At 42.8% G+C, this 72,089-nt stretch overlaps 1 long non-coding RNA gene across 1 annotated transcript; it reads right to left on the bottom strand.

Annotated features, from left to right (window-relative positions):
- Positions 1-16,579: 16,579 nt before the first annotated feature.
- Positions 16,580-47,992, bottom strand: LOC147574734 (uncharacterized). Its single transcript, XR_015243279.1, has 3 exons — positions 47,787-47,992; positions 47,313-47,428; positions 16,580-16,662 (listed from the first exon to the last, which is right to left on the bottom strand). It is a non-coding gene; the product is annotated as an uncharacterized LOC147574734 (long non-coding RNA).
- Positions 47,993-72,089: the final 24,097 nt, after the last annotated feature.

Raw genomic sequence — 72,089 nt, 5'->3', positions numbered from 1 at the left:
TCTGCATTCAATCTGCTGGAGATACGTTGTTTTAGTTGAAGTATATGAAGAAAATCTGGCCTCATACAGATATGTAGCTGGAAGAGGGGGGGGTATTTTAATACCTTTTTCAGATAATTGTGGGTATTCCATATCAAAACTTGCCAAGTTGCAGGGTTTTTTTAGTTGTAATGTGGAATCTAAAACCATTTCAATGAACTTTTCTACTCTGTGAAATTAAAAATTTACTGGTCTATCTTTCACTTTGAAAGGATCTCTGACCCATGAATGATTTTCTAACATCGCACATTGATCATGGGGAAAACACTGGTTTGCTGAGTTATTTGGATCTTCCAAATGTTGACACATCTCGTGTAATATTTTTTTTAAACATCACATTGTTAACATCACCACCAATCTAAAATAATCCTTAAATATTAGGGATCTGTCAAACTTAAAGGTGAATATGTTTTCCAAAATTCTAATTTTCACTTGCAAGCTTGAATTTTACCATTAGAGAGAAATACAGTCAGTTGTTTCGCATAAGAGACAGGCTCACTCACTCACTTTTAAGAAATATTTGCCAAATACCTAAGTAAGTTTGAATAACCACAGTTTTCTCATCAGGCATTCTTTCATTAAAAGATGCCATTTCACAGAAATACTCCAGCTTACAACTCGAACACCTATCCAAGTGCTTTCTCTCAATATAATCATCGTACTTCAGAATGCAGCAGAAGTACCTTAGGGGTATTTCTCATTTTGTCACACAGACTACTAAAAAAACAAACAAACAAACAAAAAAACAAAAACAAGAAACAAACTTATACCCACGGGCTGAGATTTAAAATTAATTATTTTTACTGATTCAAAAAGGACCTTCTCAAATGAAATTGGCCTTTTCTTTTATTTTTTTTTTATTTTTTTTTTTTAATTTTTTTTTTCAACGTTGATTTATTTTTGGGACAGAGAGAGACAGAGCATGAACGGGGGAGGGGCAGAGAGAGAGGGAGACAAAGAATCGGAAACAGGCTCCAGGCTCCGAGCCATCAGCCCAGAGCCGGACGCGGGGCTCGAACTCACGGACCGCGAGATCGTGACCTGGCTGAAGTCGGACGCTTAACCGACTGCGCCACCCAGGCGCCCCGGCCTTTTCTTTTATAGTAAGTGGGTGAAGGGAAGAATCCAACAACTAGCAGTTTAGTGCTGCTCTCTTGGTTCATTGTAAGGCACCATGAAATGTATCCACTCTTGCTTCATCAGTGCAAATATCAAAGTATATAAGCAAAGACTGTCTTAACATTATTATGGAAGTAGTTTTTCTCCTGTGGACCCCCTGAGAGAGTCTCGGGGAACCCCCAGGGGTCCACAAATCACACTTTGAAAACCATAGCCTTATCAGATTCTCTTGTGTGTGTCCTTTACTAGAGGAACTTGTACCTCTGCAGTGACTGCTTTGCTGGTGTGTGAGCTGCTTTCATTTCTCTTTCTCTGGGGCTTGACATAGAGTCAATTATCAAGAAGTGTTTGTTGGAAGAAATTCACCAGAGTGGAGCCAAAAGACAGAGTGATGAAATCTACCTGAAGGAATTAGGCAAGTTTCGAAGAAGATGATATTAAAGTAGGTTTTGAAGGGTAAGAGGGATTTTGATATATGGATCTGGCAGAGAACAGCACTGTGGGTAGAAGGAATACAATACATACATGAAAACTTTGCCATGTTGAGCTGGTCTGACAGATGAAGACATCCATCACGCTTTTGGAAGTGCGGTCCTGGTACTTGACACACACATTTGGATTAGGAAAAGAATTGAGAAGCATCAAAATATGGATATTAGTTAGAATCATGGCAGTGCATGTGATTCCAGAGGAAACGTCTGTAAAGTGAATGACGATGAGGGATGGGGGAGGAAAGGATGATGAAATCGTTCACATATCTGCTTTCAAGGTAGTCAGAGGAGAAGATGCCAGAAAAGGTATCTGACAATGAACAACCAGATGTCAGGTTTGGGATTTAGGAGAGTAGCATTCTGGAAAGAGTTTAAGGAATAAAAGAGTGTCTCAAAGTATTAAGAATCTGAGGGTGTAGCAACTTTTTTCTAGATAGATCCCCTGAAGCCAGGGAAACAAAAGCAAAAATAAACTATTGGGACAACATCAAAACGAAAAGCTTCTGCACAGCCAAGGAAACAATCAACAGAGCTAAAAGGCAACCTACAGAATGGGAGAAGATATTTGCAAATGACATTTCCAATAAAGGTTTAGTGTCCAAAATATATAAAACACTTATTAAACTTAACACCCCCAAAACAAATACTCCAACTTAAAAATGGGCAGAAGACATGAACAGACATTTCTCCAAAGAAGACACCCAGATGGCGAACAGACACAGAAAAAGATGCTCAACATCACTCATCATCAGGGAAATGCAAATCAAGACTACAATGCAATATCACCTCACTATTGTAGGAATGGCTAAAATCAACAACATAAGAAACGACATATGTTGGTGAGGATGTGGAGGAAAAGGAACACGCATGCACTATTAGTGGGAATGCAACCTGGTGCAGCCACTGTGGTAAACGGTGTAGAGTTTCCTCAAAAAGTTAAAAATAGAACTGCCCTACGATCAAGCAATCACACTACTAGGTATTTACCCAAATAGGTAAATACACATAAGATACATGTACCCTATGTTTATAGCAGCATTATTTAGAATAGCCAAGATATGGAAGCAGCCCAAGTGTCCACTGACTGATGAAGAAGATGTGAGATTATATATACACATATATATGAATGAATATATATACATGAATGAATATAAAATGGAATATTGCTCAGCCACAAAGAGAATAAAATCTTGCCATTTGCAATGACATAGGTGGAACTAGAGAGTATCATGCTAAGCAAAATAAGTCAATCAGAGAAAGACAAACACCATATGATTTCACTCATATGTGGAATTTAAGAAACAAAACACATGAACAAAGGGAAAACAAGAGACAGAGACAAACCAAAAAACAGACTGTAAACTATAGAAAACAAACTGATAGTCACCAGAAGGGAGGTGGGTAGGGGATGGGGGAAATACGTGATGGGGATTAAGGAGGACACTTGTGATGGGCGCCAGGTTATATATGGAAATGTTGAATCACTATATTATACACCTGAAACTAATATTATACTATATTTTAACTAACTTGAAATAAAATAAAAGACTTAAAAATAAAATAATTAAAACAAATTAAATTAGAAAAAAAGAATCTGAGGAAAATCAATATTGAAAGCTGTCCATTTGAATTGATAATGATGAAGTGTTTGGAGCCCTTTGCTTGAATGTTTCCATGTAAGTGATAGGGAGAGAACATATAGAGAAGGATCTCTAGAAAAGGAGCCTGTGAAATGAAAGAAAAGAGGAAATTCTAACCAAAGGGTGACATCTCAATCTTGGAGGAAGAGAGAGGATAGGGTCTAAAGCACAGAGAAAGAAATTGGAGTTCTATTAGAGAAATGGTACCTTTTCTCTGAGGCTGGAGACAAATATGGGAATAGATAATTAAGTTTATATGTATAAAAAAAGATGAAAAATTTCACACCTAGTATCCTCTACTCTATGACAAAAAAAGCAAGTTTTCTTTTGAGAGTGAAAGTAATTAGGCATAGAAAGCATTCTTGCCAGATTAGCCAGCCAACAGAGCCTAGGGCAAAAGCTTCTTTTCTAACACTTTGCTGGGGGTGGGGGTGGGGGGATGGTGGTGGCACAGTTAGCTCCAAGGATGTGGGAGGGAGGGAAAAGGGAGGAGAGACAGAGATGGGGTAAGAGCAAGTATGAGAAGGCACATTACTGAGATGGCTACTGCTTGTTATCAAGTGCAACTGATTATGGGACACCAAAGGTCCATCTGCAGAAGGTCGTGCTAAACATTGCAGGACAGCCCAGGGAAGCAACGAGAATGAAGAGATACGAGTTTTTCCAGTAGCCCCTATCTCCATTGGTCAGTTTTGCCCCAGAGTGTGTGAACTCCCCTGCACTACTGGTTTGTGAATATCTGGATGCCTAGCAGTTCTCCAAAGAGGCCCCAGGGTGGGGTGTGGGTTACTCTGCCCACGTGAAGATGGCAGATGAAGGATTACTTGGAAAGAGTCCATACAAAGCAGGTCTTTGCAGTGCCATCCAGGGCAAAACTCATGGCTGAGGGCCCACGAGAAAGGTAAGGCCAAGAAGTTCTGGGATTAAATGTAATATATAATATGTCTGAAATAGGAAGTTAACATAATGGTAAGTCTTTAAAAGTCAATAGCTCCTGGGACCGCTGGGTAGCTCAGTCAGTTAAGTGTCCGACTTCTGCTCAAGTCATGATCTCATGGTTCGTGAGTTCGAGCCCCACTTTGGGCTCTGTGTTGACACCTCAGAGACTGGAGCCTGCTTCAGATTCTGTGTCTCCCTTTCTCTCTGCCCCTCCCCTGCTTACACTCTGTCTCTCTCTCTCTCTCTTAAAAATAAACATTAATTTTTTTTTTTTAAAGTCAAGAGCTCCTTAAGAGCAAGAATTTTTGAGTAGCATTGAAGGCACATTGGATACCAAACACTTCTACTGGCAATAATTTTTGCAAGGCTATGTTATTTTCTTGAACAACATTCAATGGCCCCAATAGGAGAGAAATACAGTTACATTATAAAGTTTAGACTGAAGATTTCTGGGATAGGATTAGAAGGTAAAAAGAGGTAAGGATGTAGGTAGGTAATGAAGTGACCAATAATAGTTTTGGACATGGTGAAGAAGGAATCATATTTAAGGACAGGCAAAAAAGATTGAGAGAGAGAGAGACAGAGAGAGAGAGAGAGAAAGGGACTGGAGTTCCTAACATAACTGAAATCTGGTTTAGTGGGAATGAAAGAATAAATGTGGAAGGATATGAAACTGAGATCATAGAATAGCATATTGGAATTTGCTGTTTTGGAAGGGAGACATTTTGGCAAAATGAACAACCATTCTTGAGTCACGGGAATGAATTCATCAGGCAGAATTAGAATGAGAACTCCATTGGACTTCATGTCAAGGAGGGTGGATGGATCAGCTCTAGGAAGTATCTCAGGATGTAAAGTGAAGAAAAGATACGAGATGCCAAAATCAGTGAATGTAGAAAAGTGAACTAGAGGTTGGTAAAACCAGTGACAAGAAAGAATGGGAGGGAGAATTCATTCATTCCATGGTCTGGGGTAGTGAGTATCAATAGCTTGCTGGGCACTTCCGTAGGTTCTGGGAACACAAAGATGAACAAGATAGTCCCACAGTCTAATAAGGAGACATACAGGAAAACCAATATGATAACACAATAAGGTGTGTGTTTTTGTTGTTGTCATTTACTATTTTTTTTTTAATTTAAATTCAAGTTAGTTTACATACATTGTAGTCTTGGCTCCAGGAGTAGAACCCAATGATTCATCTCTTACATACGACATCCAGTGTTCATCCCAAAAAGTACCCTCCTTAAACTCCATCACCCATTGAACCCATCCCCCCACCCATCACCCCTCCAGCAACCCTCAGTTTGTTTTCTGTATTTTAGAGTCTCTTATGGTTTGCCTCCCACTCTGTTTTTTTTTTTTTTTTTACTTTTCCTTCCTTTGCCCTATGTTCATCTGTTGAGTTTCTCAAATTCCACAAATATATAGCCAACTAATCTTTGACAAAGCAGGAAATAGTATCCCGCGAAAAAAAGGCTCTTCAGCAAATGGTGCTGGGAGACTTGGACAGCAACACGCAAAGGAATGAAACTAGACCACCTTCTTACACCATACCAAAAACAAACTCGAAATGGACGAAAGACCTAAATGTGAGACAGGAAGCCATCAAAATCCTACAGGAGAAAACAGGCAGCAACCTCTTTGACCTTGGCCACAGCAGCTTCTTACTCGAGATGTCTCCAGAGGCAAGGGAAATAAAAGCAAAAACGAATGACTGGGACCTCATCAAGATGAAAAGTTTCTGCACGGCAAAGCAAACAAGCAACAAACTAAAGGGCAGCTGACAGAATGGGAAGATATTTGCAAAGGACATATCAAATAAGGTATGTGTTTTAATGAAGCTATATACACCGTGCTTAGGCAGTCATGGGAGCTGATGCCGGAGTTAAATTTTGAAAACTGATTTAGAGCTTTGTAAGTGAAAAGAGAAGGAAAGGAACTCAAAGTAGAGGAAAGAATGTAGTCTTTCTACAAGCCATTACAAGATCATCCATCTTGCCTCCAACCCAGGGGGTGTGACAGGAGATCACAGGTCTCGTCAAGACAAAGACTGAGCACTCTGGTCCGGGATCAATAAATTATAAATGCCCACTCTAGAGGACTGAAGACGAGCAAAATAAAGTCGTAAATGAAAATCAGGAGTATTATCTTTAGAATTGTCTGCTTACTTATAAGGATATATTCCGGTTGTTTCCCCTTTCTTTTACTACTTTTGAAGGAAGATTAACTCATTTTATTTTTATGGCACTGGTTGCACTTCCAATTTTTAGAAAAGCAACACAAAAGGGAAATAGCCTCGTAAACTATCATTGGCCCTTTAAACTGGTCCTGTGGATAAATGATCAGAGGATAAGGGCTTCGAAGACTTTTCTCCTGCATTCAAACGATCACTAGCTGCTGTGCTACCCAACATCGCTCTCCCACATTCAGTTCTAGAGAAACAGTGGAGGCAGCATAGGACGGGTGACAGAGTACAGGTGGGACAAAGTCCTGAGCTCGGTACCGGCCGCACTGCTAAACTAGGTACTGGCTATTGGCAAATTTTTGTCTTCCCAGAAATTTGGTTTCCTCTGGTATGAAATTAGGCCAGAGCATAGTTCTGATGAGGTAGAATCTAGAATCCCCAAGATCAAAGGACTCAGTCAACAAAGACACCCTTACAGAGCTTTGACACTCTCAGAACATCCCCCTGGAGCTGTCCCTCGTCCTGCAAGCACCTTCCCAGTCTGCTCTCTGGCTACGGTTTGCCCGATCCTGGATCCTCTGCTTAGCTGCCACATCACTTGTCGGCATGTCCTTCGATCTCCTTCCCCCTGGAGGCTCGATAGCTTTTATCATATCCTCAAAGGGGCCTGGGAGCCAGAAAACTAGCCTTCCGCATCAACACAACAGGTTTCCAACCTGGAGGCACGAGAGTGGGCGGATGAGAAAGAAGTCTATTTCTATGCACCAAAGCAAATATGCTATTCTCAAGAATGTTGAAGAGTTATTTTGTTGCTGAATCATACTCTGTCTCTCAGTAAATATTTCTTAATTCAAGGAAAGACCTGGAAATAATTTCCTGTATTCCAGAAGAAAATGGAAAGGAAATTCATGCTTTGGATCTCAGGGAAGTCCTGGCAATAATTCTTGTAACCCAGAAGAAAATCGAAAGGGTATTCATGCATTGGACCTCCTATCACTGGTCAAATGAATCCAAACTAAGGTGACTATTTTAGGATGTGATTATTCCTGTGCTTTCTCAGGGATGCAATCTCTCCTCCTAGGAAGGCAGAGGAAAACTAAATGATCCAAGGAAGCCTCTCCAAGGCCATAACGTCTAACGATTTCTCAGGAATATCTCACTTCAGGCAAGCCATGGACATTTGCACCTCTGTTTCCTCATCTATGAAGCAAGAAGTGTGGACCAGATTAGTGCTTCTCAAACTGTGGCCATGAACTCCCTGCACAGAATTACCCAGAATTTCTATTTAAATTGCGATCGCAAAAACATCGTACTAAAGGAGGACAGTTAAACACAAAAGGCTACAGGCTGCGTGACTACATTTATAGGGGATCCCGCAGGAGGCAGAATTACAGGAAAGAAAACAGACTGCTAGTCGAGCGGGGGCTATAGGTAAGGGAGGGAGAAGGAGACAGATTGCAAAGGGGCGCGGAGAAACGTTGTGGGGTAACGCAACGGTTGTACATTGTGATTGCAGTAGAGGTTACGCGCTGGTAAATGATCACTGAAATTCATCACACGGTACGCCTCAGAGGACTGAATGTTACCAAACGGGAGTTATAACTCATCCCCGAAATTTCAAATTCCTGGGCCTCATCGGAATCTGAATTTTTAACAAGCTCCCTCAGTGGATGTTTTATTCACCAAAATTCGGGAGCTACTGAACTTAATAATTTATTTGGCCCTTACGAATTTAGGATTCCATAAAATTCCAATCTGGGTGACAGTGACAAAACGTTCCCTCGTGTCAAAGAGGTATGGCACAGGATAATTTTAGCTGTTAATGTGGACTATGAATAATCTGAAAGACGAAGAACTCTGGAAGTTAAAAAAAAAAAGTGTTTTAAGCTCGGCAAACCTCTATCTGGGGATCAGATTTAGAAGCAGATTTAGAGGAAGGATTTCACGTGGGGGTTAAGTGACCCAGGCCTGGGCAGAGAGTCCCTTTGCCTCTGGCTACGTCTGCTCCCTTTTGCAATTCACAAGAATGCAGGCTGTGGGAGCGAGAGGAGCCAAAACAGGCACTGGTGTAATTTTGCTATGCTTACCAGCATCGTTCTCATTCCTGGGAGTCTGAGTTTTAAATAATTGTAATAAGCAAATGCATCCCTTTCCAAATCTCCGAGGCCTATTTTATTGTTCGAGAAATATAACACAAGGGCCTGCTGACGTCCTTGGAACGCCGCTCCTCTCCCTCGGAAGAACAGAGCAAGGGAAAGCCTGGCATTCTAGCTCTTTGGCCACTCATGTGGACTATGCTGTCATCCATGTCCATGGACTGCGTTGCTATCTTATCTACCTTTCCATTTGGGGATCAAGTGTTATTCATAATATATATATATATTTTTTTTTTTCCGTTACTCCAAAACGAGAAGTGCTCACCCTCTGGTGCAGTGCCCTGGTGTGTGAGATCACATTATTGATGGCTAACTCTTGTCAACTCCTGGGGACGGACCACAAGCTGCCAGCAGCTGCATGCAAACGGCCTCCACGTGGGCAGAGGAGGCCATGAGGGGATCCAAAAACCGAAGAGGATTTCGACACTCGGACTGTAATAAGTGAATGGTTTCTCAACAAACAAATAATATAGAAAGAAAGAATGCAGGAGAGCTGAGGTGGGGAGCGACGAACTCAGCACGACCAGGCTCAAAGGTACAAGCCTATTGCAAGCCTCTCTGGTCAGCAGAGGGAAAATGGAGCCCAGAGTCACTCTCTCCCGCTTGTCTGTGTCCTCCCTCCCTCTCCAACCCTCTCTCCTCGCCTCTCTCCCTCTCTTCCCTGAGTCAACACTTACATGAGCACCTTTTACCCAGATCCAAAAGGGGGGTGGCGAAGTAGAGTCAATATGAAAACCATAGTTCCTTTGGAGGACCTTGCAAAGAGTGGGAGCCTGATAGCTGAACGATGACAATCAGGGAGCCTGGTAGCTGAACGATGACAAATGGCATAAAAGTGCTTTAATGAAACTAAGTGCCACAGGAGCCCAGAGGAGCAAGTACCTTGCTCACCACAGGGAGGCTTTCTCACCTTCTCCCAGGAGTCCTCATCTGGGGGAGATCTGGCCTCTCAATAGGCATTTGGCCATGTCTGAAGACATGGATGGTAAAGGACAAGACAGCAGGAGGAGAAAGAGAGACTTCAGGTGGTGTTATAGGTCTGTCAACCACGAAGGGAGAGAGGGAAGGAAGGGGGATTGATCAGGATGAGCCACGGACCACAGTGTGGCCCTGTAAAGGTCATGGTCAGGCTGAGGAGTCCACGAGCACCTGCTGCCCTTCAGAGCAGTCCTAGAATCAGGCCCTTCTCTAGTTGTGCCTACCACGCTCGCTGGCTGAGAGCGTCTGGGAAGACCATGGCCTTGGCGCGAAGGCCACGATGGATCCAGAAGTCTGGCCGCAGAAGCTGTCAGCTCACAATGCTCCTCCCAGGAGGTGCTCCCCAGGAGGGACTGAGTGTGCACCTCCACGGCCAGCCCACATAGACAGTGACGCTGTTTCGGTTGCTAAGCCAGATTCATTATAGGTCTCCATCTTCCTTCCAGAAAGCTAGGCCGCTCACCCGCCCTGAATGAGGAGAGTGCACGACGACTCTAAATTTTCTTCCTAAAGCCTTTTTGTTCTTAAAGCTGCCGGCCTGATCTTTCGTTATGTGTACCTGTACAATACTAGCAAGAGACTTGTCCTTCTGTGTCACAAATTAAATGAAGCAAGGTCAGCACACACACACACACACACACACACACACATTTTTTATAATATCTATTATCTCCACAGTGCATTGCCTATTGGTTTCAGAAACCACCTTTCTGGGGCACCTGGGGGGCTCAGTCAGTTAAGCGTCCAACTTCGGCTCAGGTCATGATCTCGCGGTTCATGAGTTCGAGCCCCATGTCAGGCTCTGTGCTGATAGCTCAGAGCCTAGAGCCTGCTTCAGATTCTGAGTCTCCCTCTCTTTCTGCCCCTCCCCCACTCATGCTCGCTCTCTCTCTCTCTCTCTCTCTCTCTCTTTCAGAATGAATAAAAATTTTTAAAAAATTAAAAATATATATATATATACACACCACCTTTCTGCCAGGATTCAGTATCTTTCAGATGTTTGAAGAATCCTCTCTCGGCAAATAATGGAAAGCAGTACAGGAAATATCTGATATTTGATGTCATTTTATTTGGAAGGATACAATGAGGCAGTAAAACTCCTCGACTAGTTTTGGCACCCCGACTCCTCTCTTGGCACCTTGATTTTGGCAGGCCGAAAACACCATCACGTGGGGAGCCATCTGCCTTCGGTGCTCGCCCCTCGAGAAGAAAACATCGTTCTCCTATCATGCTGTTGACTGCACTGGAGCCTCGTGGGTCCCTTAGGAAAGGATGCCCACGTACCCAAAACCGAAATCTGTGCTCACTGCGACCAGTCAGAGAGCATGCTGTCCCTGGGGTTAACGCAGGCCGCGCTCAGGCACAAAAAGACCCTACCCGTCACTAGCCAGTGTTTGGGCGCATTCACTGCTGGACCGCAAGGAGCCGCTCCGGTGTTGTGGGTTTAAGAATCGGGTGTGGAATATGAGGTGGCCCGGGGTGGAATTTCTTAAGATCCAACCGCCGGGAATAATTCTTCCGAACCAGAAGGGAGAAGGTAACAGGAGGAAGGAGACACAGTGTTTATACGAGCTGTGATGTTCAGGTTTCATCTTTTTTTTTGTGACATTTGGAGGAAAGTAATCCTAGCATTAAACCTCGCAGTGAGAACGCTCCAGTTCGCACCCAGCTTCAGGAAATGCGAAGAGAACGGCGCGCAGTTTGGTCGGCATGCTCGTGGCATTTAGAAAACCCCATCCCGTTAACTGGTGAAATTCGCAAAGGGAAACGACCCCACGTCAGGTGCGTTCCTTTGGGGAACACCACACGCGCACGTGGGCGAGTTTGCAGGCAAAGTCCCAAGTTTCCCGCTCTCGTGTCCCAGAAACAGCCAGGGAGCTGAGGAAGGGGGACCCTCCCAGACTACTATTTTTCCAGAGGATTCAGCGTCTTGATTTTGTCTGGAAATGATTTCGAGGAGAAGACGAGTTACCGCACCACGCCTCATCAATGTCAGAAGGCTTATCATACACAAACGGTCAATAATGACTTTAAAAAGCGATTAGGAACCAGTTCCTTTCTCGATGCAGCACACACTATAGTAATAATCCAAATTGCCTGTGACTTCTGGGTATATTTGGCAACAACCATAGTTCCCACTGTAGTGTGAAATTAACACCACAGACTGGAGCTGTGGCATTTATTGAGCACGAGGGAGCCGATTATAGCCTCATAAATTCAAAGGCAACCTCTGCTATTACTTAATTAGAATCAGTATCTATGCATAAATTACAGCAGCAATAACTAGTACTGTTAAAGATTTGTCAGCTTCCTTATTATCCAACAACCCCTTATTTATCGGCATAAACCTATAATTTAGGGAGGTTGTAAGTTGTCTGTAAAAATGGTTCAGAGGGGAAAATTGACACATGGTATCCTGGAGGCCACTGGTGTTTTGCTTCTAAGCAAATATTTAAAATATTAATCTTATGCTGTTGCTTTAAATAATAAAGAATAAAACCACGAGATCCCGAATACGTCCCTAATAATAAATTTTTCTGGCTACATATGCATGTTTTTTATAGTACAGAACTTCATTTTAAAATAAGTGTTGTCTTGGTTCTTTTCCTCCTAGAATTGTTTTCTTTTTAAAATTATTGTAGGGGCGCCCGGGTGGCGCAGTCGGTTAAGCGTCCGACTTCAGCCAGGTCACGATCTCACGGTCCGGGAGTTCGAGCCCCGCGTCGGGCTCTGGGCTGATGGCTCGGAGCCTGGAGCCTGTTTCCGATTCTGTGTCTCCCTCTCTCTCTGCCACTCCCCCGTTCATGCTCTGTCTCTGTCTCAAAATAAATAAACGTTAAAAAAAATTTAAAAAAAAAATAAAAAAAAAATAAATAAAATTATTGTAAACCAAACTTGATACACATACACACGCTCCTAACGAACATTAGATTATTACCCTCCAGATCCATTTGTATTCTTTGTTCCTGTGTCTATTACTTTTATGTAGTTGTAATCGATGTGCACATTTGATTTTGGGTCTGGCTTTTTAAATTTTGGGCTTAACATTCTTTTCAAATGGGCGTGAGCCTCATCAATATAGTCCATATATAGCTCAGTCTTCTATCATGTTAATCTTCTAGAATACTTCAGAAAGATGAAATAATCATAGTCAAATATCTTTGAATCAGGCAAATATATATTCCAGCCTACGAGGTCATTTTTCGCCATAGGAAGAGCCAATTATGATAAATCTATTAAACTACGAAACTATTTCAGGGAAACAGTTGATTGAGAATGTGGAAGAGGCTCATGAAATAAAATGAATTCATTTTTTGATGCTATCCTGTTTTTCATTTTTATTTTTTTTTTAACATTTATTTTTGAGAGACAGAGTGAGACAGAGCACGAGTGGGAGAGGAGCAGAGAGAGAGAGAGACCCAGAATCCGAAGCAGGCTCCAGGTTCCGAGCTGTCACCACAGAGCCTGATGTGGGGCTCAAACTCACCGACTGCAAGATCATGACCTGAGCCGAAGCTGGCTGCCCAACGAACTGAGACATCCAGGTGCCCCGGTGCTATCCTGTGGTTTTAAATATCATTTGGCTAAATTAACAATTTTTCAACTGTATGCTTTTCTACTCTGTAGATGCTACGTATTTCATTTACAGAGTTAGAGCCACATAATTCACAAAATGAGAAATTGCATAGAAAGGAGCAGGTAACTCTCTACTTTCAATTACAGTCAATATATATTTTTTTTTTATTCTTCAAGTGGATATAGTCTAGCCGTTAGAAGTTCAATATTTTTAAAAATCATATTTAAAATTTTTCCTCTGTACAATTGTTTTTGGTTTTCTTTTAAAGATTTTGTCTGAATGGTGCGCCTGGGTGGCTCAGTTGGTTAAGTGCCTGACTCCTGATTCCAGCTCAGGTCATGATCTCACAGTTCATGAGTTTGAGCCCCACATCAGTCTCTCCCTCTCACTTTGTCCCTCCCCTGCCCTGCTCATGCTCTCTCTCTCTCTCTCTCTCAAAATAAATAAATGAACATTTAAAAAAAAGGATTTTATTTGAAGTAATCTCTACCCCCAATGTGGGACTTGAACTTACGACCCCAAGATCGAGAGTCACACGCTCTCCTGACTGAGCTCTTCAGGAGCCCCTGTACAATTTTTTTAAAATTACATTAGGGTAATCATTTAAAATATGGGATATACTACTGCTAATAGTAAATTATTATCATTATTGCTGTTATCACCCATCCCAACAAATGTTTCCAGCCTCCCTTTCCTTGTTGTGGTGTGGGTACAGTGTGGGCATTTTAATGTTAGGAACATTAAGTAAACAAACGTTTATTCGGGGCAAATGAAAAGGTAAACAGCCAATTTCAAGCCTGTACCTGACTGTACAAAATTGAAAAAAAAAAAAATGTCAGGGGCAGGTTTGAGCAAAGGAATTCAACTACTAATATCATAGTTCATCTGCTTTGCTATATAGGGTGTCTATCTGCCTCCAAAACTTAAAACTTAAAACTAAAAACTAGGCTGACCCACCCACACAATGTACAGATGAAAGCCAGCCAGAGTGGGCTTCTGGATATTGTATCACTATATACTGATGCCTGGACTCATGAATTTGGCTGCCGGAATGACAGAATTGGGTTGGCTCTGTTTAATCCCATCAAATACTTATAAGCTGTTATGATGATGAGTGGGGGAAAATATTGCTGGACTATGGCAGCTATAATAAGTGCGTGGGTACAGAAACGCAGAGAAATTACTGTAGACAGGCTCAATTTATCCAGAGGGAGGGCAGAATGTGGAATTCTGCCTGCGTGGAATAATTTCTGGGTTTCTGGTATGACCTTGCTAGTGAAAAAGAAGCAGGAGAGCTTTCTGCTTTCATATTTTAAGCGAGAAGTCATCACCTAAGACATTGAAGGACAACATAATTGCAAACGATGTCGAGGGGGGTATATTTGAAGAAAGTCAGACCATCTTAGTGTTGGAAGGAGAGTTGAAAAAAAGAGTTTAAATTTCATCCTACTTCCTAGTCAATAGAATCATTACACGTATTTCATTCGTAGTAGCGTTTGATGTGTGTATAAAGGGTGAGGGTGTGTTAATTTAAACCTGTACCCACAGAATTTCCTCCTCTTACTTCTTCCTCCAGAGCTTCTGGGATGTGTGTGAGGATGGAAATGGCAGACGCCTGGAACAGATGAGATAACTGAACATAACTGGGGCAGGTGGAGGGGTTGGGAGGAGCTGGGAGAAGGAAAGCAAGTTTGGGCAGAAATTCTGCAGAGTACGACTTTGGAGAGATACAGGAGAAGGTTAACTGTGTGATGTGGTATGTAAACTCAAGGGACTGCTGGGAAGGATTTTCCTCCCTTAAAGGCTGGGTCTGAGTCAAGTAAGCATATAAGATGTCCAGTTAAATTTGAATTCCAGATAACAATGAATAGTTTTCTGCAAAGGTCTGACCCAATTACTGCGTGGGACGTACTTAGACTAAAAAAAATTTTGTGGGGCACCTGGGTGGCTCAGCACTTAGGCGTGTGACTCTTGGTTTGGGCTCCGGTCATGATCTCATGGTTTGTGAGACAGAGCCCTGTGTCAGGCTCTGTCCTGACAGCATGGAACCTGCTTGAGATTGTCTCTCTCCCTCTCTCTCTACCCCTCTCCCTCGCTCTCTCTCTTTCTCTCAAAAATAAATAATTTTATTTATTTATTTTTTTTTAATTTTTTTTTCAACGTTTATTTATTTTTGGGACAGAGAGAGACAGAGCATGAACGGGGGAGGGGCAGAGAGAGAGGGAGACACAGAATCGGAAACAGGCTCCAGGCTCTGAGCCATCAGCCCAGAGCCTGACGTGGGGCTCGAACTCCCGGACCGCGAGATCGTGACCTGGCTGAAGTCGGACGCTTAACCGACTGCACCACCCAGGCGCCCCAAAAATAAATAATTTTAAAACATTGTGTTGTTTATCTGAAATTCAAATTTAACTGAACATTGTATATTTTTCTTTGCTAAATCTAGTCCTCCTACCACGAGGTAGAATCAAAGATAGACCTGTCAAAGGCAGACAGGAAGGATGCCCAATGGGCATTATCTGTCTTCTCTGTTTATAAAATTCAGAACGTAATTCTGGCAGTGTTACCAGTTCTTTCTCTGGTTTGAAAAAATTAGATCTTTAAAGTAGGGACGATGAATGTTACTAAGTACTAGGCGTCTGGTAAGAAGGATAACATGTTAATATGAAATGATGAAGGCCCGAATGCATACAATTTAGAAGAACAAAAATCTAGTTTTTCAAAAGCTGATTTAATACAGTTTATCACCAAGAGCCATAAAAGCTCCAAATCATTTTCTAATTTATATAAAGTAGAAATTCTATGATGTGTCTTTGTGAATTTGCCTAAGTATACATCTGCATTTATTGAATTTCCAAATCCACAATATACTAGGAGAATTGGTTGTCATGTCAACGTTGATGTATTTTACCGAGTGACTATTTTATTTTTTATTTTTAAGAAAGCCAATTACGCAATAAAGTCAAAGAAACATTGCTGCAGAAAATGGACAAATAGGGATATTTTGTATGTCTTCTAATGTACATGGATTAATACTAACCAACCACAGCCAGAAATATCCCTTCTGGCGTCTTATTACCGAAGATATGACATATAGAATATGAGCTATTAAAAGATATTGCCTTTGCTCCCCTGGTTCAAGAATTATATTGAATTCATGTTCATTAAATAGCCACAAAGTGCACCAGGCTGTGTCATATGGGACGTGAGTGTCTTTCAGGTGAGGACACTGTTTCCAGGAGCCCTTGGCCCGTGATATTTCTGCGTATCTAAAACATTTTTTTGTGAAGCTTCAACCCCAACTCACCCTACTATTTTTAGATGGATCATAATGCGTGCCATCGCTTAGCAATGATGGTTTTTTCCTCTTAATAAGGAGATACCAGTTGTATATGCTGTTGCCAGAGAAGGTAGTTCAATTTTTACTGTCAAAGGGGCCAAACGCCTACCTTTTATGAAGCCCATTTCCCTTTGCTTTTGAATGTCCCCATGCCCTGAAAGTCGGTGTGACAGCCAATCACAGTAAGGTATATTCTTCCTGCAAGGGTAATGAGAGTTACACTTGTGATGGCAAATAATAATAATAAAAATAATATAAGAACGAAGGGGATGATGATGATGATCATATCAATAGCATCTATTGGTCTACTCAATTTTGGTCTACTCAAGCCTCCCTTCCCACCATTCTTTAGGTAATTGCACCTTCTATCCTTTGGGAATGGCTGCCTCTCTCCTCATACAGATTTAGTGCATGTGCCAATTACGCCGTGCAAGAAATTCACGCGCATGCATGTATTCATATACCTCAGAGACTGGCCCGGCCATGATCAAATGACTCAAATCAGAACAACCTGAGTTTTAGGAACTTACGGTTTGGCCTTCAAGGACACTGGAAGACACTTCACAGACACTGAGAGGAAAATATGTTCTCTCTTTCTCCTGGGGTTGCTAAACTGAGATTATGAAGACTTACAGTTATCTCTGGTCATGTCCGTCCCCATCTAGTCACTCATTTGTAGTGGGGATCGATCATAAAGCAAATGGACATTCAGAGAGCAGGGGTGACACTCTCGGACTTCCTGGCATCTCTAAGGCCAGTCCTTTGCCTCGACACACCATCCTAGTTCCACGACACACGAACCGGTATGTTCGACTTTTTCTTAAGCTAACTTATGGATGACTTGACATGGCTGCCATTGTTATCAAAATCTAATTTAGTGCCCTGTATTAGAGACTGCAAACTTGCAGCTTCGTAGGCATGTCCAAATTCCACGTTATGAGTGCCAGGACACCATTATAACCGTTATTCCCAAAGTATGCAACACATTGGATAAGAATCATAAAAAGATCATTCTTTTTGTCCATGGGCCTATTCCAAATGCACTAATGAAAAGAAAATACATTTTGGGGGATTGTTTCATCAGATTCTCCAGGAAGATTTTAATGGGCTAGCCATACACAGAACTCTGGCCCCCTAGGTAATGAGGCCATTCCTATTGTCAAGTCACGTAGAATAAGAATAGGGAGGGTGATTCCCTAAAGAGATGCTGGGTAGACCAAGGAAACAAATGGATCACTACAACAGTATCATTTCACTTATTATTATTCTCGTCCCTATAAAGTAAGATCTACTTTTGTTTTTGCAGATAAAACAAAAACCGAAACAGCCTCACAAAAGTTCAGTCATTTGCTCTAGCAACCCAAGTAGTCAAGAAAAGTTGGATTTCAAACTCAGGACCATCTGGTTCCCAAACTCCCTCTCTCTTTCACCATGATGCTGTCCAGGAGGACGATGGCAAGAGGTGCTAAACTTCACTAGTAGCTGATTGTCCCTGGTGGAGGAAGCAGAGAAATTGTCATGTGGCGGCATGGTGGTATAAAGTCAACCCTGGGGAAGAATCTGCTTATCAGATTTAGAACCAATCATCCCCTGTCCAGAAAAGTGACTGAGGTCACTACATGAAAGAAGGACTTTAAACTGGTGCCTATGAAGACAGACATGGAGAACAGAGGAGCAGTGAGAGAGACTAGGTCATCAGATAGATGGTTTCGTACCGAATTAGTGAGGAGAATGGGTAAAGAAAAAGAAGTAGGATGACTCTGGGCAGCCCCTAAGGAATTTAACTCAGGAGGCAAGTTATAAGCACTTCTCTTCCTAAGATAATCCTAAAAGGTTATTCCCTTTCCTAGTAGTTCCTAAAGACGCTCTAAGCATTCATTTCCTACCAGAGTCAAGAGTGATCATCCAAAAATGGTTTTTACCATATTTAACCAGGGATTGAGCCCAAGACCCACAAATCAAAATGTTAGACTTCTAGTTGCTGGAGGCACAAGAGTAACCTGTGAAGGCAGTCAAGCCACCAGGGCAACAAGAAGTGGGTGGAAGAGGTGGGGCAATGGTTGTTTGCCAATTGGTAGGGCAGTGGTCCTATATTTTAAGGCACCGTAAGACCATTCTGGGTGTTTTCCTGCTGATTGGAGGCTTTTGGCTCTACCCTTTTCCTCATGAGAGCCAGGAACCAGCAGCTACTTTTCATTGCAATACCCTACTTCCTGCTGCCAGGCCTCTTGGGAGTCTGGTCTACCCCAGGTTAGACTAGATAGAAAGAGGTTAGAATCAAAACACACAAATGTTCAAATGTGTCCAAAGCAGGTTCTTAATGTTTTCTAGACATGAAGGCATTTCTCTGATGTTTGTTCTCATTAATCTTGCCTTTTTCTCTTTTGCTCAGAAGACCTGTCTTCATATTCACTAGGGGCTGAAGTTGAACAAAAGGCTTACCCCAGATGTTCGTGCATATCTCTGCTTGTGTACTTGAAAGGAAAACCTTCTAAAGGAAGCATTCTCTACCAGGTCAAGCCATGGGAGGAGAAAATAAAGTCCGAAAGGTTGAAATGAAAGACAGAGGTATGGGCAGATGCCCAAGGGAAGAGTTAGGATAAGAGATAGAAAACGACTATGTTGGTTACAGTTAGAGAGTTGGGACAGGCAACAGGTCATGCCTGAGTGGATTAGAAAAAATCAATAATGTATACAATCTGGTAATTATAAAGCAGAATCCGGGATGCAGGAAAGTATCTAGAAACCACGTTTCTAGGTGTTAAGTGGGAGCGAAGAGGTACAGGTATTACACCAGAGCCGTGATATTTTATGAGCTGAGCTGTGGACAACCTGGTGTATGAGCCCCCAGTGCACTTAACTTCTTGATGTTCCTATAGGTCTCGCCCCCCCCCCCCAAAAAAGGTGGATGAGGCCAAATTGGATTAGATTAGAGTGGATTGGACTAGACTGGATTGAATTGAATTGAGTTGACCTCCAGTGGCTGAAGAGACAGGCAGTTCCCAATAACCAAAACCAGAGAGTCAGAGAAGAAAAATCATATAACTTTCCACACTCTGAGAACAGGTTGGAAGGGGAAAAAGAAAACATTTGATTTCTTAATCACAAGATTTGGCCCCAAGTGTCTTGTGTTTAATGTCTGAAAAGACTATCTGGTTTGCCAACTTTCTGTTTTGCACGACTGCCCAAATGGGTTACAGCTGTTCAGTTTAAAAGCTCCTGACTCTAAACCAACTACATATCTTATTCTTATGATTTGAATGCCACATGAATCTTTATGTACTTTTGGGGGGGAATTTCATATCTTCCCTTTCAGAAGGGACTGAAACTCTTCTTCAATGAGTTGACTCTACCTCAATGAGCCAGAGTTGTGCATGTCCCCAAATGCACTCTATGACTACAGGAGCAAGTCATGGTATGACCCTTTAAGGCTTCCACTTCTAGTGCCTTCTAGTTTTCCCCAGGATCTCAGAATATGTCTGCACAAGGACAATCCAACAATATGTCCAGGAATAAGCTGAGGTTCACCAAAAATAGAATGGAAGAGATTTTTCTGGTTTAGTAAAGGTTATTTTTGCATTTCTTCTTTCACTTTCTGCTTCTTTGTCCCTATATACAGAAGTCATCTGAGGTTTCCTTACAAGTCTTATGAACTTGAGATGTCTCTACATGGACCATCTACAATATGAGTAATGTTAGAGCTCACTTGGGCAGGAGACGTGAAGTTTTATGGATCACATACAATCGAATACACCCAGAAAGAAAGGAAGACTAGAGCAGGGAATTTGTAAAGTCCTGTTCCAGGGCCAGGAACTGAAGAGATGCTGCTGGAGAGGTCATCTGCAGTAGAATGTAGGATGAATTCTACCCTAAAAGTTATTTTAATGGCTATCAGTTCATTCCAGTAGCTTGGTAGACAAATGAGGTAAAAAAAAGCATAGGAAACTTGGATGTGTGGGAGAGCTAATATCAACAGAACCAACTGGGTGGCATCATCATCTAGGTCTGTGTATGGATTCAGGACTCTTGCCAACTTTTTGAAGGATAAATGCCAGAAGCAAGGAAGGCCGACTGCCCCCACAATCACTTTTTTGGATTCAGAATAGGGTTCTAACTAGAACTAGCAATAGAAACCCAAAGAGAAAACCACAAGAGGCAGAGGGCAGAAGCAAGGTCTTAGTGTTCATACTGATGCTGCTTAATCTAAAGCATAAATAAACAGGATTAACATACCAAAATTTGTCCCAGGATATGGATGTCAGCAAATGACACTGGATTCTATGTAGCATCCTTGGAACATTCAAATCCCGCTTGAGGAGGGCCAAGGATATTCATAATTATTACCAAGACAGGAATTGGCATTATAGGTCATGGGCATTACGGCACCAACTCTGAGAGCAGTTAGAGAAGTCAGGGACAGCAAAACAAAGCAGGTGCTGCTACTTAGCTCGTTCCAAGTGCTGTGATGTAGATCAGCATCGAGGAAGAAACAGTTAAATATTAAGGAAGCAGCAGACATCCGAATTTAATACTGTGTATCTTTTAAATCAGTGATTTTCAAAATGTAACTTGCATAAGAATCATCTGAGGACCTTGTCAAACGTCAGATTCTGATTCCGTACGCCTAGGGGAGGGCTTGAAGTTCTGTGTGTTTGAGAAGTTTCCAGGGGCTACTACTGCTGCTGATCCACAGGCCACACTGAGAGTAGGAAGGGTCTAGAACAACTCTGGCTGCTCGTTAGCTTTAAACAATGCTGACGCCTGGATCCCATTCCCAGAAACTCGGACTCCATTGGTTTGGACTGGGCTTTGTGTTTGGGTGGTCTAAGAGCTCCCCTGGGAAATTCCTTTTAGGAATCCATTTAGAGCCACTTCAGTTCTCCCATGGATAGTAGCACAATGCTCTTCTTTATCTCTTTTAGTTTTTAATCCTCCCAATAAGTTTTCTATTCATAGTCCCAGGGGTTGTTAAGTATTCAAAGAGCTAGGCACTCTGGGTGTTTTTTCAATCACGAAACATCTCAGGGTAATACATCTTGTTTAATTCTTTGTTCAGCAGTGATAACATTGTGTAACTCAGAGATTTTTTGTTTGTTTGTTTACCTTTTTTTTTTTTTGACCTCACTGTAAAAAGAACCTTTCAAAGTATTTTCTCAGAGTAATAGGTAGATGGAAAATTTACATGTTCGCATTCTCTTACAAGCCATTTCTTGCCTTCAGCAGTCTTCCTACAGCCCTCTTCTGTTGTGTTCATTTACTCGGGCTGCTTGGATTGTGTCCTAATGATGTGTTTGTTCTCTCATTACCCTCATAGGCTCCAGCCAACTCCACGAGCACATTCTTAGGAAGTTGATGTCTTTGTTTAATTCCGCATACTTCTCCTCTTAGAGCAAGAGGGCAGATGAGGACAGCTATCAGTTACGAGATGTGTGGAACACATAGATAATCTAGCTCTCTATTGAGAAAATCATCTGTGTGAAGAAGATCCAGTAACTTTCCACTTCCATCATCCATTCTCTTAAATCTTGCTCCTTCCCAACCCCCCTCCCCCGCCTCCTCCAACCCCATTCCACCCCTACTTTCTATCATCCCAGAACAGAACGTTTACATCATTTGAAAGGTCGGCTTCTGAGGACTTTGATTCTCTATTAGGCTGATTTTTTTTCTTATTTGCTGTTGTGCTGTAGCATTCCAGAAGCAAATTTATCCTAGACACTATGCCTACCTACATCTGGGGTGGACTGCCACCAAAAGGATTTTGGTTTTGGCCTTGGAGTGTGAACAGCTTGGTTTCCCCTAAGCAGAGATGAGGGAAAGATAAGCGTGGTTTTCTTTACAAGGTTGTTTTAAAATATTTAATACAAAGATCTAAGGTTTTTTCTCAGAGGACCTTTCAGCAATGTTTTCCAGACTACACATATTCCTCATTAGTGGGTTGTGAAATAAATTTGGTAATTCTTGACCAGCACTGTTTTTAAGAGATGGGAAGAATGAAGAAGAGAAGGCAAAATATCAGAGAATATCTCACATTCTAAGTGTAAGGGTAATCTTTTTCTTTCTTTTTTTTTTTTTTTTGACAGAATTCCCATTTCAATTATATAACTACAAATTGTATTACTGTGAGCTGTGTTTAAAAAGATTGAAAGCCACTGTCCCAAAGCGATCATCTGTCAGCCCACCTTTATTCACAATCTTCCCCAAACTATTATAACCTAATGATAATTTATTATGATTTTAAGATCTTCGGATAAGACATCAGTCTGCTGTTTTGGCACAAAAAGACAGTCTGCACAAAAAGAGCCCTCTCAAGATGAAAACCTCTAATTTCCATTTTTAATCATATTGGAACATTGGATTTTATTTGGTTCACTTTCGTGCAGTCTCCTCCTGGTCTATCAGGCTTCCTAAGCAAAGACCTTTTTCTTTTCTTCAGTTTACATTTATTTTTCCCCAAACACTTCAAGACCCTCTTTAAAGTTTTTTATTTTTATTTTTATTTATTTTTTATTTTTTTGAAGCTGCTGTGTCCTTTTTAGGAGAAAGGAAAGATCAATGGCTCTTAAAATCAAAGGCTCAAAAGGAACTGAATTCCCATAGTTCAATAGTGTTCTGGACTGCCACTATCCCTGGGAGTTCACAAAGCCTTCCCAGTGGATAGAATAGTTTGAAGGGAATCAGATTGGATCTTCACCCTTCACATATTTTCCTTCCTAAAACTGAATAGACTGGGAATATATTACAGTCAAGCCATCCCATTTACAAATGCCCTCTTCCACTTTACAAAAGAGGCATACAGTCTACTGCATCTTAATATGGTGCACTGCTCCAGGGTGTTAAAAACCCATCAGACACCAAATGAATTCAAAACACTGGTCTAGGTCTGGGAAAGTGAATGACCCTAATGACTGAGTAACAAATGTACGTGCCTACCAGGTAGTTTCCAAGTCATGCTTTTGAAAAATTGAAAAGGCAAAACTCTGTTGTTGGATTGTAGATCATTAACAATAATTTTTCAAAATATATCATGGAACTTTTGACAAATAGCTCAAAAGGAGCTCCAAAAAATTAGAAGAAGCTCTGAGTATGTGAATGGGGCTTGCCAGTTAGAAGGTTTTGCTTTAGGCTCAACAGATAAGGAACCAGCTATTACATTTGGACAGCCCCAAGTTTCAGATAAGAAGGACTTTGCTCTAGGGTCTTAAAACTCATGTGTAGAAGGTAAATAGAGAAAATTTCTAAGAATATAGAACAAAGAAAAATATGAGAGTAAAGAAAAATGACAATAAGGATTTATCTAGGAGGCCCAATGTCTATCTGATATAAGTTCTAGAAAGACTGAATAGAGAAAACAGAAGGGAAAATTTCAAAGAAACAGAAGCAATTTTCTACAGCTAAAGAAGAACATGGATGTCCACACCGAATGGGCCTCTTGGGTGCCCAGCTGAATGAATGGGAACAGCCCCCCAGATGCACCATCATGATATTTCAAAGGATCAAAAATAAACAAAAGATCCTAGAAGCTTCCAGCTCAAACCCAGGCCCCCACAACCAAAAAACAATGTGTCCCATCAACGACTAAATGCTAGAAAACTAAACAGGCTGTTGTCAATGTTCTGAGAGGACTATATTCAGCCAAACTATCAATCCTGTGCAAAGGCAGAATAAACATATTTTGAAAAATAGAAGATTCAGAAATCTTTCCTCCTAGTATGCTTCCTAGAAAGTAATTTGAAGACATGTTGTGACATTGTAATTTATAATCAGAAATATATATATGGTCTTTGTCCTTGTTTCTGGCACAGATTTCTAAAACCCCTGACATTTCCTAAATGAGGAGAGGATAAAGGTATCTCCTTATGTAAATGAGGTGACTTCTGGAAAGCACTTAAGGAAGGGGAATGGTTGGCAGGAGAACCAACCATGTGGTTAGAGGGTTATAACTTTCAGTTTCGCCCCCCTGACTTTCCAGGGAATGAAGAGGGGCTGGAGGTCAAATCACTTGCCAATGGCCAATGATTTAATCAATCAAGATTGTGTAATGAAGTGTCCCATAGAAAGCAAAAGAAAAAAAAAGACGTTTGGACAACTCCTGGGTTGATGAGCATGTGGAGATTTGAGGAAGTTGGCATACCTGGAGAGGCCACAGAGGCTCCACACCTTTCTCCCACACCTTTCTCTGTGCAACTCTTTTATCCAGTTATTCCCGAGTTGTATCCTTTTATAATTATCTGGGAATCTAGTAAGAGAAATGATTCTCTGCATTCTTGGAGCTGTTCTAGCAAATTAATCCAATCCCAGGAGGAGGTTGTTGGAAACTCTGATCTATGGCCACTTGGTCAGAAGCACAGGTGACAACCTGAACTTGCAATTGAGTTCTGAAGTTGGCAGTGGGGGTTGGTGGGGAGGCCTGTGGGCCTGAGCCCTTAACCTGTGGGATCTGATGCTCTCTCTTGATAAACAGTATCAGAACTGAGTCCAATAGTAGGATACCCAGCATGTATCAGAGAATTGTTTGTTGGTGATGTGTGAGAAGCTATCCCCCCCTTTCTCCACCACACACACACACACACACACACACACACACACACACACACATTGGAAATTGTCTCAGAATGTCTTTTACACTCTGGGTAACTGAGAGAGTAAACCCAGAAAGAAGAAAACATGACATCCAAGAACATGACAAATCGAATCCAGGAGAGCAGAGAAAAGAAGAAAGTCCTGACATGGTAACTTTGAACAGAAATAGAGTAAACCTCAGATTCTAGGAGATCTCTTTGGGGGTGGGACGGGTAAAATGTTGAAAGGTTTCCAGTACCTCTCGACCTTTCTCATATCATGGCACACACACAAAAATGATACTATATAATATATATCTAGTACACTGAAGTAAACGAAGAGGGTGTATGCCCCTGAAGGCCAACCGATCTGTGTGCCTTGAGCCTTGGGCCTGCCTGGCTGACCTGAGGGCTAAGGGATCAAGAACCTGGCTGACCTGGAATCCATTCTTGCAATCGGTTGCTGGGAAGCTATAAATTACACAACGTGATTAAAATCTTGGTATGACTTGGTAATAAAATAAGATAATGGGTGGCTTATTTTTCAGAGAGAGAGAGACAGAGAGAGAGAGAGAGAGAGAATCCAGTCAAATTTTGGGCTGGAATAATTATTTTGTAGTGACATTGACCCATGAAGGAAAAACATGTAATCTGAGCACACTCTTCGAGTCTTCAGCAAAAAATATTTACAGAGTCATAATATGGTACTTGCTGATTTTCACCTTTTTGGAATCAAAAACATTACCATTGTCAAGGAAAGGGTGTAAAATGTAAATATTCTTAATATTGACTGTATTTTTAAGAAAAGCCAGCTAATGGAGGTTGAGGGATGAAAGAGGCTGAGGATCATGGAAAGAGGACTAACGACTTTGTTTTATGAATTTGGAAGCTAAGATGTATTGTCCATTAAAGGGCGAGCCTTCCCTCAGATGTCTGTCATCTACTTCAGCTGCTGGGTTCTCAAGGAAATGAAATATCAGTCTTTCACCCTTGGGATGTCCTTGATTGAGAGAGAAGGAATGTGAAAATAAGTGCTACGTCCAAGGCACCAAAGGGTGAAAATTAAAAGCAACTAAAAATGGCATTGGAAAGCTCCCAAGAAATGAAGACATGAGCAAGATTTCATATTTCTGTTGCCAAATTGCTATTAGGAATTCAATAAATGCTAAATGCTGAGAGAGAGGTTGAGAGTGAGAGAGAGAGAGAGAGAGTCTGTGGTCTATTAAATAAGAACCAAAAAAAATAGGTTTAAAAATCCCCTTTGAAAATTCATGGAGGGACTATATAATATGGAGAGAGGTAGGAGAGACGATAAAATAATTAAATCCTCATGATTCACGGCAGGAAGTCAATAGGCAATGCCTAAATTTGATACATCAAGGAACTGTATCATAAGCATATAATTTAGCATATGGAGTAACCACTAGAAGAAGTAAAAACTGAAGAACTTTTCCATCGTGTCCCCAGGACCTAGAACAGTGACTGGTTTACTGTATATACTCAATAAACATCTGCTGAACAAATGAATTGGCTGAATAATGGGCAATAATGAGGAAGGGAAGAGGGAATTTGATACTGATGCTTACGTGCTTTATAAGCCTGAGGGGTTTCATTTAGGTGCCTCTTTCCTTGCAAACAGAACTCCTATTTCTACTCCTCAGGGAATGTGATCCCATCTCTAACTAAGGGGTAAGTCCTGATTAGTCCAATGAAGGATAGGTATTATCTCTGCTTGAAATGTCTGGTAGAATTCTCCAGGGAAGCCATCTGGTCCTGGACTCTTATTCGTTGGGAGATTTTTGAAAACTGATTCAATTTCTTCACTGGTTATGGGTCTGTTCAAGTTTTCTATTTCTTCCTGTTTGAGTTTTGGAAGTGTGTGGGTGCTTAGGAATTTGTCCATTTCTTCCAGGTTGTCCAGTTTTTTGGCATATAATTTTTCATAGTGTTCCCTGATAATTGCTTGTATTTCTGAGGGATTGGTTGTAATACTTCCATTTTCATTCATGACTTTATCTATTTGGGTCCTCTCGCTTTTCTTTTTGAGAAGCCTGGCTAGAGGTTTGTCAATTTTGTTTATTTTTTCAAGAAACTAACTCTTGGTTTCATTGATCTGTTCATTACCCATGGTAATTCTATGCCACCAGCCAGTGATTGAATTAGAGGATGTCACGTGGCTCAGTTTTGTCCAATGAGATATTAAGGGAGGATTCTTGGGAGACTACTTGCCTCTTCTTTCTCTCAAAGTTATCCTGAATTTGATGCCTGGCCTGACAAAACTATCTCAACACCAAGAGGGAGCTAGTCTGAGGGAAAAAAAAACCAACGTCCACACAATGGCAGGCCATGGAAAGAACCTGAGTCCTTAAGGAATGTCAGCGAGCTCACAGTTCAACCATCTCTCAACATGATTTATATGCAAGATAATAAAATTTCCTTTTTGTTCCAACTAGTTGAGTTGGGAGCTACTGTCATTTGTTTTCAAGGCATAACAACAGATAAAAGTCTCTCAGCATTTTTTGGTAACAGTAAACATATGCCCGTGTTAATGTTTATGAAAATAAAAGATAAAATGAAACTGCATAATTTCATCCTATTACAATAGAAGAGTATTTTTAAAGATCTGTGTTTAAATTGTCATGTCCTCCCAACTTTGGTGGCCAGGTTTCCAGCCCCGGTCGTCCTCTCCTCTATTTTCACTCTGATTCTTGTTTTCCAAGACAAATTTTACAAAAGCTCTTCTCCTCCAGTCTGATAACCTCAGAAATTTCACAATAAACTCTAGTTGAAAGGGGAGACCTCTTCCTGGAAGCAAAAAGGAAAGCAGAGAACATGGCTACCTTTGCCTATTTAGTTTTCTTATCATGGTATTTGTTCTTTCAACAAAGTGTGAGACAAAGTCAACAGCTGAGAGGGAATGGAACATAATGAGCGCAAGATACGAAGCAAAAGGAAAAGACGTAAATGAGTCATCTCGAGGACGAAAGGAAATAAATTACAGATGTGGAAGGAGTTTGAATGGGATATTTCCTATTATTTCAGAACTTCACTTAGAGCCCCAAAGCTGAGAGAAATGGAAGGGTCTGCTGGATACTTGTATGAAGAGTCTGCAAAAAGGTAGCAAAATGGCCTAGTAATCACGATGTCGTACAGCCTATATAACCATGGTCTGAGAATTCACAGAGGAGGGTTGTTTGGAAAGGAATCTAGAGAAAAGGGGTTTAGAATGAATCAATTTAGGTTAACTGTACTGCCTTCTCTATAGACAGTAGAAGGTTTGGAGGGCCCCAAGGGAGCGATCAGAGGGCATCTTCAGTAAATAAAATGTAGAGCTACGGTTGCTTGCTTCTTGCTTTCACCTGTTCATGATGAGAGCACAAGAAAAGGGCTCAGTTAGTGGAATCATCCTGAAATGGGCTGATCCAACAGACCAAGCATTGTGCTGTTTGCTGCAGGGTGAGTGGTCATCAAAGCGGGGAGTCAGATATGAAGATTCTTACAGCATTTTTGCTGAAAAGAGTTCTCTCCCTTTTTTTTTTTAACATTTATTTATTTTTGAGACAGAGAGAGACAGAGCATGAACGGGGAAGGGCAGAGAGAGAGGGAGACACAGAATCGGAAGCAGCCTCCAGGCTCTGAGCCATGGAGGGCCCAACGCGGGGCTCGAACTCACGGACCGCGAGATGGTGACCTGAGCTGAAGTCGGACACTCAACCGACTGAGCCACCCAGGCGCCCCAAGAGTTCTCTCCCTTTAAGGCACAATGAACCCAAGGTTTAAAAGGCTGTTTACTTATCTCTTGGGAAGGTGGTGGAGAAGGTGGTGGGGTACGGAACCTGAGGTGGTAGGTTTCTCTCCACTGGGGGAGGGGGTCACTACAGACAACAGAAAAGCCAGCAATTTGAATATCTGACCTGACAGAGGTCAACTGACAGACAAGTGACAACTTCCGTCAGCATTAGCTGAGTGAAAAGTTCTTTCCTGATCTCCAATTCATTCATCCTCTCTTGATCTTGAGGCTTCCAGGAGCCCAAAGACACCTAACAAGGGTTTGGGTTGAGGTGGGGGTAGAGAGGAGAGAAATGAACAAGCAAAGTGAAGAAACATTGAAAATGTGCACTCTGCTCCTCTTAAGCCACTGAACATCCTCCTACTATGGGTTAGTCCTGAGTTGGGGAATAGGAGAAACTTTGAACTGGGTGATAAGCTTGAGTTGTAATTTAGACTGGACTACACTTTTTTCTTTGACATCAGAATGTGTCTGTTTATGGCTGAAAGTGGTCAGGCAGCATAGAATATGCCTAAGATGCCATCAGTGGGCAAGGAAGAGAAATCCTTGTCACTGAGCTGGAAAGCAGTGGCTAGAGAAAAGTAAGGAACTTCCTGCTTTGTCCCTGGAAGTAAAAGCCTGTTCATTAAACCTGTCATACTCAGTGAAGGTATTGTGACAGACCTTCCAGACAGCACCCATTTTGGGCTTCTAGTCATGGCTTTCAAGTGATGCCAGTCGGCCATATTGTGATTTCCACTGCTCTCCCCACCCCCACAAAAGATTCTGCTCCTCCAGTATAGACACAGAAATGAAAAGAAGCACGTTGGGTTTGACCAATGTTCAGATTTTGCTATATGAATACATAAGAAGGGAGTGAGGACAAGTGAGCTGAAGATGTTTTCAAGAAAGTAACTACAGTGAGTGATTAGGAATGGAATCCAAGTGCTGTGAAGGGGAAAATAGAGACAGCAGGAGGAATAGAGAAAAGGAGGCAGAGTTATGGGGCAAAGGCATGGACAAGAACTGTTAACAGTTTAGGAAACTACTAGAAATAACTGTTAGAATAAGTTATAGTCTCCAAGAATGATTTGTTTGACATGGAAACTTCAGAGGCTATGCAGCTTCCGATGGTGGCAAGATTTAGGATGAGCTCGTTGGATGACAAGCCATGGGAGATGAGGCAGTTAAGTAACTAAGTGGTTAAAAGGGTAATTTTGTGGACTGGTTAGAACTGGTTTCAGTGAGTATTAACTTTAAAAGAGTCGGACCAGGTTTTCAGTTTAACCCGGTTTGATCCATGCTGAACCAATAGATGTAACCCTTTGTAATTGTATACCTCATTGGTTTTATCCACCATGAACTAAATCTGCACCTGTTTTACCTAATTTAAAAATAAGTATGTTAAATTATGCAGTATATTAGTATGAAGCATTGGGTTTTTTTTACTTTTATTAGTAAGTTGGAAGATTAGATTACATGTATAGTGACTTTGACTTTATTTAGAAAATCCATGCTAAAGTAAGGAATACTCCCACCAAGTTGGAGAATACTTTTTTCTAAATTTTTAAAAACTGTTTATTTATTCACTTTTGAGAGAGAGAGAGAGAGAGAGAGAGAGAGAGAGTGCACGCAAAAGCAGGGGAGGGACAGAGAGAGAGAGAGGGAGACACAGAATCCAAAGCAGGCTCCAGGCTCTAAGCTGTGAGCACAGAGCCCCATGTGGGGCTTGAACCCACAAACCATGGGATTGTGACCTGAGCCAAAGTTGGATGTTTACCTGACTGAATCACCCATGCACCCCAAGAATCCTTTTGAAGAAAACACAAAATGGTTTCACCAAGTGGGTCGATCCATTATCAAGATAATAAAAATCGTAAGAATCCATAATGCTTTCTTCTTTTACAAAACATGAAAGTTTTCCTGTGGTTTGAATTTATCTCTACAAGGCTTGACCATTTTTCTTAGTAAGAGAGACCCTCTACTCAGACTGTGTATCATAAACCTTATATATCATTTCTGAATACTCAATTTGTCCATTTGATGATATTCTCAGCTATAAGCCTATATATTTGTGATTACCTTTACGCAGGCATAAAATACCTTCCTTACAACTAAATAAACTTGTTTGTGTGGGGCACCTGTATGGCTCAGTCAGCTAAGCAGCAGACTCTTGATTCTGGCTCAGATTGTGATCTCACAGTTGGTGAGATCAAGCCCTGAGCAGAACCTCCTTAGGATTGTCTCTCTCTGACTCTGTCTGCCCCTCCTCCACTCATATTCTCTCTCTCACTCTCTTTCAATAAATAAAGATTTTAAAAAATAACTAAGTGAACTTATTTGTAAATAGATTGAAGCATTGTCTACCAGTGAAAATATATTTCCATCAACACTCTGAGAATCATTTAACCACGTCATCATTAAGTAAAAATGCGGAAGAGATTGAAAGAGATATAATTAGATCTTCCTTTCCTCTTGTTCAAGTGAGGTAGGCCACATCTCTCTGACCTTCCCAACTCTGGGAAGCCATTCAAGCCATGAACACTATGTTTTAAGATCCAGATGCCTCTCCCTGATAGTTATAACCATACGGTACTAGAACATCCTCCGCTCTGTTATACCATATCCATGGATATAGCCCATTTAACAATCATAAAGTATAGAGACTAAAAATGAATTTGAAAACATATCAATTTATTATAAAGATACTTAACATCTGGATGTTTTGCTAATCATATTATTGGTGCTTTTACATAAATGAATATTTTTTAAAGTATAGTTTTAGAGTCCTACATCTGAAGCACAAGAGATTATTTTCAAAGTACAGAGTCCAGGATCAAACCACAACCCAAATGATTTACACTCTCTGAGGGGGAGAGAAGGCCTGAGAATCTGTAATTTAAAAAAACTCCCCCAGCTAGTTTTTACACATGAGACAGTTTGGGGGCTGTCTTTAAAAATCAAGGTAAAGTATCCTCAGCCTAATAAATAAAGAATACTGGGGATTTAAGTTGAAGATTTTAAAAAGGGCATATATTGAAGTGTGTGTGTGAACTCAAAATTAGATAAATAAAGGCCGTTCAACAATTGTCCTTTGAAGTACTGAAATGGGCTTGTTTCTAGAGGATTTATCGATGACCTACCTTTACTGACAAATTCAAATGGAGAGTGGAGAAAAGTTGGATAATTCCATCTCCCTCTCTCTCTTTCTCTGTCCCAAATTCAAATGCCACTATTCCATCAGAAAGCTTGGGTCTGAGTCATCTAAAAAAAAAAAAATTCCCTTAATTCTGACTTTCCATTTCTTTATGTACACTTTGGATCAAAAAAGAAAAAAAAAAAACAAACAGGGGGTACCTGGGTGGCTCAGTCGGTTCAGCATCCAACTTCAGCTCAGGTTCATGACATCACTTTCAGCTGTCAAGGCAAGGCCTGCTTTGGATCCTCTGTCTCCCTCGCTCCCTGCCCCTCCCCACTCACTGTCTGTCTATCTGTCTCTCTCTCAAAACTAAATAAACGTAAAAAAAAAAAAAAAGAAAAAAAAAGAAAATTATTTCAGACTCCTTCTTGGTGAGAAGTGAAAGGTTTTGCATTGCAAATCAGGGTTCAAGTACATTTAAGGGCATTTTGTTTCCCTCTGAATACTTCTGTTCAAATGATCCTATCCTCTTTGTCTCCCGTCTCCTCAGCCTTTCTTGGCTCTTCTCGACCTCTGTACCTCTGTACCCGACCGAGTGAAATCATGAGCGTTTCAGCTCTTTCTCAATTTTTGGCTTTTCCCAGCACTTATCTTCCTGCCCAAGGTCACTCACCTCATTTTTAATTTGCACAAACCTGTTCTATTTACAGAGATTAGAATTTTTTGCAGGCTCCTTGAAACCCGTTGTCTGTACTCCTAAGTGTTTGTCCTTTCAAGACTTCATAGCTTCATTGGTTCCCCCTCTGAACCTGAGCAAAGTAGATCAACTATGGAGGGAGCATTTGCGGAGATGTAGAGATTTTTAAGTCTGGTTCCCTGCGCTTTTTAGAGAGAAGCCATTCAGTTTTTCAATCCTTTCATTTAGATAGTTGCTCTAGGAAGAGATGGCAGAATAATCCATTTTTAAATTGGCTCATCAGAAAATGGAAAGACTCAGTGGCCATTCATCTCATCTAAAACAACTCACTCCTCCCCAACAATCTGTGTGTGTGTGTGTGTGTGTGTGCACGCATGCACCTGTACACGTGTTTATAAAACAGAGAGGAGAGAGAGAAAGAACATCTACCTCTGGTAAAGCACCATGATGACTGCCCTGGGATACACAATGATAATTACAACTCACTCTGTACTTTCAGAGGTGTTTTCCATATAAATTTGGAGGCAGATATGTCCACAGACACTAAGAGGAAGCTGGCAAAAGGGGCTGGACTGGAACAGCTGAGTCTAGGCTTCCTACGCACGCCAGCATGGAAAGAGCCAAGGCTTTAGGGGCAAATGCACCTGATTTCACATCCCAGCTCAGCTTTTCTGTGACCTTGAGGAAGTGGTTAACATTTGCTGAGCCTCAGTTTCTAGGTCTCTAAAGGACAGCAGCACCTAGTTCCTGGGGTGGCTACAAAAAAATAGAGATCAAGTAGGTAATGTGCCTAGCTCGTGGTAGGGGCTTAATAAATAGGAGTTATTATGGAAATAGCCAGCAGGTGGAAGTTTGCAAATTGAGCTCACTGCAACTGTACCTGGAATGCAAAATCAACAGGCCTGGACCCAAATGCAAATCTCCTTTTATTTCAAGAGGTTGGCTCCAAATTAGAACGTAGTTTTTAGGGCAGGGGTCTACTTTCAATGCTGTGTAAGCAGTATAGGCCATGGTAGAGACTTGGAGGTTAGCAAAGCATGTGAAAACAAAGAGCCAACTAAAAACCCCATAGTTTTCATTTTTTTTTAATGTTTATTTTTGAGAGAGAGACAGACAGAGTGCAACCACAGGAGGGGCAGAGAGAGAGGGAGACACAGAATCGGAAGTAGGCTCCAGGCTCTGAGCTGTCCGCACAGAGCCTGATGTGGGGCCCGAATCCACAAACCATGAGATTGTGACCTGAGCCAAAGCTGGATGTTTAATTGACTTGAGCCACCCGGGCGCCCACATTGCACCTTATTTAAAGGATAGATGTGTATGTGCTGCCGTAAGTAAATGTCCGTGACATACCCATGTGTGAAGAATTTGCTTTTGTTTTACAAATCCATTCCCTCAGCTTCTGGCGATGGAAATATATGTTGTGTGGAGACCATCATTCCCCTGTTTCAGTCAAGATGCTTTGGCCAAGAGGCAGGTTCAAGACTCAAGCTAAACCATCGGACACTTTCCTGGGAGTTTGAATCTCAAATGATATTTACACAAGCATGAAAAGGGACAGAGCTGATACGTGCCAATGACAGAGCCCTGAAGAGACTCCGTGGGCTCCTGCTACCACAATGCCCTGAACTGCTGGTTCCTGTCCTTTGCAAAGATCTTTACCTAACTCTTCAACCTGTGTTTCACTTCTTCCTTAAGGAAGAAATATGATGGGTCGCCTGGATATCTCAGTCGGTGAAGCATCGACTCTTGATTTCGGCTCAGGTCATGATCCTACAGTCCTGAGATTGAGCCCCACGTTGGGCTCAGCACTGGGCATGAGCCTGCTGAAGATTTATTCTCTCTCCTCTGCCCCCTCCTCCGCTCGCATGTGTGTGCATGCGCACACACAACACTCTTTCTCTCTCTCTCAAAAAAAGGAAGAAATATGCTTTAGTACATGAATGAGCTTTCTTTTATGTCCCCTACATATGGATCTGATCTCTTAAAATTGTTTCCAATAAACTACTTTTCCTTTTAAGGTAGCCAGAGTAGACTTCTATGGCTTTCAAGAGATCCTAAAATATAGTGACAAAGTAATAAACATTTATATATTATAAATGTATATATATATATATACACATATGTATATGTGTATATATATATATACAATATAATAAAAATAAATATAAAAACATTGCTGGTAGACATTAAACCCTGAAATAAATGGAAAGATATGCCAGGTTCCTGGAATAAAAGACTCAATATTTGGGGTGTCTGGTTGGCTCAGCTGGGAGAGCATACAACTCTTGATCTTGGGGCCGTGAGTTTGAGCCCCACATTGGGTGTAGCGATTACCTAAATAAATAGAAAAAAACTTTTTTTTTTTTTTTAATTTTTTTTCCAACGTTTTTATTTATTTTGGGGACAGAGAGAGACAGAGCATGAACGGGGGAGGTGCAGAGAGAGAGGGAGACACAGAATCGGAAACAGGCTCCAGGCTCCGAGCCATCAGCCCAGAGCCCGACGCGGGGCTCGAACTCACGGACCGCGAGATCGTGACCTGGCTGAAGTCTGACGCTCAACCGACTGCGCCACCCAGGCGCCCCTAGAAAAAAACTTTTAAAACCCCTCAATATTATTATTATAAATATATAAAATTATTTACTTTATAAATTTCACGCGAAAATTTTTTTGTCATGTGTATCATTTTTGTAAGTAAAAAGCACTGATAATTTAAAAAAGAAATCTAGGTCACTGGGAGTGTCCTCTGAGATGGAAATAAATTTCTCCGGAATCCTCTCTTCTAGGTAGTTAACAGCTTTCAATGGGAAGGTGGGGGCAGCGTTTATAGCCAACTGTTATGACACCCCAGAGGGAAGCGGAGAGCCGCACTGATTAGGGGAGAAAGGAAGTCAATGGGGAAGTTCAAGAGTGCCAGTTACTCCATGTTTGGTTATTAGTTAAGCATGAAAAAGCCATCGGATCAAGAGACAACTGATATTGAAAAGAAAGTTTTTATAATCATAGAGGAGCGGACACACCATACCATGGGGGGGCGACATGGGGAAGAACTGGGGTGGACAGGAGGCAGAGGGAGTGGGGGCACTGTGGGCAAGAGCCCTTATTGTGGCTCACCTTTGAAAGACACACTTATGGGCAGACTGTTGACTACCTTTAGGAATTGGCTAACTCTGGGAGGCGTCACCCCTCTGGGCTCAGCATGGCCCAGAGGGATGGCCCAGCTTGGATATCAAAGCACTGGACTTCAGAAAATAAAAGACATGGTTAATACACTTTACAATCTAGATGAGACTTGAGCTCCTGCCCCTACCGCAACCCGTAGAAGTTCAAAATCCTCCCTGGGAGTTCTGTAAATTTTCAAGAAAGCCGACATTGTATTCTCAGAGTAATCCTGGTCTCTGGGATTCTGCGTTTCCACAGATTGTCTCTGTTCTATACCACGTAATCCCAAGGTAGAATGCAGTGTTCTCTTCAGTTTCCGGGGTAGGGGAGGTGGGGCCGGTTGGGGGGTGTGGTCACATGGAACCTGCTTTTGGGAAACCAGCAATCTTTAGTCAGATGGGTGAAGGTGGGTGCCAAAATGGGTCACATCATCTTGGGTCTGTCATCTTAGTGGCTCTTCTCTTTTCATCCCCCTCTCCTTGCCAGATTGCCCCCTCATAATTCCAAATGTTTCATCTTATTCTGTACAAAGTAATTTCCTTTCCCTAGCACGTTTATGCTCTAGCCACTGGGTCTTATACGCTTTCTTGTATAGACCAAAGTCAATTCTCATCATGTTTTTCCAAAAGAAGACAGTGCCTCTTGCTGTGAGGAGTTCTGGTATCACCTGTGAGGAACAAATTTTCTGCACCTCTCAGGTTCGCATGTAACATAGAGCAGGATACTAAGCTTTATGAAGGAAATATATACTGTGCAGTGTCCACAGGGACTAATCAAGAGGAACAGACTCTGGGATTTCGAGAGCAGGGACAGGATCTACCAGAGACTTGCCTTAGCCAGAGAACTTGCATAACTGCATATCCTTTGTTGATTATTTCCACAAATATTTATTGGGTGCTTACTGTGTGCCAAGAGGCAATCGGCTACATGCTAGGGAATTCAAAGATAAAGAGGACATGATCTGAGAAGCAAATGTCCAGGAGGAAAGATAGATACATAAACAGGCAGGAGACAGTGCTACAATGGAGGACTCTAAAAAGTTGGAGTGATTTGTACACATAAGCCCAAGCCTATCCCAAATATTTGGGGCCTAGGAAGTGTATCAGTGGAGTCCCAGGCATCCTATCTCTCAATATTTAAAATATAGAAATCAAGCTAATAGATTGCTTAAGAAAATATGCTCTGCTCTTCTAATGTGACCAAAAGAACTTCATAAAGCCTTAAGGCCAGGTCTGAATTTGGATTTCTCAGAGTTCTGAGACCATGGCTCCCCGTGTGAGACCCTTGGCTTTCTTTCCACCTCTTTATCCCCCCGATTCCTTTTCATACTTGCTCCCACGCTTTTGGACACCCAGGCCACGTGCATAAGTTCCATCCTCAACCTCCACAAGCAGCCGTCCTTGGTCACCACTTAGTCCAGGCTGTACCCACCAGGGGTGCCATTTTTTCATTAGGAGCAAAGCCCAAAGGAACAGACCCTCCACAGGCTCCAAGTAGGGTCAAGGCCATTTAGACAGATATCCCAGACTCCTAAATATCAGAGGGTGGTCTAGAAGGTGCGGGGGGCAGGGTGGGGGTGGTGGGCAGGCGGTGCATCTTTGGACTGGCCTACCCCATTGGTTCCAGGGACTCTAGCCTGCAGTATGAGGCACGACCAGGTGAGGGCTACTATGAGGTTTTCTGGCATATGGTCACTGCCTGGCTTGGGTCAAAATGAAATATCGCTTAAGCTGCTTCATCGTGTTTTCTCAAGATGAATCATCCAAAAATGCCTGCAGCCTTCCAGCTGTGGATGCGCTGATTTTGTGTAAGGGTAGAACGAGTGTGCCGATTTGATTTTTAGGCCCCGCCTGATGGATCCTCGAAGATGTGTTATTTCTGGACTCGTGAAGCATTACAATTCTATTTTCCAATGGCGACATAGACCAATAAGCTACCACCAGGGAAGAGAGAGGAGGAAGAAATTCTTCTTTCTGGCTGCAAATCCCCGAGTCTAAGTATAATAGGGCCATCTTCAAAGACAAAGGACCATGTGTTTTCAAGCACTTCTTTCAACCAGACATTTTCCTGTCAAATACCTGTTTTCATTTACGACCATCTGCAGGCCAGACGCGTCTTGAATTGGTTTTTATCAGGGTCACAAGGAAAGAACAGAGCTCCAACTGAGCCACAGCAGGGCGATTTCTTCAGTGCAGGGGTGCCTCATCTGCCCTTCTGTCTATCTTGTCTTCACCTCAATTCCTGGTTTTGTTTGACCTTCTGCTTCTTTTCCAACCTTTCTTTTGATTTTTCCTCTCTCAGTGTCTACGGATCTTCCAGTGGCTTATCATCTCTATCAACTTCTGGCCACTTGCCACGCTTTGTTCTCTAGTATTTATATCCTGCTGACTTCTGTTGGCTCTCAGGCCTGATATATTGCTGTCTTGACCCCTAAGTTTCTTGTAGGTTGGGAAGACCTAACCCTCATCGTCTTACCCAGTTTCCTGACCAATAGCCCCCCACACCTTACCTAGTGGAGTCAAAACAAGCAAGCGATGTCCTGAAGCAAAATGCCCTCCTCCATTCTTAATTCTCCTGTATCATGGCGGCAGGGATGGGAGGATTTAAGGTCTCATTTATTTGGCTGCCTCTTTTCCAATAACTTTTCCTCCACTCAACCCCAAGAAACCCATCTCCACCCCATCATACTGTGGACATCAATGTTATGTAAGAGCACTCCGTGTTACATCATGCATCTCAGCATGTGACCCTTTGACCATGACCTCGTAGTTCCAACTATTCCCACTTTGGATTCATCAGAAGCTCTAGTCTATTGACCCCTCTGTGCTAAGCAATCTTCCTGCCTGTTAATTTCTTCACTTCCTTCCTTATCCAGCTTGCATGCCATCATCCTTATTTCCAGACCACTCCCACTGATATCCCAAACTCCTTTGTGCCTTTGCATTTTGTCACATCCAACCTGGGGTCAACCCTGCTGTTGGGCTTTCTGTCTGGTAACGCTTAAGCCATCTGATAATTGCTAGAGAAGAATACCACAAAGCAAATTGTTATCACTACACATCCATAATCACTGACCTCAAATGAGCCCTCAACACTGCCCATCAATCCTACCCGTTTCTCCCAGCCAGCTGGCCTCACCTCTCCATTCTCCTCAAAACTGGGATGATGCCTGCACAGCCTGACCCTACTGTGTATAACCAACCATCTTTCCTCCTTCCTTCACAGAGAAAATGGAAGCCTTAAGAGAAAATCCCCTTAAATTTTAGCCACCAAGTCTACAAACCTCCCTAATGTTCTCAGGATAATGACCAACACACCAAAACTGCCTGCCCCTCAACCCATCACCCCACAGCCTCGTGCTTCAGCCACAGTGGCTTTCTTTTAGGCTCCCTAATGTCATGTCTGAACTTCCCTGATGACAAGAATCATTCAAGTTATTTGAGAAGATAAAATCTCTAAACCCACTAGATAATACCTTAAGGCAACGAGGCTAGAAAGTGTATCAGACTTAAAAAGAGCTTCAGGTCAAAAAAAAAAAAAAAAAAGAGCTTCAGGTCATGCTTACTATCAGGAAATATGGGGGGGGAACAATAATCTCACCTTCCACAGGGCTTTTCAAATGCTTTTCACAGTCCTGGGATTTTCTTCCTCCTTTTCTCCCCCTGTCTCTCTTCCCGCCACACCAGATTAATTCTTACTCAACTTCCAACTTTCTAGTCACGCAGCACATCAGCAGGAAAGCCTCTCTTCAGAACCCCCAACCATCCCCCACCAAGTTCAGGAAGCTTCCTTTGTCATATACTCTCATAGGACCACATTCCCTTCCTTCATGACCCTCACCCCATGCACTCGTGTGATTATCCGGTAAGTGTCTCTCTCTCCCTACCAGACCGCGATGTTATGTGCCATATATGACTATCACTGTTTCTACAATTATCTGGGCAGTACATAATCATTTCTTAATAATAATTAATACTAGAATAAATATATTAATGAATTAATTGGCTCGAAATTGACAAGAGATGTTAAAGATTAACAAAGCCTAACCTCAAGAGGAAGTATTCCAGCCTCTACTTGGATATTTTTGATATTGGGAAATCTGTTCTACGTGTTGGATAATGTTAGAAAACTCATTTTTCTATTCAATTCAAACCTGCCCCCATGTAACTTCCCACACCAATACTTACAGGTCAGCATTTTTGGAAATATGATCTGTTCCTTCTCAATGACATTCCCTTCCAATACGTGAATACTCTTAGCATGTGTCCCCTCTGTTTTTATTTCTCCAACGTGAATAAATACATTTGCTTCAGCAGTTCTTGATTTGAGATGATGGTTCTCAGACTTAACTATCCCCTCTCCAGTTTGAGCACACTCTAATAAACACAGAAACAAGATAGAAACCACAGAGCCATGGAGCTCCCATGCCGTCAGAAAAGTAGCTGTAAATCATTACTTTCAGAAGATGAGGCTGTCTCCTTCCTTCCACTGGTTACAGTGGAAGTTACAAAGTCATTGCAAATTACCAAACTGCAGTGTCTCCAAGAAGGGTGGTACTTATAAGGTGATGAATCCACAGGACACATGGGATTTATTACAAGTACTTTTATTTGAGCAATTTGTTGATGAGTGCCCAAGAAGGACAGACTGATCAGTAATAATAAAACCTTATGGAGATTATTCCCCCAAATGCTGTCTGAGAGAGAAACTGAACCAGATTCCTTAACCAAATCTAGGTTTTCTGTACCTTTCCACTAGTAGTTTTTATGTGTCATCTCTGGAGAAATTTCGGATGTTTCAAATCTAAACCTTTATCAAGGCTGTGATTTATAAAAATAGCCATGGGCTTCTGTTTATCTCCATTCACTAATCCTAGCCAGCTGCCGAGAAGAATTGGAGTTTAATTCCTATTACTCTCCCATGGCCCCCACTTCCCAGGCAGGTTGATACAATTATTTCTGGGATGAATGAGGAGGCTGTCACGTTGATTGACTGTTTCCAGTGCTCAGAAAAGGGAGATAGTTTGATCTTCTAGATTAAGAGAATTACATGTCCCCCTAATAGCTGGAAGCCTTTCCAAGGGTCATTCTTACAGGCTACCCTGAAAACCAGAACCAGAAGGACCATGTCACTGCTTGGCTTGGGTCCAGGGGACCAAGTGCCACTTAAGAGAGAGTGTTGAGAGCTGCTTAACGCAGTATGTTTTAAGATAGTAACGCCACTAACTTAGAGTAAAATATGGCAATAAATTACAGCCTGCAATTTAGGTATAACCTAACTGCTTATTGCATCAGATAATGCAGAACAATATCAATCCAAGGGCGCCTGTCTGGCTCAGTCAGGTAAGCGCCCACCTCTTGACTTTGGCTCAGGTCCTGATCTCACTGTTCCTGAGTTCGAGCCCCAGGTTGGTCCCTGCACTGACAGCACAGAGCCTGCTCTCTCCGTCTCCCCGACTTTCTCTCTCTCTCTCTCTCTGCCTCTCCCCACCCCCTGCCCCCTGCTCCCCGCACTCACATGCACTCTCTCTCTCTCTCAAGAGAAATAAACTCGAAACACACAAAAAAGAACAATACTGATCTAGTCTTTTTAAGCTAAGAAAATTAGAGACAAAGCTGGGGCACTTGCTATGGGAATGAAACAGAAATGATTCACAAGAAAAAGAACCCACAATCAGAATTGACAAAAAGTGCCACTGCATCATACTCCACAAACTTCACAGTGCCCCCCACCCACCCAACCCCCCTTCCTTTCTTCCTTTCTTTCATTTCTTAACTTCTTTCCTTCTAAGAAGTTTTAGGCATTTACATAATTAGAAAGTCAAAACTGAATAAAAAGTGAAAAGATCTCAAAGAGATCTCACTTCTATTCCAACTCTCTCTCTCTATGCCTACCCATCTCTCATAATTATTTTCATCTGCCTCTGGTTTATACTCTTGGATAACTTCGTACCAAGAAAAAAATTATATTTATATTTCACTCATCAATATATCCTGGAAATCACTCTACCAACTCACAGAGATCTTCTTTGTCCTTTTTCACAACCGCAGAGAACGACACTGTGTGAATGTGCCATCATGTAGCCAATAAATCTCTCACAAATGGACCTTTATATTGTTTCCAATATTTTGTTTGTATAAATAACGCCACAGTGATGAATCTTCTGCATGTGTTTCTGTTTTTCATGTTTGCGGAGTGTATTTTCTGGCCCAAATTCCCAAAGGAGAAGGTGCTTTGGAAAAGGGCGAATGCATACGCAGTTGGGTTAGATATTGCCAAATTGTTCACCACGGGATCGTACCACTTTGCACTCAAGAGAAGGAATGGTTTTGAGTGGCAGAGTGTCTGGGAGGGAGGGGGACGGGGACAGAGACTTGAGGAGAACTCTTTTCTGAGGTCCTTTACAAACCCCTTTGCCCTGGGCAGCCCTGCTCTGTGATGCAATCTCTTGCCAAGAATATTTTCCCCTACGTTTGCTGTTGTACATTCAGGAAGCCATTGAGAGCCGGACCCAAGCAAGTGGTGATCCCAACGCTGTTGTCCACACCCAAGGGTCTTCTGTCTCCCTACATCCTTTCCCAGGCTAGGTCAACCCAGACATGGGGAAAAGCTCCTAAGAGCCTTCGCCATCCGTAGCGCCTGTGTTTACGGACCATCCGCCGTGTGCCACACGCTGTGCTAAGCTCCTGTGGGCTCCAGATGCCACCCTTTGTCACCTTGTCATTCTGACTTGAAGGACGCATCATTGAGATCCTGACTGGGCATTTTCCTAACGAGCTGCTGCTGGGAGCTTAGAGGGAGGACCAGTCTGGACGTTTCTTCCCCGGAGAGGCTTTCAGATTCCTTTTCTTCGCATGCCTCCCTTCAGTTAGGATTTGGGGGAGTGAGTGTGGAGAAGGCGCTCAGAGCTGTCCAGCTACCTGAGTCCCAGCCCTGGCATCTGTGGGTCCCTCCCGCCACAGCTCCTCCTGCCGCTTCTCAGAATTGAATTATGTTCTCTTTCCTGGGGTCTGGCCTGCAGCAGGGGACTCTGCTCTTGAAAAAGGCGCTGTTCACCTCTGGCCTCATCCCCCCCTCCTCCCGTCTCTACTATTAGCCATAGCGGTTGGCATCATCAGGGGCTCGGCTAGAGGAAAAGCTGGTTTTCTTCCTTTGTATTTGCCTGTGGCCTGCCCAGGGGCACCCCCATAGTGACCAGCTGTGATGTCAAGTGACATTTTGGAGAGCAGAAACCAGCAGGGACCGTTATTGAACGTGGGCCTCCTGGCAGCATTGGGCTCATGGAGAGTAGGTTTGGGGCTGGGTTTCTCCCAAGAAGATGGCTTGCTAGTGAGCCCTTCGCTTCCCACCCAGGTTTCTCTCCTTTTCCAGCCTGCCTTGCCCCGCCCCCTCTCTCTTCCAGGCTCCTGTTCTAGACCTCTTCTCCCAGGGCTCTCAGCTCTAGCCAGAGGGTGCAACATCACAGGCTCCTTCTCTCTTCTCCCCCATATCCAGGCTCAGCTGGCTTCACTCCTGACAGCAGTCACTCCAGACCCAGGAGAAGTTAGCCAAAGTGGCTACCCTGAGAGACGGAGTCACATGGTTCACTGAACCCGCCCCACCCCCTTCATGCCCAGCATGTATTTGTGCCAATGCCTGGGCCCCAGAGCTTGTGGGGAAAGATGGAGGGATCAGCCAGCCAGCAGCCTTCTTGGAGACCTCCAGGAAGGCAAGCTCTCTCCCCCCACCCAAGTTCCCCTGCCACTCACTTTGGAAGTCGGGGCTCAGGCTACGACCGCCAACCCAATGCTCACGTTTCTCTGTCAATCCCAGAACCTCAGGAGTGTGCTCATTACGACCAGCTAGCTCCACACAGATGTGCGAGGCAAGCAGAGCGAGAAACAAGCCCTGTGTGTAATTGTATCATACAGCAGACACCTCCATCGAGGTCCATTGGTTTAAAGGGACAGGGGGACAGGGAAGGAGGAGGGATGAGACCATCACCCCCTCCCTAAAATAAAGCTCGTACCTTTGAGATTGTACCTTTTTACCCTTGAAGTCAAACTAATAACTGTGTCTCGTACGGAGGCGTTTGCTGGTTTTCTTTGGTGTTTTTTCTAACGCAATAAACTCATTTCTGTCTGGAAAAAAAAAAAAAAAAGGACTTCCTTTCTCTCAGGTCCCTCCTCTATGTTTAAGAACATCTGCGTCCACACCACCACCCTCTCCCCCGTGCCCACCATCTATTTACTATCAGCATACCAATACCATAGTCACACCTCCCATTTTTAGAAAGAAACCCTCCTCAAGCCCTCATCTGTCTCAAGTTACTGCCTAGTTTTTGTTTCCTTCTGAGCCCAGCTTTTCAGAAGTGTTATTCGCATGTCCTCATCTCCCATGGCATAACTCGATCCATTCCAGAATGCCTTTCTCCTCCGATTCCAATCCTCTCTCGTTTCGAATGGCGAGCAAACACCATACCGCCTATGCTCGTGAGTGTTTTCCTCTCACCTCCATGATGCTTGGGCCACTTTTGACACCGTTAATTCCCCTCCTTGAACTGTTCGTGGGTAGCTTCTAAAATCACGGCGTCGCTGCTTCCTCTTCCCTTCCTGATTTTTGCGGAAGGTTTTTCCAGTGGGACCTGCTCTCGTGACTTCCCAATAACGGAGTTCCCTAGGGCTCAGAACTTCACCATTTTGTTGTCTCTTCTGTCTCTAGTGATCTCATCTGTTCTTGTGGCCTTTCCTAATGATGCCCATATTTCCTTTTTCTCCAGCCAGCCCTCTTCCTTGAGTTCTAGACTCATGACTTGACAGATCTGCCTTGTCGCTTTACCAACGTCTCAGTACAGCGGGCCCAAAATGGAACTCACAATTCCTGTCCCTAAATCTATGTCCCCAACGCTTGGGGCCATCCTTAATTTTGCCCTTTCCTTCAGTTCACTAGCAAATTCCGATGGTTCTATCTCGAAGATGTTTCCCACTCAGTGGGGTCTCCCCACTTTCCTTGCCTCCGCTGTAGGCCATGTGTCATGATCTCTTGGCTGAACCACTGCATCATGCTATTGACTGACCTTCCCCTCCATCCATGCTTCATCAAATGGCTGAAGAGATGTTCTAGACATAAACCAGGTCAAGTTCAGCAGCTCTTGCTCGGACTCGGAATAACCAAACTCTTAAGGCCCTTGCATGCCTGGCCTTTGAATATTTATCCAACGGGCATCTCGTCCTACCGCTGTCAGCTGTATTTACTTCCTTTCTGTTACTCAGATGCACCTGGGCTCTTGTCTTCCTACACTATGTAGTTTCTTTTTGTCCTTGAGATTCAGCATAAATGTCACTTCTATAAGAAAGCCTTCTCTGAGCTCCTTCTAAACGACCTAGCTACTACCTTATTATTCTCATTTTCATGTTTGTTTCATTCATAATACTCATTGCTATTTGCTGGGGCTTTTTGGCCACCTGCCTCCACTCTATAAATATTTGCTGATGTATCCCCAAGACCTACCACGTTGGCCGCAAATGATAGGAACCCAGTAACACTTTTTGAGTACGCGGATGAATTAATGGATGAATGTAAACACCACAAGAGCAGGGGCCATTTCTGCTTTGTCCTCTCCAGTGTTCTCATTGCCCAGCATAAGAGAAAAACTCAATAAATATGTGTTGAATTAATTACATAACCCCTATCTTCCAGCCAAGGAAACTGAGGTGTAGCAACCTTAAGCCACCTCCTCCTGAGCACTCAGGCAGGAAAGAGGCAGAGCCAGGACTTACACCGGCATGTCTGACAACTCAATTCTGAAAATATCGGTGCCGGAAGGGACTTTGGATTTTATTTTATCTGACAGCTCCGTTCTACAAATGGAACAAATGAAGGTCAGGATAGTGAAATGACATACTCAACTCATCTGGCTTTGACCGATATTGTAGGACCAGGTCTCTGACTGGTTAACCTGACAAACTTTGTTAAATCTCCTTCTCCGTCCTGCACCCTCCATACCTATACGCAGGGCTGGGGGGCCTCGACGGCATTATGGCAGTACTCCTAGATTTCCGTGTTCTTTGCAGCTCAGAACTTCTGACCCTTCTTTTCTCAATTTGCCCCTGCTCCTCCCCCACCATTTCTGCCTTATTTTAAGATTCAAGGGAAAGTTACATTGCATGACACAGGCTTTGTTCTCTACTCCAATAAGACAAGAGAAAAAAAAAAGTGTAAAAAAAAAAAAATCACCAACTTTCCCAATCTTCACGTACCTTGGGAAGAAAAAGAGTGCCACCTGAGAACCGCCTAAAGGAAAGGCAAAATTTATCTCTAGCTCCTAGCCATAGGTGAAAAAGTCTGTCTGTAAGAGTCATTCAGAAGAAATATCATGATCAGTCCCTGTAATCAGGCAATAAATTGGAAAAGAAGAGGGTAAAATAATGTTCATGGCAATGCTGAATATAAAATTCCTTGGTGTGTATGCAAGAAAATGAATAACCCTACATTTCTGCGGTTTTCACTTTATTTTAACTGCTGGCGAAGACTGACTTACAATGCAAGAGGACAAACCATTCTTATTTACACTCAAAATGTCAAATCCATTTGCACTCAAAATGCCATCACCTTGCAGAGCTCTACCAATTTAACCTGCACAGAAAATAAAAGCTAAAAGCAGACTATGAGGAGACCTGGAATATTAAATCTTGCTCTCTTTTCTCTGCAGCCTTGATCAAACACCCTGATCTGCTGCAACCCTTCCAAGATGGAAGTGTTTTGAATTCTAAAATAGCTTAGCACCAAATGTGTCATAATTATCCGAAGCTATATTTAGAATGATGAAATTTGCCATGAGATCTGAAATATGCTTTAAATGTCAGTCTTCTTTTTAATTAATATGCCAACCCACCTTTGCAATAATCAAGTTTTACAGTCTCCCAGCGCTGGATAACTTGGATGCTGTGTGTGTGTGTGTGTGTGTGTGTGTGTGTGGTGTGTGCATGCATGTGTGTGTTTGAATCTTACAATTATGATAATGTAATTTTTCAATAGACCCTTCCTTCTCTGCAGATTGTCAGAGGAAATCTGATTTCATCCCAGTGGTGTATTTTGTCTATAAAACCAAATGATGTGAAATGAAGTATCCTGTCATAATGGCCACAAGTTAACAAAATCATTTTAAAACCATCACATCTACCACCCTTATGATCTGATATTTATTGCAAGAGTGCAACGTGTGATAGTGCTTTGGCCAACCCATTTCTTTTTACTTAAATTCTAGGGTAATGAATCTGGATGGCTTGGATTTAAAAGAAACACATCTTTTGTTTTTTAAAATGGATATAGCTTTTGAAAACATTGATCAAATTGGAACGTGTCACCCATTTCACACTCCTTTTTATGTCTCTCAGTATTTTTCATTGAATTTTTGAATATTCAGTACTTGATCGAAAATGTTTAAAAACAGTCTCATGGAGCCCTAAACTGTAACAATTCTGTTATCTTTTCAAATTGCATTGTATGAATGGGAAGCTGATCTGCCAATACTGATTTTCTTACCTTTACAGACTCATTTGGTGAGAGAGACAACCGTTTGCTAGAAGCTTCATTCACATCTTGAGACTTGTCGGCCAAGGCAAAAAGTAAGATATCAGTTGTAGACCAAGTGAGGTTGCCTGAAAAACCGAAAAAATACACAATTGAGAGTGTCCAGAAACTTTTTTTTATCAACCAGACAAAGCAATTTTATGTTTGTTACACCTAAAAAAAAATTGAGGCTTCTATTTTATATATTTTGTTTATTTCAGTTTACGAGTAATTTATTGTCCTTTAAAAGATATTCTTCGACAATTTGGAAATTCAAGAACACACACTTCCCCAGAAATGGTTGGAAAATTATATCATAGACAAACATCTAACTTTACTTTTTACAAAGAACTGTGTCACTAGCAATAGAGATCACAAACAAACCCGAAAAGCCCTTAGTGCATATGAGAAGCTGTTGGAATATGCTGTCGGGTCAATGATACTCACTTGGTTCTTGCTCAACTGGCCTGAAATGGAACATGCAAACGTTGGCCTCAGGTGTCTTAGGCATCACAGTGTTGCCAAGAACAGAAACTCCAAACAGTCTTTCAGTAACAATTCTCAAAATTATAAGGCGGAAGGCTTTGTTCCATTCTTAAGTCATGATGTAGGCTTCAGATCTCTCTTTGATGTGGATGAATATCTGTTCACCCTTTATTACCTCTAAGAAGAAGACAACACAATCTTTGTTAGAAGAGTACAGTAGTATTTAAAAGCACCCTACTGGGGAGTTTATGCTTATAAATTTATTTATCAATCAATATCCAATTTATATGTACCAGATAAGACACTAAGTGGGAAAACCTTGCCCTCACAGGGCTTGCAGTCTGGCAGGGAAGACAGCACCAAGCAAGCAATTACATAAACACGTTGAAGATCAAAACTGTGATGAGTGCTATGCAAGAAAAGGAAAGGATGAAATTTACTGCAGAGGGACTCGAACCTAGTCTAAAGGATTAGGAAAGACTTGCCCAGGGGACCCAAGGATGACTAGGAAAGCAGTGGAGAGTAGCAGGGTAAGCAGTCCAGGCAGAGAAAAACTAGGTCACTTTTTACTGCCATGGAACCTATTTTATTGGGTATGTATTCATTCCTCAATGCAAAACCCTGGCTCCCTATAATTATGCTTTAATCATTAAAACCTTGCTCTTAGATTCTGCATCTTCTCTGAAGACGTTTTTGCTATTTCCCCCCTTAACAGCCACTCAACTCTAGACTTGTACTTTCCATCAGTTCTATACAAACAAATCTGGGCTTGACTTGGGTATTTCTTTACCGTGTGCATCATCTAAGACTTGTGTTTCCACAAATCCTCTTGCCTTACCTTTCAGTTGCTGCCTCTCAAATCCCCCCAGGAAGACTCTTAGTATGCACTGAACATTAGCCTGGCAGTGTCCATCTCCCCAGCTCTTGCCCCATCATTCCTAAACACGGGGGTGGACCATATGGTCTAGGCTCAGCCAAGTAAGCAACGCACTTTCCGGATCCATTGTGATCAGCTTATGAGGACCCACAAAAAAGATAAATATCTCCGATGTGATAGAAAAAAAGACTAGGTGGAAAGAAACAATTTTTCATTATGTTGTTATAATCCTGACTACAGATTTTCTTTTTCATTGACATATATTTGACATATAACATGGTGAAAATTGAAGGTGTACAGGTCTATATAAATTTATATGAAATAAATATGTATATTGCAATATGGTTGCCATTATAATAATCACTAGCACCTCTATCATATCACATAATTATCATTTCTTTTTCGTGGTTGGATAATTAAATTTTAGTCTATAGCAAGTTTGATGGTTATAATGCAATATTTTTGTTTATATTCACTATACTGGGCATTGGATCTCGAGGGTTTACTATTTGCTGCAAGACTGTACCCCTAAACATCTCTCTTATCCCCCTCCCATCCATTGGTAATCTTCATTTTACTCTCACTTTTTACAAGTTTGGCTCTTTCAAATTCCACACAGAAATGATATCATATTTTCTTTTTTTACGTCACTTATTTTTTTTGTTTTTTTGTTTTTTTTTCAATATATGAAATTTATTGTCAAATTGGTTTCCATACAACACCCAGTGCTCATCCCAAAAGGTGCCCTCCTCAATACCCATCACCCACCCTCCCAACCCCCCCATCAACCCGCAGTTTGTTTTCAGTTTTTTTTTTTTTTTCAACGTTTATTTATTTTGGGACAGAGAGAGACAGAGCATGAACGGGGGAGGGGCAGAGAGAGAGGGAGACACAGAATCGGAAACAGGCTCCAGGCTCTGAGCCATCAGCCCAGAGCCTGACGCGGGGCTCGAACTCACGGACCGCGAGATCGTGACCTGGTTGAAGTCGGACGCTTAACCAACTGCGCCACCCAGGCGACCCTGTTCTCAGTTTTTAAGAGTCTCTTATGCTTTGGCTCTCTCCCACTCTAACCTTTTTTTTTTTTTTTCCTTCCCCTCCTCCATGGGTTTCTGTTAAGTTTCTCAGGATCCACATAAGAGTGAACACATATGGTATCTGTCTTTCTCTGTATGGCTTATTTCACTTAGCATCACACTCTCCAGTTCCATCCACGTTGCTACAAAGGGCCATATTTCGTTCTTTCTCATTGCCATGTAGTACTCCATTGTGTAAATAAACCACAATTTCTTTATCCATTCATCAGTTGATGGACATTTCGGCTCTTTCCATAATTTGGCTATTGTTGAGAGTGCTGCTATAAACATTGGGGTACAAGTGCCCCTATGCATCAGTACTCCTGTATCCCTTGGGTAAATTCCTAGCAGTTACGTCACTTATTTTAAGAGAGACAGGGAACCAGTAGGGGAGGGACAGAGGAACAGAGGACCCAAAGCAGGCTCCGTGCAGATAGCAGAGAGCCCAGTGCAGGGCTCCAACTCACGAACTGTGAGATCATGACTGAGCCAAAGTCGGACGCTTAACCAACTAAGCCACCCAGTCACTCCTAGTATTTTCTTTCTCTGTCTGACTTATCTCACTTAGCATAATAGCCTCAAGGTCCATCCATGTTGTTGCAAATGACAGGATGTCCTTCTTTGGCACAGACTTTCTTGAAGCCAGACGTATCCTTAGCATTTTTCATTAGCTGAGATAATGACTTTCCCCACCTTATGTTACTTTCTTAGTGAGTTTTTTTTTAGTTTCTTCATTTATTTAAAGAGCGAGAGTGAGAGCAGGAAAGGGGCAGAGAGACAGGAAGAGAGAGAGAAAATCCCAAGCAGGCTCCACACTGCCAACACGGAGCCCCACACAGGGCGCAAAATCACAAACTGTGAGATCATGAGAGCCAAAACCAAAACCAAGAAGAGTCAGACGCTTAACCTACCGAGCCACCCAGGCACCGCTCTTTTGAGCTTTTGGGTCGGGTTTTCTTTCATTTTCAAATCAGAGTCTGCGTGTGTGTGTGTGTGTGTGTGTGTGTGTGTGTGTGTATAAAACCTGTGTTGGTCTTCTGATTTTTGTATTGAGCACTAGCTGCATGGAACGCTCTACCCAAAGTCCTGAAGTATTCAACAAAAGGCAAAATTATTATACTTCAGGAAGAGTGGAATGTCAATTCGCTCCAGCCAAAGGCCACCAAGAACATACCTGTGGATGAGTAAGCTGAGGGCTCTATTAGCAAGGGAGAGGACATACCATGAGGAACGTGGGTGTCTCAACAAGAACCTGTTAGAAAGGACTCGTGGTACTTTGAAGGAGACACTAAGGAAGCTGGGGCTCTCAGGATTCAAGCCTCTCGGAAAGTGGCCACAATTCTAGAGTCAGCTGTTCTCAATAACTCTTGTCTACAGGGAGGGCAGACTAGGATGAGGATTAGGCTATAATCGGTATGGAAGTAGCACCTCCTCCTATTAGCGAAGAGAGGGGATGCTTGGCGTTTTGTGGGTCGCACAGCGATTTTATTTTTCTCTGTGCCCGACAAAATCACAAAGTCCTGAGCGTTCTCACTTGATCCGAGGCTCAAAGTGATCTGGCCTGATGCTGACATTCACCGAGATTATCTACGTCCAACAGGAGAACAAGGTGCCGCTGTGAGCACCAGGCCAGCTTCTAACAACTCTGGGGCCCGGCTGTGAGCATCACGCTGGTGCCCGGATGCCAGAGGCTGGCGTTTTGTTGTGCTTTTTCTCCTTCCCTCTTGGAGGTTAAGAGATGTGGAGTCACAGCGAGAGGGCTCCAGACCCCTTTTGGGTTGAACCTGGCTCTTCCGTTCCTAGCAGCCACTCCATGCGCAGGCAGAGTAGGAAGGTGGCCTCCTGATTCTGGTTGGGAAGGGCTCAGAAAGCTCTGGTAAAACCCCTTAATTATTCTGCAGCTGAATCATGCTGCCAGACTCCCCTGAACAGAGATCAAAGGCTTGTACTTCCTCATGAAAGCAATGGCATAAAATTCAAATTCCCCAAGGAAAGGCAACACATTATTCAACTCTTACCTCTCCCGATAAGGACAGGTGACCCACAGGGCAGAGAGTGCTGTCATCGTGTCTCCAGAAGGAAGCACAAAGGAATTCTGTTGCTTGACTGGGCACAGCATTGATGGAGGAATCCTAGGTTCTTTCCCAGACACAGAGGGCCACGTAGCTCCCCTTGATGATTCTCTGTTCTCTACCATCCACCACAGAAAGAAACCACCCAAAGACAGAGGAATGGCTCTGCTGGGTCCAAATCAGCTCACCTAGGAACCAGGAGGCTGAGCTCCCCACTAGAGGAAGTGTAACAGGCTTCCAAACCCAGAATCTTTCTCCCACAAAATGTAGGGGCCTATCCTTTACCTACACTACAAACTGATCTTTTTAATTTCCTGGACTTCTTTTCTTCCTGCTCCAGGATACGTCATCATGCCCTAGTCATTTCCCTGGGCCCTCAATAATGACGTCAGGCCAGAACAGGTGAGAACTACTGAAAGAATTTGATGTCCGCCAGAAAGTTCTTTCTATCCTGCCACCTGTCATCATCTCCTGCTTCTAAAACAGGTGTCAGCTTCACTTAGCCACTTTTTTCCCCACCTGCCCAATGAAGAAGAAAGGACCGGGGTACGAAATGCAAGTGTGATTTATTATCTTTCTTGTATTGCCAGAAAGACCTGTTCATGCTGAATGGCCGGTTTCACCTTCTTTATTCTTTCTTTCCAATGAGTCTCTCCAAACTGGAGTAAAAGTGATTCATTCATTTACTCATTCAATACAAAACACTTAAGAGCCTACCATCGGTGAAGGGCACTGATATCAGAGAGCTTCCTGATAAATAACGAGAACAGAAAAAAGCCTGGGAGCCCTCAGGACAGGGTGCTGGTGTCTCATAGGGGGAGACAAAGGGCAAAGAAAGATCACTGTCTCTCATCGCTCCCTCCGTGAACCTGGGGTCCTAGTGGAATGCTCCCTGTCAGCATTTATGATCCCTCCACCGGGAGTCAATGGATGCAAAACTTCTAGGGAAAAGATTTAACTCGAGACCCTCAGGATATTGAGGATATGAGTGGCTCTGGCCACTGGGGCAGTGACTTGGGAGAATTTCAACTCTCCTTTGGGAACCCAGGACAGTTACTGTGCTACCGTGGAAATAAAAACTAAACACTATAAACAAAAAATGTAGCTCTGAAATAGTATGGTCCAAGAAATCGTTGAGGTTTGGAATGAAATATGTTTGTTGTAGGATAAGAATAGGTATGTTAATCTCATGCAATTTTGTCCCTTGGGTTTCTCTGGCATTTTTAAGTGAAGTGGTCTTATTTTCAATAACCTTAATAAAATTTGAGTTTGAGAGAAGCGTAAAAAAATCCATATTTCATCCCAGGTCAATGTTCTGCTCTATTTTAATTTTTAAGGCAATGCGGGGGCGGGGGGGGAAGGGTGCAAAGAGTAAAACAAAGGTGCCAATGGTGAAATGGACTCCAATGGTGAAAATGGATGTGGGGTGCGCGATGTACTTCGAACCGCGTGCACTCCTAACCCGAGTGAGATTTTCGTGGCTCGCCCCCAGGGGGGAAGAATGTCATGGTAAAAGTTGTTTAAGTTGTCCTCAAAATGATGATATATTTAGAAGGAGGAAAGTGAAATTCGTACTATAAACTTCTGTGGGCTCAACCGGTATGTTATTCGTGTGCTCTTTTTCAGTTTTATATTCTTTATTTTTAGAGAAAATTACAGCATTTTAGGTCTGAGAGGGAGCAGCCACAGAAAGCTACAGTAAGTAATAGCCAGCTATGTAACTCAGTTTCAATCTGCCTTTTGCATATATCTGCCCCATTTCAGTCTGCCCATGTTTCTGTTATTCATCTACCGTTGAAGAAAACTCCCACTGGCATCGTACACAATGTCCATAGGTATTATAAATATCCTCTCATTTTTTTTCCCACTGAGGGATAAAGCACAGGGTCAATTCAAAGTCAATCTTAAATTTTTAAGGCAGGCAAGTATATCATTTGCATACAGATCAGCAAGCTGTCCTTTACTTAGGGAAAGATTTACAGATACTTTAAAATCAGGCCTAATCTATAAAACAAACAAGCACAGAGCTAGAGCTAAGCCAGAGAGAGAGAGAGAGAGAGAGAGAGAGAGAATTGAGAGAGAGAGAAAGACCAGATCAGATTGTGATAGCTTTGAATGTTTGTCACAGAAGAAATTTCTTCCTGTAAATTGCTTTTGGTTAAGATTCCAAAAGCCCCGGTGGGAACTAAATTGGGGACCCCGATCTGGGAGGGCTTGTGAGTAGCTCTGAGGTGCGAGGCATCATTGATTTGCCACTTAAGTTACCACCACAAAATGTAGGTTTCGGGTTTTGCTGTTGTTATTTAAATAAAACCGCTTTTTTTTTTTTTCTTTAAATTCAGTCATCTCCAGTTTCATCAACGCAAGCTTGCAATTTGCTTTGGTCAAACAGAACTCACGTGTAAAGGGCATCCCCTGGAAGTCATTCCTGTTCCTCTGCCCACCCTGAGGCGAAAATGCACCATCCCAGGAAAAGCCAGGGCAGATGGCCTGGACGTAGGCACATGCCATGCTCCCGGGACTTAATCACGAACGTGGCTCTCTCCGATATGCTAAGGGGGCTGCCTGCGTGGCCCAAAAACAGAAGTTTAGGGACAGGAAGAATGAAAAGGGCAGAAGAGAAACAGCTACCACCAAGAACTGTGCTTAGGGAATGTTTGGACGTTTGGGAGCCAGGCCAGACCCTGGAGACTCAAGAATTGTTGCTCTCCTGGGACTTCCCTGCCTGCGTTCTCCCCTCCCATCCACCACATGGCCACCTTGAGGTTGACCCTTCCCTCTTCTCTGGACACATACTAGTCCTCATTTAAACCCATTTTGCAGAAAGGATCAGCTCTTCCCACTTCCTAAGGTGTCAGTGATGAATCCCAGCCTAAAGGGTTAATTCCTAAAATCAAATTATTAGTCTTTCAACAACTACAAAGAAATACTCCCCCAATCAGGGCGCCTGGGTGGCTCTGTTGGTGAAACCTCTGACTTCGGCTCAGGTCATGATCTCACACTCCGTGGGTTCGAGCCCTGTGTCGGGCTCTGTGCTGACAGCTCGGAGCCTAAAGCCTGCTTCAGATTCTGCATCTCCCTCGTTCCCTCTGCCCCTCCCCCACTCATGCTCTGTTCTCTCTCTCTCTCTCAAACATAAACAGTAAAAAAAATTTTTTTTAAGAAAAGAAAAACCCCCCAAATTGTAATTACAAATTACAAAGTTAATTACAAAAAAAAAAAAAAAAAATGAACAGTATTATTTAAAATTACCGGAAAGGGGCGCCTGGGTGGCGCAGTCGGTTAAGCGTCCGACTTCAGCCAGGTCACGATCTCGCGGTCCGTGAGTTCGAGCCCCGCGTCAGGCTCTGGGCTGATGGCTCAGAGCCTGGAGCCTGTTTCCGATTCTGTGTCTCCCTCTCTCTTTGCCCCTCCCCCGTTCATGCTCTCTCTCTCTCTCTGTCCCAAAAATAAATAAAAAAAAAAAAATAATAAAATTACCGGAAAAAAAAAATTCACAGAATTGCAAAATTAGTTTTCAGTTACAAAAAAGGAAAAAGGACAGTTTGGTTTTCTATGAGGAAGGGGTGCAGGGCCTGTGCTAACGTCCTCCAGACATGATCTGCATTACTCAAACGTGTTCTGGAAGGGCTGTTTTCCTCATGTTGGTAGGTATTTCACATACATATGCACAAAGACAAAGGCGGCTGAAACTCTAGAGGAACGAGAGTGCAGAGCTTCCCTGAGCCGTCGGTGTGCTTATGTGAACTTTGGACCTCTAAAGAGCGAAAAGTATATACATCATTTCCAAACCTATTTGTCATAGAAACTGTTTTGAGGCATATATCCATGTTGTAACCCCTTTTTCCGTGGCCATGTCAACTCAACCATGAAATAATCAGACACAAGTACATTTTTTAGATCACTCCTTGAATTTTTCTAGAGCCTTCCTTGAACACCTTATCATTTGCCCTTCCATTCTTACCTCCTTCCTGTCTTCCTCCGATTTCCCCTGCCCCGCCCCCGAATCATTTCATCTGGTCCCTCTAACTCTGTGTTCAGGACGTCATTCAGGCATGATCTCTTCCAGAAGTGTTCCTTGATGTCTCACGGCTTCTACCCTTTGTTAGTGTCCCAGGCTACAAGTTACCAACAACTCGGTGGCTTACAACAACTCTCAGAGTTGTAGAGACCAGAAGTCTGAAATCGAGGTGCTGTGGGGGAGAGGCACACTCCCTCTGGAGTCCTCCCTCCGGAGGACAGTCCTTCCTTGCCTCTTCCAGCTTCTGTTGGCCGGAGGCCTTCCTTGGCTTTGGCGACAAAACTCTAATCTCTGTCTTCATCTTCACACGACCTTTTTCCCTGTGCCTATGTCTTCCCTTCTTCTGTCCGTTGTAACAACACTGCCATTAGATTAAGACCCGCCCTAATCCAGGCTGATCTCAGCCCAGATCCTCAATTCAATTACATCTGCAAAGACCCTTTTTCAAAATAAGGTCACATTTACAGGTTCTGGGTGGACAAACCTTGGCGGGGGTGGGGGGGGGGGAGTGTCATTCAACCCACTACATACCCCGGGCTCTTTCACTTATGTCCCCATGCTTTCTCAGTACCTTTGGCATGCGTTTATCACGGCATTTCCCGTCCTGTGTTATAACGACTTGCCCCCTGTCCCCATCACACCAGTCTTTACTGTGGGGTCCTGGGGGGTAGCATCAGTGCCTAATCTGTCTTTGAGTCTCTATCACCTATGCAAATTGAGTTTCTGTAAATGTCTGGATGAACAAACAAACCTGTCCCTGAAATAGCTTTTTGCTCTCTTAAGGCTGTTGCTGGGTATCTTCCTTCCTTTCCCTACATGGTGGTTATATGATAGCCAAAGATCTCTAAATCATCATTGTTCTCACATAGTTACGTTTTATTTTTTCTAATTTTTATTTGGGTATAGTTGACACACAGTGTCACGTTAGCTTCAGGTGTATAACGTAGCGATTCAGCTTCTCTATCCGTTATGTTGTGCTCACCACAAGGGTGGCACCATAATCAGTTGCCTTTTAAAAAATGTGCGAGGGTTTGATTCATAATTTTGCCATTTGGTGGCAAATGCGTGCCTTGTTATAAACAGGCGGCATCAGTGCGCTGACATTGGCGTCATTATTTTTACTCATGTATCGAAAAGGCAGAGAAATGCCTTGAGAAGTGCGCATTTTTGTCCAAAGCACCAATTCCTACACTGTTCGCCTACCGCGATTATTATCCACCAATGGCATGGAAACCACAAAATGCCGGACAGGTTGGTGGCTGTCTTATTTGGGGGTGACTGAGGTTTTTGCCTGTGAGTCTTTGCCTCAACATAACAGGTCCCAGTAGGCTATTTTCTATTGGGAAATACAGACATTTCTAAAAAAAAACTGTTCTTGGCCCTTCAGAAACTGATGACCAATTTGGGGTGAACAGAAACATAAACAGATCACTTTGGTGCCTTGAATTGAGAGGTACCATGTACACGGTGTGGCCTTTTTTCCATGGAATCCACATAAGGCAGAAGTTCGAAACCTGTCCAGCATGGAGCCTTCGAGACTCTTCGATGCGGTTCAAACACCTTAGCGTGATTCCCAAGGGTCTTTTTCTTATCTCTTCAACCTCATTTCCCCTCCTCCCAGAACATTCTTCAGCCACGCTGCATTACTTATTCCTTCCCAATATGCTATGTTCTCTTTCTCCCCTAAGCCTCCAAATATGCCATGAGCTCTTCCAATGCCATCATCTACTGCTTCCTCCCTGCTTCCCTGTGCCCCCCTTCTGTCCACACTGCTGGGGTGTCACCTAGCCCATTCACTCTGTGAATATCAACCCAGATGTCGCCTCCCGTAAAAGCTTTCTCTGAACTCCCTAAAGCTTTCTCTAAACATCCCTCCTGAATCTGCTCTTAGAATTCTTCCAGGCGATCCTTCAACCCTCTGTGCAGTCACCTGATTATCTGCCTCTTCCATTAGATTGTGAGTAACATGAGTTTAGTGGCCACATCTTGTTCACCGTCTTGTCCTCAGGGCTAATAAATGCCCCTGGTACATAGAAGACATCAGTACAGACTTGCAGAATGAAGGAAGGAAATGTCTTCCAGAACTACCTGAGTGTTTGTCTGTCAGGCTTGGAAAGTGACCAACCCAGTTCTCAACCTCCTCTCCTTCTCCCTGCAAGATCGAGCTCACAGCAGGGCTGTGGGTCTGTGTGAGAGAACCCCCAGCAACACCCAGCAGAACGCAGCCACTCATCTGCTTCTATACGCTTCTTGCCATGAGACAAAGATGATCTATTTTCTGACTTTGATGCTTGTTGCATTTTAATGAAAATAAAAATACCATTTCCTTTTCTCACATTAACGATGAGAGGAGGCTTCCGGATACGCAGAGATGCCAAACTTTCTTTCCTTATTTCTTTGCCTCCCATCCCTCATTTAGATTCCATGGCTTGTTGCATCAGAATAAATCATCAGAGCCTGCCCAAACTTAAGCAGCTGCTAGCTTTCCTGGTTCTTCCTAATGGCTGGAGAGGCTTTCTGCAGAGGTGCTCTAGTATGGGGAAGGCTGCTTCAGGAGGTTTGCTAAATGCCTGCAGAATGTGGTTACGCCATGTAAACGGCATTCCTTCATTTGTTTATTCAACAAAAACTTTCAGAAAGAACAAATGAATGAATGAATGGATGGATGGATGGATGGATGGATGGACGGATGGATGATGTCTTCCAGAACTGAGTGCCATTTATGTATGTACTCCCCTCACTCTGGTAATCAGCAGTCTGACCTGTACCCTGTTCTGGAAAAGGTGGAACATCTATTAATCTTTCTTCACGATCCATCATTTTTAAGAACTAAAACTTAATCAACCCTGCTTTTTGACCCTGTGATGATTAGGCAGCATCTGAGGCTAGTATCCTTTTGTTTCATAATCAAACAAACTTTTCATTCTCTGAGCCATGAGTCAAATTATCATAGATTTTTTTTTTTTAATTCTGGGTTTATTTATTTTTTAAAGACTCTTCTTAGAGCACATTCTCACCAGCATTTGGTGTCATCAGTGTCTCAGATTTTGACCATTCTGGAAGTGGTATCTATCTCTTTGTTGTTTGAATTTGCATTTTCCCGATGACATATAATGCTAGCACAGAGTTTTCAAGGAATATCGGTCTTCCTCCCTCCAGACCCTAGTTAGAAACTCCAGAAGGAAGGTTATCAGTTGCCTGATATGAGGCAAGATAGAAAAATGGTGATAACAGGGATTTTAGGTATGTTTTTTCAGGTTCAGACCCTGACTGATAATTCACCCAGGAAGGAGCACACTATCCTTTGACAACTGTAATAACATTTTGTCAGATGACTCTTTTACATTAATAGAAAAATTTTGTTTTAAAATATAAACTTGAAAAAGACATGTTTGGGTACGAGAAAGAATGACTACAAAACAAGGTAATTGGCCTCTTTATTGCTGTCTCTGGATATCTGCCCAGAGAGGAATACATTCCGTGGGGCCAGAGTTTCAAATCAATTTATAGTCCTGGTGGTCTGGATGGCACAATAGATTTCCTACTTGCTACTCGATCTGTGAAGCCCAGACGGTCCTAATTCAAAGCCAGACTTTACTAAAAATCATTCCAATAGACTAACTCCTGTGACCCCAAGCGAAACGAATTTAGAAGTCGTAGATAAAATGTTTTGTGAAGGCCTATGATAATTAAACATCTAATGAAAATGCATTATGACCTACGGTTTTCTGTAGTGGGTGGAAGAAAGAGGTGTTCATCTAGGTCTTTGGCAAATAGTACTTTGGGTACTGTTCTCAGGTTAGAGATCTTTGTTAGACATATTGGAGTGTCTAATTGTAATAAATATCTGTCTGTATCTGTGAAGATGTGTTTCCGAGCCTTTGACATGCATTTAATTTGGGATCCGTAAGTTCACACCACTTAACTTTACTTTATAGTCTTCAAACTAAATTCTTACCGACCGGCTGCTTTTAATTCACAACTTGCTACGATGGAAAGGTGACCCCACTAGCCAGGGCTCTTTAGAATATAATAGTAGGTATTTTCACAGGCTAGTAAAAAAAAATTTTATCTTTATCAAGAATTGACTGGGGCACCTGGGTGACTCAGTTGGTTAAGTGCCCAGCTCTTGATTTTGCCTCAGGTCATAATCTCACAATTCGTGGGATCGAGCTCCACGTCGGGCTCTGCACTAACGGTGAGGAGCCTGCTTGGGATTCTCGCTCTCGCTCTCGCTCTCTCTCTCTCCCCTCCCCCACTCATGTTCGTTCTCTGTCTCTGTCTCTCTCTCCCTCTCAAAATAAATAAATAAACTAAAAAAAAACACCTCTGGGGGAAAAATGAAGAAGGGACTAACTAAGGGGAAACAGGCTACAAATGAGATAAGCCGTAATATTCACCATATTATCCTGAACACAGAGAGGAAAGGATTTCAGCTTCTGTCATGGGTAAAATGAGAGTGGTCTTTTCAAGACAGAATGCTAGGCTCTCTACATTAGAACCAGGTTTTCCTCTGGAGACTAACAACCTGTAGTTCAAAAAGGAAAGCTATTAACAACCCCTTAGCTGCAGTTCACCAGGAGCCAGACCAGAATCAGTTTTATTTCACTCCCGCTCTCCACGAGACATATAGCCACTTAGGACAAAAAGTTCATCTCACTCTCGCTGTGCTTGAAGGATCTCAGCCTCATGGATTTAACTAGTCTATCATAAGCTAGCAGTAAACAAGTGTCAGGAGGTGGCCAAATAAATAACACAGAAGTTACTCACAAAGAGTGTTGATACATCTCTTGTCGACAGGCTGCATGGATATAGATATCGGGATCTTGCTCTATGGCCCATTAGCAAAGGGTCTTCTATATGCCAGGCACTTAAAGTTGCTGCAAATATAGGTATTCTTCCTGCCCTCGATAAGTTGATAGACCAATGGGACGTAGAAGTAAACAAATAATTACAGTAGGATGTCTACAGGCGCCCAGAAGAAAGAAGATGGATGTTTCTTTCTTTAGGAAGGAAGGCATTTACCACCAGGCTGAAATTCTCCAAACTCCACATATCAATAGCAACAAAGACACCTAAACCCTCGCTATTCGAAGTGTGGTGCCCAGACCAGCAACCCTGCTGTCACCAAAGCACGGGTTGGAAAGCCCCCAAACCTCAGGCCCCTCTTAGTGACTCAGTCTGCATTTTAACAAGATCCGTAGGAGTTTCATATGCCCATTAATTTTGAGAAGCACTACTCTAGAACAGTGTTCCTCAGACTTCAGTGTGTTTCAGAATCATCTGCAAGGCTTGTGAAAGACAGCATGCCTTATGCCAACCCCGGCGTTTCTGATTCAGTGAGTCTGGGTAGGCTCTAGAACTGGCATGGCTAATAAGTTCCCAAGTGATGCTGATGCTGTGACCTAGGGATCATTTTGATAATCACCGATGTAGATCATATCTAATACTGCATCCAGAGAAAGATGAGAACATGAAACATCTCATAGGCGATTAGGAAAAACTACACTATGACTCTGATATCTTGCATACTCAGGAGCAAATCTGCTCCTTAATGGACGAAACTCCCATCCTGTGTACCCTGGCCATATTATGCAAAGGTAAAGGACGATAAGTCTTCTACTTGCCATTTTAGCCCCAGTCCCTAGAACAGAGTAGGTGCTCAATAATATTATGCTTTCTTTTTCCATGAGGCAAGTTAATCATGGAAAGTCATCTCAAATGCCGAATAGTATGGACAACAGCCTAGGTCAGACCAAAATAGTTTATATTCATAGTTGTTCAGACTAAACAAGTTGTCCACGATTCGAGTCTCCAGTGGCCCCCTAAAAGTTCTACTACCTGAAAACCTCTCATAGATGTTTAATTTGACTTTTCAGGTCAACCACATTGTCCAGTGGCACATCACAACGGTCTATGTACAGGAGAGAAGCCATGAGAGCTTTGCCCACATCCTCCATAGTCTAAGGTCATGGCTTTTCAAGGATATGATCACTTCTACCTTCATTTTTGTTATACTGAAAATTTCATGAGGGATACAAATCGTGACTCCTCGAATGTGCCATGACTCCATCGGGTGTTTATTTATCCCACTTATCTTGCTTTTTCCCCCCATTTCTTCTGCCTGTTCCAGCCTACACGAGCTCCAGGAAGTAAGAAGCTAGGTTGGACGTCTTCCACCTGGCATTCTGGACATGTCTCCTTATTATTCAACAATTCCAGCCAGTTTCATATAATGTAATATGATTTATGGTATGTTGAGTGATAAGGCCGAAACGTGCATTTATCTCAGCAGTTAAAAATGGGTAAAAATAAGAACAAGAAAATAATATCCTCACCCACACGAAGTAAATCCATTACTCGAAATACTATTGGTATTTCTCATATGCTGAAGATACAGTCCATCTTCCTTCTTTTGTTGAAGAAGTGCAGAGGTGTTTTTTTTTCTTCCAGAAATGTTCCCGAGCTGTCCGTTATAGTGCAAAGCCTCTAAAAGCTTAAACAGTGAGGGAGCTATGAACTCTGCTATCACTTATTTATTCAAAGTGATTTTGGAAAAGGCAACTGACTTTTATTCATATATCTTATCAAACCTTCAGAATCGCCATCTTTGAAGGACGCGCTGTTGTCTTGGCAGAAAAAAAGGAAGAGACTAAAACTGCGTTAGCCACAACTCTCGGATGACTGCTGATTGAACATTCCACCACTGCCTCCCTCTTCCCCATATTAGAAGGGGAAAAGTACGTGATAAGGAGGGGGTGGGGCTTGTATATGATATGCTCAGCTTGGCCATCACCAATGCGCGCACTGTCCATCCTACATCCGCTATCATGGCCGCAATAGGGCTAGACATGCTCGGTTTAGGTGGGAATACACACACACGTACAGACACACACGTGCACACTCAGACACACTCCAGCACTATGGATGTTTGTGGAAGAGTTAAGAACCAACTTCTCTCTTTTTTTTTTCCCCCTAAAGGAAGAAATCAGAGGCTGGAGAGAGTTTTTACATTATCCCTACAATTACCTAACTTGCCCCCTTCTTTTTGCCTGGGCCGGGCTAGCCGTGGGGTACTAAAAACTGAAACAGACCCTTCAAGGCTTAATTGGTATCACACGGCCAGAAGCTGCTGTTAGTTGTTAAATGTTATTGCACTTTCCTTCTCCCCCTGACTTTTTCTTTTCTACGATGGCTAATTGCCAAGATAAGTTTCCTCTAATGACACACCTTTGTCCTTTGCCTTACTCCACAGTGTGACGAAAATAAAGAGGAGCCCCACTGAAAACAGGTGAAACATTGTACACTGAAGTCTGGTGGTATAAACCACTGTCATTTCAATTCTCTCATGACCTTTGTGGTACATTTTATGCAAAGAATAAGGAACAAAAATATCTTAGAGAAATTTCCTGAACTTCTTGTCACATTCACTTGGGCATTTTCTGGTGATATTATTAGGGGTGAGAAAGGGTGGGGAAAATCAAAAAAAAAAAAAAAAAAAAAAAGAGTAAACTCTAGGAAGTGCTCTTATAATGGAGCCCGTTTGGCAATTTAGCAAATAAATCTTACCCAGATCCAAAAGGAAGCTGGATTATGGTGAATTCTGTTCTAGGGGTGAAGTATTAAAATGAGATTTTAAAGTATGCTCATTTAACACAAATGTATGAACGTAAGCCAGCAAGGATATAAGCAAATTCAAATCTTTCCTGGCCGTTTTGTCTTGGGAACTCTTCCTAGAAATCACATATTTTCACTGACTATAATATTACCTATTTGGCCACCTGCCTTCAGTTCTACAAAAACAGTGACTAAAACTTGCCCAAGAACTTAGTCTGCAGGCTTTATTTGCCTCCTACTATCCCAATGTGTGTAGAAGGAGAAACTAGGAAGATTTGGAATGAGCAGGAACGATCCACAAAGGAATAGACTGACGTCTGAAGAGTTGACCCTGCAGACATACCTGCTTCAAGGCAACAAGTGATATGTAGAACATGGAGTGAAATGGGTCCTAACCCTCTATCCCAAATTTGGTTTGTAATCTCAGGGGCCTTTTATTTCCAGTGGAGCCATGGTGCTGTGGCGAGAACAAGGAACCGTGCATCTCAAGTCCTTTACTGACCCCGTTGCATCACTGAAAGATACTCTCTTTATCTAGAAAAGGAAATTACTATTACCTACCCTAACTAGGCAATTGTAGGGTTCAAAATTCTTTATGGATGCGAATGTGCTATCCCTGGTGCTATCACTGCATTCAACTAAACTTTTGGAATGCAGAGATTTGCAAAGATTTCCTTTTTTCCTCTGAGACTTTTCTCAGAGAAAATAAAAGTGGATAATAAATACATTGTGTTCAGTAGCAATAAAGTAGACCTTCAATAAAATCGCCTTTTATCGCTACAACAGCCATTCTGGGCTAACTCTACTCTAAAAAAAACTACAACCCACAAACACAAGAATTCATACAGGAAAAAAACTCAACTCTCGACCCCAGCATACATATTTACTTAGGAAATGTCAAAGACCTATGAAAATTTAAGGTGGTGAGTTATGGCACATAAGCGTTCTCAAATCATCCAGATTCCCAAGAATTCTTTCTGGACCATGCACTTTGCTCATTAATTACAAAAAAATATGGCATTGCACACCACAGTAACTGCTCTGGAGACGTCTTCACTTGATGTGTGAAGAAGAAAAATGATCACGGGTACAAGTCTCATCCGTCCATTTTCTCTCATCTAATGTAATCCCTAAATGGGCCTTGCGATGTTCAGTGGTGTCATTTTACATCTTATTTATGCCCTATAAAAAACAGGGAATTCGGGTAGTGTGGTGTGCGTGCTGAGCAAAATGACAAAGCTATCAGCTTCATACAATAATTCCCGTAGTCTACACAGTATATATTAAGGCATTTCGTCCCTGTGAATTATATTCTCAAGGCCCCTGCTGTGGTCTTCTCTTTGTAGTGGGCTTGTTCATAAAGCTTGAAGCTGTTAGTGTTTGCAGAGGAGAGAAGATGAATAAGTTGTAAGAGTTGTATGGGAAAATTCTTACTCTCAGCAAAAAACTAGCCTATTTATGGAACAATTTTAAAGGGCGAGGTATTTTTCTTTCTGACCTTTAATGGCACACACACACAAAATCAATGTAGATGATTTTTCATGGAGGAAAGTGTAGACTTTCACTTTGGTGCCAATTTGGAGTTGTCGTTGCACCTTCTCGTATTAGAATGATTTAAGGATAACGAGTTTCTAGTTTCACCTTTGTACCGTGTTCTTACCGCTCACTCAATGGTTTGAACAGAGGATGTCACTCAATGTGCGCTGAGATCTTGGCAATGAAAACATCACCTGGGTCTTCTGAAGGCACTGGGCCAAGGTCAGAACGTGCCGCATCACTCTCTAATGACGGCAGAAAGCTAAGAAAACCGTTTTCTCCCCGATCAAATGCAGTCCTCTCAGGACCTCGCTTGGGCGTTAAGGTCAGGGATTGGGTGCAGGGAAGCCCGAATGATGTACATTAGAAGATACGATTGCTGATTTGTTTAATGTGTGCCTTGTTATTTCTAAAATGAATCACACTTCCTATTATCAATGAAATAAAAATAGATAACTCACACTCAGATAGCATTGAAATCTGCTAAATTAACCCACCTACTCCAAAATAGTTACTTTCCATTGCTGGCGAGGTTGTGGGGAAAAGGGCAGGCTCATTCGTAGCCATGGAAGCAGCAGTTGGATGGCCATTTATGCTTTCTGATCCACTTCCAGAAATTTATCCTATGGTAGTATTCAAATGGCAGCATAGGGGTGCCTGGGTGGCGCAGTCGGTTAAGCGTCCGACTTCAGCCAGGTCACGATCTCGCGGTCCGGGAGTTCGAGCCCCGCGTCAGGCTCTGGGCTGATGGCTCGGAGCCTGGAGCCTGTTTCCGATTCTGTGTCTCCCTCTCTCTCTGCCCCTCCCCCGTTCATGCTCTGTCTCTCTCTGTCCCAAAAATAAATAAACGTTGAAAAAAAAATTTTTTTCAAATGGCAGCATAAAGCTATAAATGTTAAAATATTGACTGCCGTTATTACCTCTGGGCGTAGAATTTAAATGAACTTGTGGATCCAACAATAGGGGAAGAGTGAAGTCAATTTAGTAGTTTAACTGCATAGAATATTATAAAGTCATTAAAAATAATTATGAATACTATGTAACAGCACGGAAAATATTAATGACGTTCTATTAATTGAAAAAGCAGAATATGAAGTTACGATGATTGCTGTTATTACAACTACAGAAAATAAGCGCTCAAACACTCAAAGAGGACATACAAAGGTGATAAAAAATGCTTCGTGGTAGTCTGACTAAAGGTACAATGTTCAACATTATACTTATTTTAGTGACTTTAAAATTATTAAAAATTAGGGGAGAGATTTGAGTCTGCTAAACGAACCTTGGATGAAGTCAAGCAGTTCATCTGTCTCTTCCCCCCACCCTCACTTTCCAGCCTCTGAGGCAAGACTATCTGCCTTAAAAACCAGATTCCACCCATCTAGCAAGGAATACTGGGCAAGTCATTTAGCCCTGGGGTCCTCAGTTTCCCACCTTAAAATGGCGATGATAACCGTTCCTATCTCATAAAATTATGTAAGGATTAATAATTTTATACAAAGTAAGTAGCTTGATACTTAGTAACTGCTTAGTACAGTTTAACTATTATTATAATTTCGATAGAACGTGAATACTTTGGGGAACTTGGGACTAAGGTTACCAGAGGAAGCTGCTTAATTTAATTTTAAATTATGAATGCTCCTTCCTTTAGATTGGTGGAATGCTGTGAGAAGGGGAGGGTAATTACAGGGAGGTGTCATTCGTAAAATGTCAGCAGTTTCTTACACATTGGTAAGCCAAAGACGGTGTTGATGGACCAAAATAGTCAAGAAAACTTTTTGCAAGGCAAATTTAACCAAAAGCACGATCTATGACAAGATAAACAAAAACGGAAATCTCTTTATTCTCCACCTGGGAGTTGCTGAATAAAATTACAGATGCAAATTATGCTCACAGTCTGAAAATGCACCAATCTGTTCTGGTTTGCCTTATTACACTGCTTCTCTCCCCTCAAATTGCCATAATGTGTGGCCTTTTTTGATGACATTGATTAACCTCATTTTATAATGTATGGCTCTGTTGATAGAAACAGATTCACATCAGACATTTATCGTCAAAGCAACTGGACGGTGCTGCAGATTTGAGGACGGGAGATTGTTCTTTCTCGGCGATTTACAACCTGGTGCTTTTTTGTAGTTTCCACCACCAGATGGGTGTTTTATTTCTTCCTGGATTTGTAGGACACAATGCTCAGGTCTGGATGGATCGTGTCATTCATCCCCTTGTCTCCAAACAGTGGGTTTCACACAATTAGGCTTTTCTTTGTCCCTGAAAGAGTAGGACACTACACTATCTTAGGCTAGTTAACCTCCTTTACTTCATGAGGTTATTCGCTTCAAAAGAAATCTTTAAGGGGCGTCTGGGTGGATCAGTCGGTTAAGCGTCCGACTTAGGTCCAGGTCATGATCCCGTGCTTCTTGGGTTCAAGACCCGTGTCGGGCTCTGTGCTAACAGCTCAGAGCCTGGAGCCTGCTTCAGATTCTGTGTCTCCACCTCTCTCTGCCCCGGCCGTGCTCATGCTCTGTCTCTCTCTTTCTCAAAAATAAATAACATTTAAAAATTTTTTTAATAAAAGAAATCTTTAAGGAACCACGGATGGGGAGAGGGGAGAGTCGAGGGGAAGGATGACACAGATATATAAACAATTACATAATATACAATTTTTTACCTCTTGCACTGGCAAAAATCTAAAAACTCTGATGCTATGCTCTGTTGGCAAGGCTGTGGGGAAGCGGGCACTTACATATTTTTGGTGTGAATATAAATTTGTACAACCCATATGGAGGGCTTTTGGCAATAACCACAAAAATTATAAATGCATGTACCCTTTCAGTCAGCAATTCCATTTATGGGAATTTATTCTACAAGGAAACCCGCACCCTTGTGACATGACGTAAATGCAAAGTTATTCCTTGCAGCATTGTTTATAATACAATAGATCGGGGGGGATAAACAAATGCCCATCAATATTATGCAGCTTGGTAAAAAGGAATAAGGACACAAAAATAATAAAGATCTTTAATATATGCTACCAAGTGGAAAGAGCAACACGAAAACAATAAATATGGCATTCTTTCTATAAAAGGGGGGGAAGATCTGAAAACATATTTGAATTTGCTTGCTTTTCCAATAAAAACTCTAGGCAATACTTAAGGACCTAACTTAAAAAAAAAAAAAAAGCTGTTACTTTGCGTGGCTAGAGGCAGAATTGAATAGTTGAAGGATGGGTGTCTGAGGAAAAACAACGTGAACTGGTTTAGTGTTTAAAAGAAATTTGAGGGGCGCCTGGGTGGCGCAGTCGGTTAAGCGGCCGACTTCAGCTCAGGTCACGATCTCGCGGTCCGTGAGTTCGAGCCCCGCGTCGGGCTCTGGGCTGATGGCTCGGAGCCTGGAGCCTGTTTCCGATTCTGTGTCTCCCTCTCTCTCTGCCCCTCCCCCGTTCATGCTCTGTCTCTCTCTGTCCCAAAAATAAATAAACGTTGAAAAAAAAAATTAAAAAAAAAATTAAAAAAAAAAATAAAAGAAATTTGAATAGCACTATTCAGAAAAGAATACACACACATACACACACACACACACACACATATACTATATATATAGAGAGAGAGAAAATGTGCTAGAATTTATTCTCAAGTAATGTGATAACCACCAAAAAAGTATCTTAAGCCACTATTCATTCACCCTCCTAGATCATTTTATGAGCTCAAGGATTCATCCGTTGGCTGGTTTGTTGCGAAATTCCTTAAGAAGTGTCTATTATATGCGCCACACTGCTATATTAGTACATAACACAAGCCAGGAAATAATTGATATTCCCTTTCCAGTTCCAAAGTACACTCAGGCTCTGGATCCTATTATTCAAACAAACCGCACTTGGTCCCTGACCTGGTCTCAACACTGGCTTCTCTCAGGGAAGGCTCTGCAAGGAGTACATGGAGGCCACTAGACTTCTTCTTCCTCCTTGAGGCCCAGGACCACCTGGAGATACGTATCATCGAGAAAGGGGACTTCTGGATTTGGGAGGGGAACAAGGACAAACCATGTCCACAACTCCCGAAGTCAGGCCACCCAGAGAAGTCTAGGAACACCTTAGAGTCACTTATTGAAACGTAGGATACCAGTCTTCCCACCCTTCAAGAGCAAGGGGGGCAAGTGACAGCAGGTGCACAGGCCACAGCAGCCACGCATCCCCTGCCTGGAGGCACCAGGTGCAGCAGACATGGAGCCAGCTCTCCCAGAGGGTCTTCGCCTGCAGAGAGTCTAGGACTGCCCTCACCTTTGGTGGCTCTTCCCCAGTAGCGTCTCCTCTGTCTCATTCAGGGGCCATCTCTTGGTCCTCAGTCCTAACGCAGGTTAAGGAATCCCTACTCCCTCCCGACCCAGAGCTCACCCCGGCCCACGGACACTCTACGGGTTGGCTGACCCCCGCCTCTTGCCCAGGCATGACCAAGACCCGGCTTCCATCCTATTCTTGCTTGTCCTACCCCTCCCCCACTGCAGATGGAGTAGCCTTTTCTGGAGCACGGAACGAGACAGGTCTCTCACTCCCATTCGAAGTGGACATCTTCAATAGTTCCTACTGCAACAGATGTTGCAGAGTTCAGAGGCTTTATTGCCTGTTGTCTAAAATTCTCCAGGATCCTTAAGTCTTCTCCCAGTAGGGCCTTGCCTCCCAGGCCCGTTTGCTGGCTTCCATCTTCCAGGACGTTTTACCAACCGGTAAAAACCAGTAATGTTGGCAAGCAAGCAGAGCGCCACCTTCTCAAAAGGTGTGTTCAACACTGGGGGGGCCTGGACCATAGGGCTGGAGTGTTCCTGGCCCAGGTGTGGTCTTGAGGGGAAATCAGGGACATCTCAGCCAAAGGGCTGACACGGACCTTTGCAGCCATCTGAGTGTAAAGGCCGGAGCAGCAAGGATCCTGGGGAGATTGAATTGTCGCCCAGGAAAATTCCCTGTGAGGGGCCCAGAAAAGTTTCATGTAAACCGCCATTGAAGGGTCTCAGGCATGGCCTAGAGAAGAACTTAACAAATCACATAAGAAGGGGCTCTGAAAGCTACCTCGTGATGGCACTGGACTGCCCCTGAGAAGGACCCAAGTGACTGGGTGAACCACTCAAGGAGGGGTTCAGGGAATGAATTCTCGAGGGGCAAAGGGAGAACCTAGACCCTGGTTCTAGAAAGCCACTGGATGGTGCCCACTTGGTCCGTGTGGCAATACTTGGAGCATTTCCATCAGAGACGGGCCCCTGGGCTGAGCTTTGTCATGGCTTGCTGCCCGCTTTGCTATTGGCCTCCAGAGAGGTTGGCCAGCAACCTCTGGATGTCGTCTCTACCTTTGGGGTTGTGTCTTTCATTGTCAACCAGAGAGCTCTCCTCCAACTTCACCTGAGAAGAACCTGTTGCTCAAAGAGATGTTTCATCCATCCAGTTTCAGCAACTTCTCACAGGAGCACATCCTCCAACGGGGATAATCTCTGCTTTCTGGAATCAATGATGTTTATCCTTCTCAGACACATTTGTTTCTTCTAACAAAGAAAATGGAGTCTTTGTTCTGTGTTGATATGGGTTGAGGCTTGGGTTTCCCTGGAGCTTGGGCTTTGAGAAGGAAAGGTCAGCTTCAGTTTTACCCGAATGTCTGCCCTGATTTCTAAAGCATGGCCAAGTGCATGGAGGGAGGTCAAGAGGGGCCTGGCATAGCCATCACCATCCAGGACCTCTTCATTTCGACCTGCTCATATGACCTTTGAGAATTTTCATCTAGAAATTCCATTAACTCTGGTAGCCTGAGCCAAAATAAGCCTACTCTTTTCAAGTTTGTTTATTTATTTTGAGAAAGACGCAGCACGAGTGGGGGAGGGGCAGAGAGCGAGGGGAGACAGAGAATCCTAAGCAGGCTCCACACTGTCCGCATGGAGCCCAGCGCGGGGCTGGAACTCACAAAACTGCGAGATCGTGACCCGAGCTGAAACCAAGAGTCGATGCTCAACCAAGTGGGTGGCCCAGGTGCCCAAGCCCACTCTTATCTTGCAGCCACAGGGACAGGTTTGGGTTTCTTTAGGGATGCCAAGGGGTTTAGACAGGGGCTTGGGGCTGCTGCATCCTCACCCCTCCCCCGAGCCTCAGGGTCTGTTCCTTCCTTCTGTCCAAGAGGCTCAGGAGGGCGCAGACTATGGTGGACTTTTGGGGGTATGGCCATTCTTCAGTGCGGGATGGGGCTTAGGGTGACGGTGATGGGAGATGGCTATTTCTCTCTGCAGGTACTTCTCGTCTACCTCGACCTGATGTGGATAATTTACCTTTGTTACAGGTTAATTTACCAAACTGTAAATTGCTGTCCGTCATCCAGGAAGATGAAGCCTTCACTTTTTCCTCTCAGTTGCTAGAAAGTTCTGGGCTTCTGGATTTAAGGCTTGTTCACATTTTTTTTTGCCTTCTGGTCCTAAACAAGTTGTTAGGCACTTGCTCTACATGTCTCCCCCCAGGCTGTCTTGTAGCAGGGCGGTTAGCTGCTTGTTCCCAAGAGGAAGGTGATGGAATCGGGGTTGAGGGTGGGGCTCTGGGTTGAAAGAAGGGATGTTACCCGAGAGTGGCAAGAGCTCCAGGAACTTGAGGAAGGGATAAAGGGGTCCCACAAGCAGAAGGGGCCTGAGGAGTCTACAACAGTCCTGATAGGGAGAGCGGATATTTTTGCTGGATTAAGTGACCCGGACGATCTCCCTTTGTCCCCAGATGAAAGACACCGGGAAAGTGAAGGTATAAAAGCAGCATATAAGGACGCCTCGGTGGCTCAGTTGGTTAAGTGCTCGACTTAAGTGGCTCAGGTCATGATCTCACAAGTGGGGAGTTCGAGCCCCACTTCAAGCTCTGTGCTGACAGCTCAGAGCCTGGAGCCTGCTCCAGATTCTGCGTCTCCCTCTCTCTCTCTCTCTGCCCCTCCCCAGCTTGTGCTCTGTCTCTCTCTGTCTCTCAAAAATAAATAAATGTTAAGAAAAGTATTTCAAGTGGCATATAAATGCGTTGGTAAGTTTCTGCAAGCTTCTCAGGGTACAGGGTGCTCTGCTTTG

Source organism: Puma concolor, chromosome D4 (assembly GCF_028749965.1).
Source record: "Puma concolor isolate L17-30 chromosome D4, mPumCon1.1.hap2, whole genome shotgun sequence".
Taxonomy (NCBI): Eukaryota; Metazoa; Chordata; class Mammalia; order Carnivora; family Felidae; genus Puma; species Puma concolor.
Note: the sequence above shows the minus strand (reverse complement) of the source record. Positions and strands in the feature narration are given on the sequence as shown.